Source organism: Nothoprocta perdicaria, unplaced genomic scaffold, assembly GCF_003342845.1.
Source record: "Nothoprocta perdicaria isolate Ctin4 unplaced genomic scaffold, notPer1 scaffold_13, whole genome shotgun sequence".
NCBI classification, from domain to species: domain Eukaryota; kingdom Metazoa; phylum Chordata; class Aves; order Tinamiformes; family Tinamidae; genus Nothoprocta; species Nothoprocta perdicaria.
The window spans coordinates 6,974,878-7,034,877 of NW_020454427.1; the positions used below are offsets into that span (position 1 = coordinate 6,974,878).

The 60,000-nt window shown below is 43.8% G+C and overlaps 2 protein-coding genes across 3 annotated transcripts; one reads left to right on the forward strand and one right to left on the reverse strand.

Moving 5' to 3' along the window:
- The first annotated feature begins 9,350 nt into the window (after positions 1 to 9,350).
- Positions 9,351 to 31,559, forward strand: CFAP97 (cilia and flagella associated protein 97). Of its 2 annotated transcripts, none has more exons than XM_026033558.1 (6): positions 9,351 to 9,394; positions 10,761 to 10,862; positions 11,727 to 11,798; positions 22,288 to 22,556; positions 29,561 to 29,702; positions 29,949 to 31,559. In XM_026033558.1, the coding sequence occupies exons 2-6, from the start codon at positions 10,781 to 10,783 to the stop codon at positions 30,074 to 30,076; spliced, it is 693 nt and encodes a 230-aa protein (XP_025889343.1). In that variant the 5' UTR covers positions 9,351 to 9,394; positions 10,761 to 10,780; the 3' UTR covers positions 30,077 to 31,559. The 2 variants fall into 2 exon arrangements, with proteins under 2 accessions (XP_025889343.1, XP_025889342.1); XM_026033557.1 differs by having other exon boundaries at positions 9,359 to 9,394; positions 10,761 to 11,636.
- Positions 31,560 to 36,403: 4,844 nt separating this feature from the next.
- On the reverse strand, positions 36,404 to 38,962 carry SLC25A4 (solute carrier family 25 member 4). The gene is made up of 4 exons (XM_026033576.1): positions 38,763 to 38,962; positions 38,079 to 38,565; positions 37,428 to 37,568; positions 36,404 to 37,087 (listed from the first exon to the last, which is right to left on the reverse strand). Exons 1-4 carry the CDS (start codon positions 38,871 to 38,873, stop codon positions 36,930 to 36,932), a joined length of 897 nt encoding a protein of 298 aa, XP_025889361.1. The 5' UTR covers positions 38,874 to 38,962; the 3' UTR covers positions 36,404 to 36,929.
- Positions 38,963 to 60,000: the final 21,038 nt, after the last annotated feature.

A 60,000-nucleotide genomic window follows, 5' to 3' on the forward strand; every position in this document is an offset into this window, starting at 1 on the left:
GCTCCTCGGAGCGGGTCACCGCGCGTGGAGCTGCCGCTCCTCGGAGCGGGTCACCGCGCGCCGCGCCGCTCCGCTGGCTCCCAACCTGGCCGTCACCTCTGCGTTTATTTACTTGTTGAGCTGACCTGAACCCTGTGACCCACGAGGAAGGCTCCCTAACCACCCGCTCCCTGGTTCGGTCCGCGAACACAATCCCAAAACATTTAATTAACGTCAGCTACTGCGTTTTCCAGGTTGCCGCTATTTGGATGGTCAAAGCCTGTGAAATAGCCCTGAATCGTAGCTTTAAAGCAGGGGTTATGGGTGCTGAGGCTGGATTCTTTTATCCCAACAAGCACATTAATCCCAGGCACCATCACTCTCATCTCTAATTTGCTCTTTGTGGAGCTCTTAGCCACTCTCACAACTTTGGGGCCTTTGCTTCCCTCTGTTTCCTCTGCCAGCTAGGACTAAACATGGAAGTGCTGTTCAGCCTATGGGAAGTATAGGCTGGTGCCCGGTGGTCACCCATGCTGCGATGACAGTACCTTACCTGTCAGTAGTTTTTGTTTCTGTTTCAGTAGTTACTTTTGTAAGATTAACAATATCATTCCTAGCAAGAAAATGTACATATACCATGGCAGTGGTCTCATCAAAGTGCCCATTCCCTTACAACTTTACCAGCACCATTTTAAAAACAGATCCAAAACTTCCCTTTACTTCTGAAAGAGTAAGCAAATCCAGACAACAGGCATGGGTGATACAGTGTGCAAGATGTTCTTCATGGAAACATGTAGAATAAAGACAGGGAGGCAGTAAGAAGTCTTAGATAATAATAAATGCTTTATTCCATTAATGCACTTGCTGAACTCGCTTTACTTTATCCACCAGTTTGATGGTACAGCCTGACCTGTATAGAAAATGGTTTGTTTTCATGCCCATATGCCTTTCTTGCAGGTTTGTCTAGCCATGCATTTCCTCACAAAATCCCTAGGTAGTTTTGAGGTTTCAGCTCCTGTCTCAGTCACTCACTAAAACAAAAACACTCTTCCTTAATTTGATCCAAAGTCCTTCACAGTAGCTTAGATGTAATTTTATTATCCACTTTATTCTATTTAATGGATATTACATTTCACAAAGTGCTTTTAAGTGCTAGCCCAGGCAACTCACAGAGCAGTGCCCAAAACTGATCATTTAAGTAATGTCTCTGAAGTGATTAAAGGTGAAAATCATTATATACAGAAAGTGAGAATGATGTGATGATATACATAAAGTGAGCATGATGAAACTCAGGGTCCTGTGGGAGCTGGCACCTGACTGCTTTCAAATACTTCATCAAACTCTTTGGGGCAACAAGAGTTTTTCAACATATCCAACCACTTCCATCAACCGAGAGATTTTTGCAGAGTCTAAACGCTTTTGGATAAGGCCCACCATGCCAGGAGCTTTCCTCTAACATTACTTCTATTTCTTAAGTTATAAAACAAGCAAAGAATGAAGACGCAACTTCCAGCACACCCTTTACTCCTCCAAAGGGGGAGTAAACTCAGGACAGGAGTAAACCACACTTACGACAGAATTCAACATCTCTCCTAGGGTGTGAAGAGCATGTGGAGGCCTCCCACTGCACACGCATGCAGGAAACTGCCCAGCCCTCTAGGAAACTGCCCAGCCCTCTGTCAAAGCTACTTATGGGAACTGAATTTTTAAACTAACCTGCAGCAGAGCAGGTTTTATCTGTGTAAACAGGTTTTTTTTTTAATTAAAGTATTAGTTCTCTGAAGCGGAGGGCAAAAAATGAACCACCCTAACAACGATAGGTTAGGTTCTCATGTGAGGAATCCCACTAATTTTACAGTTCATGTCTTGAGGGAGGTATATTTAAATTAACCAAAATGTAGGTACATCCATAGAGYGAATAGGTGCTCTGATTGTCCTTTTATGTTTTAAGAATAATCCATGGCTTGGATTGAATTGGAATTGATGTGCAGTTCCTCATGTTTCATGTGACATTCTAGCTGCACTGAAGTCAATGKCAATTTTCAAGTTGATCTCAGTGTTAAAAGAACTTCCCCTTATGTGTTTAAAAAAAATACCTTTTAAGTTTTCTAAATTTGTATCCTTAAAATAAGGCTTAAAAATTAATATTTTTAAGGGCTCTTCCCCCCCCCCCCATTTACTTTCTGCTTTGTGAGCCTACATGGCTCAAATCACATACGATAAAGACTAAGAATTTGTGAGTACTCAGTCAAAACAGAAACGTTCATGAGGGGCAAAAAAGTGGGGGAAAAACAGTGTAAAGGCCGGGTTTGGTTTAGATTTTCGGCTGTTGACAACTCTGGACGCATGAGGTGCTTCGTTATAACCCCCGCGCGCGCCGCAGAACTCCACACCTTACACATACACATATATACATACATACACACATATATAGTGGGATATAYACACATATATGTGTGTGTGTCTATMCGTGCGCGGGGGAGCCCCTCGGCGCGCGGCCCGCGCTCCCCGGCGCTGCCGCCGCCATTTCCTCCGCCCCCGTGGGCGCCGCTCYGCCCGCCGGGGCCGCCGCAGCCGCMGCCGCCGCTTCTCTTCCCTTCCGTTCCCTTCCTTCCCGCCCCCCTCAGGCGCCGCCTCTCTCCGCCCGGCGACGCGAGGGGCGGCCCGGGCGGCGCTCGGCGCTCGCGGCGAGACAGTGGCGGCGGTTCCCTCGCTCCGGGCCCGGGTGCGTGTGAGTATCCGCCCGGCCGCCGCCCGCGCCGTTACCGCAGCAGAGCGGCGGCCGCGGCGCCTCCTGCTCTGCCGGGGCCTCCGGCGGGGCACATGGCGGGGGGCGGCCTGGCCTCTCCCTCCCTTCTCCCTCCTTTGCCCTCCAGTGCTCGAGTATCTATCTGTTTAATCAGTTTTGTCGTGGGGATGGGAGCCCCCCGTGGGCTCTCGCGTGTGGGCGGSCGGGTCTCATTCCCCTACCCTGGCGCCCCCGGCCCGTGCGGGGTCCGGAGCGGGAGGATGCTCGGGTGGGACTAAGGAGACATCCATGACGCGYTCCCGCCTAGAGCTGCACGGTGCTGCGTGAGCCCTGCGAATCCCGGCAGCTGGAATGATGCTCKTGGCATGAGCCCGTGAGTGGAAGTTCACCCCCTTTGGCATGTTCTGCCCGCCGAGGTTYCCGCTTCAGCCGTCTGGAGCTGCCCGGGGGGGCTGCGGCCTGTAGGGAAAAGGAAGGAGCATTCCCAAATCCGCAGGACGCCCACGAAGTGACGCGGCGCATGTAAGCGAGATGGCAAAAAAAGGTGCCCGTGGCTCCCGGGCCCTTGTGCAGGTGTTTGTGTGCCAGAGCCGCCACAGAATCCATCCCGAATCCATCCCGGCGTCACGGGGGTCTGGTGCGACGCGGCGGCGCGTGCCCCGATCCCGAGGGCCTCCCGGGTGCGGAGCCTTCCCGTCRTGCTGCAGCCACGCTAAGCTGCGCCTGAAAAATGCTAGTTTCCTTCTGTCGCAGTGTTATTTCTGGTCGTGTGGCTTGTATGGCTTGCTTTAGTTTTTTTCCCCTTATGRTTCAGTTAAAAATGGATTTTCCAGAAGCTGGTTTTATTGCAGTGTGCCCAGAAYTGCTGCAGAATCATTAGTTCCCATGTCTCTGGATGGCAAAACTGGTTAAACATGGAAGTGTGATATAATTGAATCTTATTTCTATATTTACTTTTCAGATGTTTACATTTGTTCATTCTTACAGTAAAATGTATATTAAAAGTATCTGCTTGTTTTCATGTTGATATTCAGTTTTAGGAAAAGAAATACTTCGGTAAGCTCCATGTGAATATTCTACACTGTTTTTGTAAGAATAGGAAGAAAAGTATGCAGGATGCAATGAATATAAAAGAAATGGATAGCAAATGGATAGTATCTCAATATTTGTCCGTTATGATGTGTTCAATATACCCTGTCATGGGTGTTGTGTAAATTTTCCTTTCATGGAAAATATTTAATCACTACTTTGTACAGAAACTTCATGATAGGAACTAGTCTTGTTCAGGGTTGTCAATGGAGGGAGAATAAAGTTCCATAAGAAGTGAAATTCCTTAGAGAAGCTGTTTGAAAACAAAAGTGAAGTAGAATGAAGTTTACTAGATTTTTTTTTTTTTAAACTGGCCACTAGTTTAAGGGCATGTTGGTTAAATAATTGTTCTCAGCAACTTTGAACTCAGCTTTTGGAATGCTCTCAAGCTCTCCTACCACTTTTTTTTTTTTTTTTTTTTTTTTTCCCCCCTGTAGTTTTCCCGGGGTGCACACATTTTTTCCTTTTATATTTTCTTTGGCTACATAATCCTTGCAATGGTGTGGAAAGGAGACCAAAGAAAAAGAGAGAAAAAGACACTTGGGATTGTTCCCTTTTCTCAGGATCCTCAGCTTTTATAACCTCCTTGGTTTGGTTTTGGGTCTCTTTCTATGCTCACCTCTGTTCTAAAGGGCATTCCGAGGATCCCGTGTTTTGGCATAAGTCTTATATAGGCCCAAAGGGTTTTCAGGACTGCTGTCCTGAACATGCAGGTGCCTCTCCAAGGAGTCTTTCAAAATCCACAGGATAGGTGGTGTATGGTTTTTCTGTAGCACAGGTGGGAGGAATGTTTACAAGGTGTTTTAGTGTTTTTTTTTTCTTTTTCTTTTAAATCTACCCAGCCAGAAGTTGGATGATAAAATAATAAGTCATAAATCAGTGATGGATATTTATTATCTYGCAGTGTTTCATTTTAATAGTGTAATAATCACTATAGAATGCCAGGAAATCCGAAGTTAGAAAGAATTTAAAAGAAACCTCAGTGTTTTTAGCTCTGTATCCGCATTTTTATTTCTCATCTGAGGACATGGGCAAGTCATAAAAAAGTATAATACAGAATAGGATCTCAAGAGACTTTTACCTGCTTTCTACCCCACACACACTCAGAGGCAAAATACATATACTTGGACTGTTCCTGATTGATGTTTGTTTAAGTTCTCCTTTGTGTAACCAGYTCAGTGACTGAATTTCTGCACTTTCCTCTGCTCGCTTGTTCCAGTCAGTGCTTCTTCCTTTTCTATGTAAACACCTTGGCAAGATTGCATCTTGTCAGTCTTCAGTGACTATAGATCACTCCGTCTATAAAACTACATGTGTATTTCCCAAATTGCAATGAAGGTGTTTCCATGCAGATGCAGACCTGAAATCTTTTTGATCCGTGTAGGAACACAACCATGCTGGGTGTTGATGGAAATGCTGAGGACATGGCAACGTGCACGGTCAGGTCACTGAGCTCGCTACATCTGTAACCTGAGAAGTGCAGGTAAACTAACAGTTCAGTGAGTTTTCCCCGTGCTGGACACGGTTCACGTGATGTGCCACTTGGTAAGGAAGGCCCGGTATCCTGGAGCATGTTGTGACTTACGTGTTGCTGAGCTCCCGTTTGGCTTCTTCTGCGTCTGGGCTGACCATTTCTGGGACTAGCTTGCAGTCCTGTGACTCGGGAAGTAATTGAACTAATATTGTTCATTGCAAGTATTGGTGGAATGCATGTTGCTTAGGTGCTTAGAATTAAGATTTCAAGCACCTAAGCAACATGCATTCCACCAATTCTAAGATTTCAAGCCAGGATATTCTCAATAGATTTGCACCAGAATGTCTCAAGGGGTGTGTGGCAACAGAGCCACAAGAAACTGGGTTGGCTGGCTGTGTGGCATCACTTCTGCTCRGGAAGATGGCTGCAAATCCACATCCCTCAACATAAACAGCAGAATTACATTATAGTAGGAAAATGGGTAATTCTTCCCAGAATAACTTTTTGTTTGTTTCCTTGTACCTTGACTTTAGAGCCTTTGCCTTGCARTGACCTAGGACTTTCTCGTGGTCATGCACTTTTCATCTGCTCTGAAAGATTATAGCAATTGGTTTTGTTCCAGGATTTCCTTGTGCCCATTTTTGAACTTTGCTTTAAAAAATATTAGTGTCCTATTTGTTAATAAGCTATTTGCTAAATAGCCTATTTGCTTTGACCAGATAAGAGGCGCTGGATCATTTTAAGGCGAATCAAAATACTCTGACACATCTCCAGTTGACTAATTCTGGTCAGAGACAGTCAGAGCTGCTGCTCTGAAGGCTAAGTCATCACAGGCTTGAGGGTTGCTGACGTACATCTTATTATATACAAAGACATGTCTTTTGCTTTAAAAAATCTCACTGTTACTACAGCAAAGAAAACCAGGGACAGCAGGAAAAGGGGCAGCAATAGCTGGACATATTGACCCCGAACATCCATAGTAGCTTTTCTCCTTCAGCTTCTGAGCTAAGAGGGGACAAAGGTGGTGAAAGGCGTTGGAGAGCCACTTGAGAGTCAATTGGACTGGTTTCAGTTGCACTAGTAGTGTAAATAGTTGTTCTATATTGAGCTTGAGTTAGGTTAGCATGTCAGGTTTGGCGTGTGAAGGACAAATACTGGTTCCATGATGCTTTCAGAGTGCTCATTTTGGGTCACTTGCTTCAGAGTCAAGCCTATTGCAGATTGTAACACAGAAAATTTTTGTTTAAGAGCAAAAAATTCACAATGAGGATTTTTAAGCACTGGAAGAAGTGAGAAAAGGTCCCTGAGGAAACTTGTTTTAACTTTAAAGTTGGCCCTACCTTGAGCAGGGTTTGGGACTAGAAAAACCTCCATGGAGGAGGATCCCTTTCAACCTAGTTTCTGACCTAATTCCAGCTCCTGTGTCCCCTCTGCTGTGTCCTACAATATATAGCGGAGTTACTTGCTTGTGCCTCAGCCTGCTGTTCCATCTTGGCGTGGAAGTAAGTCCGATGTATGGTATATGAGTGCATGGAGGAGTGGWGCTTAGTGCTGAACCTTAGTCTGAGCCAGAGCTGAGGACCTACATTTTGCAGATTGGTCATGAAACTCTTCATTTGGATTGGGGGAAAGATGGTAAAAAGGTGAGGGGACCCGGTGCCCAAGTTTGGAGGGCAAAGCAGCAGCAGCAGGTCCTGTGCTTTGGGCTTGGAAAGTAGAAGATCACAAGGAAGGCAGGTTGTTAATTTATGTYCAGTGAGGGGGGCTTCCCCTGAAGGGAAATAGTTTCCTGGGAGATTCTCTTCCTGCTTGCATGCCCTCTTGCTTAGTAGYAAGCTGGAAACCTTTAACTGGGAAGAAGGAGGCAGCGTTGGGTACGCACAGCTTGGCACGGGGTTGGGAGCAGCTCTGCTAGCTCATCTTTACCACTGCTGTTGATTGTATCTRACAACAAACTGAGTTTTAAAACATGTTTTAAGAGTTCAAGATTTCTGTGTTTCCCCTTTTAGTATTTGACAATTATGTTTATCTAATCTTAAACTTTTTACTGCTCTCTTCTGGGCTTCTTTCAATTTGTTTCCTTGATTTGCTCTAGTCAGCTAAAGTGAGAGAGGGATTGTCTTGAACTAGTGCTCTTTACATGGTAACTTGTTACTGATTGTTGTTTATGAAAGCCATGGTCAGGTTAGAGGTTTKTCTTTTTCATTGCCCCAAAGCGCTCCTTGGGAAGCAGGGATTTGTCGGCGTTAGGAAGGAAGGGGGCAGCACCCTTGACGGAGGGGGAGTAATGGGTAAAGAGGGCCACAGGATGCTGGAATTTCCTGAGGAACATGGGCCACTGGAAGTGTAAAACCTTCAACTCAACACTTCTGCCTTCTAACCTCAGCCCGCAAACATTTGTTTCTGYTCCCTGAAATTTGGTGAGTGGGTCCCGGTTTTGAAGAGGCAGAAATTCCCAGATGAAAGGAGAGGTGTCCTGTGGGAACAGAAACTGTTTGTATGGGCTGGGAAGAAGTTGGTTGCCTGGATCTTTCCAGCTCAATTGGAGATTGTACTTGCAAAGCAAAATTAATAACCCTAAACCAGAAGATGCCTTAATGGAGTTGAATAGAGCATTATTATTGCTTTGGATACTTTGCATGTGTGTTTATTAACACAGCCTTAAATTGTGCTGGTGCTGGTGACTTTGGGGGTTGCTGCCTTGAGAGGAAGGTACCCTCATGAAACACCCAATTTCTTGTTTAAGAGTCATTAAAAGAATAGAGAAGTAAGTTGAACACGCTTGTACCTTAATGCATGCAAGATGCTTTCTTTATTTCCTGCGGTTTATTTCAATACTCTCTGCCTTTTTTTCCTTTTTTTTTTTTTTCCCCTCAATTCTCTGCATATAAAAAGAACACAAGTGAGTGATCAATTAGATAACTTTAAGTATTAACCAAAGTTAAAATGCTTTGAATCCTGCACAGGGACTTAATGTACTTCTTAAGCTTCAGTTTCTAACTTCAAAAAACATGTTCTCAAAATGTGCAATRTGTTCAAAACTTGTCAAGTCTCTGCTTTAGCAACTGATAACTTGGTAGAACTCTGAACTTCCCCGAGAAATAAAATTATATTCTGTGCAGTATATAGATGTGTTTGAGTTAGTAATCTGGGCTTGATGTATCTGCAGAATCCCTTCTTCTTTGTAACTGGGCCAAATCCAGCTCCCATTCTAGAGTAAAGCATGGGGGAACAGGAGCACCACATGCCATCCCTCCATTGCATCCTCTGGTTATCTCAAATGGAAACTCCAGAATTAATTAACATTTAGCTCGTGAATGATGAAGAGTATCAGCGGGAGAAGTTGAGCCAAGCGGCACATCTGTTTGTCATTAAGAGGGCGGCTGAAGCGCTTGCAGGGCTGTGGCGGGAGCAAAGGCGGGAGCATTGYGGGGCGCAGGGAGCCGCGTTGCGGATTCCTGTTTGAGGAATTATCTTCATCAGAGACAGCTGACAAGTCTCAGTGTGACAACGTGTTAAATTATGGGCAGCAAAATGCTGTTAGTTTCATCTTATTTGCAGAATTGGGGAGTTGTACATCATCAYGTGTGATTATGTCGTGTGCTGGAGTGAATCTTCTATTTTGAGCTGGTCTGTCTCCACCTGCAAGCCTGTGCTTGCCTAATAGCCTTACACTCTTATGTGTGCAGCAACACTAACAGTGCATCAAATACTACATGAAATCTGCTGCCTGTATCTGATTGTACCAGCTGGTCATATTTAATCTTATTGGAAGGTACAAACTGGAGGGATCCTAATGCATTAGGTAGCATCATAAAGAGGATGGAACACCCCAGCAACCCTGCCTTATTCCTTTCTTTTGGGGGTTATATGAAATGCAAATAAAGAGCCATGTTCTTCTGGTTTTTTTTTTTTTTTTTTTTCCCTCTAATTGTACAGGTTTTGATGTATTAAAATGTATTGTCCTTCTAGGAATCTTGCTCTGCTTTCAAAAGATGGGCATTGGAGACTGCAAGCTGCTTACAGCCACATGTCACAGGAAGTGACATGCACACAGGAAAGTTCCCAGATTACATGTAGAATTTCAAATTAGGAGTTTCCAGGTGCTTTTTTTTCCCCTTTTTCGTTGCTTATATCCAAGTTCTGTCACACTTGCAGCAGTTTTGTGCTTTGAAGTGTCTTTTTATGGTATCAAAGCTGACCTCTGCTTTTTCTGTTCAGTAGCATCTTCAGCTTTGTACTGTAGCTAACCTTATTAGGTCTCTTCATTACTTTTGGCTTTGTGGATCTTCAAGCCACAGGAGATTCCACATCTTCTTACTGCTCCAACTACTTTTACATTCCGTGCTGTCCTTGCGTGGCAGTGCATAACTTCAAATCCCCTGGAGCTGAGCAGTGTTTGAGAAGCAGCAAGAAAACTGAGCAGCACAGACCTTAAAAAATTCTGTGTTCTGTTGAAATAGTTTGAGCTGGAAACTTCCCTGGGAATAGACTTGCAGTTCCAAAGCAAGCTTAGGAATTCCCTCCTTGCCTCTGTTTGCCATGGTAACAAATTATACGTGCTTTAAGGGAGAACTTCCTTCTTTTATTATATACTGGCTCTCCTGTCTTGCATAGTAATTTCCACTAGCTTTGTTCTTGGTGTCCTTGGGTCTGCAAAACTCTGTTTACTGGCTGTAGCTTAAGGAATTTATGTATAATCTGTTGGAGGTGGTAGGAAAAATTGCTCGTAACTAATAGGGAAGAGTGGTCTGTGGTATTGGCTGTTTAGTAGTAGGGTTTTTTGTTTTGCTTTTGGGGTGTTTTTGTTTGTCTTTTTGCTTGTTCATTTTGCAGTTTAAGTCTGTATATCCCAATGAGTGGAAATGTTCCAATTCCTCCTCACTCACATGCACGTGCACAATTCGCTCACATGCACGTGCACAATTCGCATAGGATCCAGCACTACACCTACTTCTGCAGGAGTGTGATGCAGTAGGAACAGGTTGCTGAGGACCTATGTACCCCCTCCAGATGCAGTTTGGGCTGCTGGGTCAGCCAAGGTGATGACCAGCTCCTAGGCCCAAGGTTTTTAAATATTATATTTTTGCCCATTTGAACCAGATCCACCGTATGACATTACTACAGAGTTCATTAAATGAACCTTTCTTTATTAGGTTCATTTAATGACTAGCCGTATTTGACTAATTTTGGGGGAGCAGAAGTACCTCTGGTATTAAAATTGTCATGTATTCTGACTGCTTAAGGTAAGGGTTTTTTTTGATCTCACAGAAACACATAAACTGGGTAGAGTAAGGTGGTCCCAAATTCCAGTACAAAGCTCAACTACAGATTTGTCCCTAACTGCTAACGTACTTAATACAGGCTTATATTGACTAGACTTTAACAAGCATGGAACAAAATGGTTCAATTAAGTGTGTAATTGTGTCTGCTTTTTTCTAACCTTTGGAAACCTTCTTGTGGTTCCAGGCAGCACTTCACATTTGAAGATGGACCGGTTTGAAGACGTATCAGACGGTGAAGTGGATCATGCTTTCTTTGACAGTGATTTTGAGGAACAGCAAAAGAAAGGTGATGAAAATCATGAGCCTATAGAAAAGGAAAATACGGAGGAGATTCTTCCAGAGCTTGACTTGGTTCCCAAGTCAAAGGATGAGAAGTGTCCTGAGGAAGAAAGTGAAGAGAAAGAAAAGGACTTGGTGAAGGGGCAGTCCTTAGAAAATCTGACAGACCGTACTGGGGACGYTCCCTCTTTGCCACCTTCTCCAGTTTCAGAGAATGCAGGTACATCTGGAACAGCATCTGCAGCAAGTAGGGGAACACAGGAGAATGTTCCTGCTGGAATCCCCAAAATAGTTAAAGAAGGAGAAGAAGATTATTATACAGATGAAGAAGATAGTAGTGATGATGGCAAAAAACAGAGGGTTAGACCAAAGTCAGCCAAACAATCAAACATGAAAAAAACTAACAAAAAATATACCAATATCAGCTCCTCCTCCTCTTCTTCATCTTCCTCTTCCTCATCTTCCTCATCATCAAGCTCAGATACGGATTGTTCTGATACAGATTCTGATAGCTTATCAGATTCTTCTCATTCTTCCTCAAAAAGGAATGCTTGTAGCGTGGCTCTTCTGTCTCCAAAACAAAAATTCAGGTCAGGAATGAAATTAGCGGAAGGGAAACCAAAGCTTGGTGACTACTTGGAGGAGTCTGAAGACACGGTGACTGATGTAACGCCTTTGTCAACCCCAGACATCAGCCCTATCCAGTCTTTTGAACTTGCAGCATCAAATGATAAAAAATTAAAAATAAAAAGACAGGAAAATGTGAGCCAAGAGCTATATGGTAATTTCGAAGAATTTAAATACAATGCAAAAATTGTAAAAACTACAAATTTTCAGAAATTCAATCTTATTTCTCTATCTTTTTCATTAGATTCTGAATTTGATCGCAGATATAGTCGAAAAGTCTTACATGATGCCATGGACCTGAATCAGCTTTTGAAAGGTGACCTATTTATATTTTTACTCCCACAAATTATAACATTTGTAAATTGTGGAGAGCGATCTAGAAATGAGGTTTGATCACAAGTATTTYTAAAAATGGTTTATAATTACACTCTTTCCATTTAACCCCTGAAGAATTTTAGTAGTATTGATTCTATAGTGGTAAGTAGCAGCATGTGTATSATATGTGTAGGAGTAAGGCATATAGATCCTCAAATAACACTTCATCTATTAACAGATTAAAACAGATGAAAAGTGTACATGCATTTTTGACAAAGCATAAAATGCCACAATTTACTGTGTAAATTAAAGCATTGATTTAAGTACTGGATTATCAACCAATCTTCAAACTGGAAAAGTGGTCCAGAACTGCATTGCATAATAACTAAAATTCATAGTGGCATTCATTTAAATTTATAATACCTCTTTAATAATGAAACAGTATTATTTAGAATATATTTTTTCTGAATTCAGGGTCTGTCCTTCAAGATATCATGAAGTAGAAGTATTTYAAAGAACAAAAACAGATAATCTTTACTAAAAACTTAAGTGTTTGCTTCCTGATAGTAGATTTAGTAAATCTTAATACCGTAATGAAGTCTGCAAGAGAGAGCTTGGCATTCCTTGCACTGCATTCTTCCCAAACTGCCACTGTATGGGGGGAGAACACACTACATCATTCTCTCTGTGTATTTGAAGAATTTCAGTGTGTTTGTGTTTTCATGGCCCAAAGCTTTCATCAGTAAAAACTTCAGAGGAAAGGGGGCTCTGCACAAGAAGTCTGCCACTCTCCAGCGCGGAAAGCTTTTTACAGCCCAACTCTGGTGCTTCTCAACCCGTGTTTGCTGTAGTGCATAGGTCTGGCATGATTAAAACTGCGTGTCATTTTTATTCACTTTCCACCTTATCAGCCTGAGCCTGTAGTGAGGAAGGATTCAAAACAGATTTTGTGCATCGTTTAGCTTTCTTAGGAATAGAAACAAACATTTTACTTGTGTGGAAATCCTTCTGGGAGTAGGAAGAGCAGAGCTAGTCCTCAAGAAAGGCAGTGATGCTTCTTACCTCTGCTGATCACTGTGTCCCAGGAACTCTTTTCTGCTAGACAAAGACTCCGGGAACTTGCCAGAACATTATCCCAGTAGGAAGAGGTGTTGCTAAGCAGTGTCCTGCATCTTTACTTGTTCCCTGATAGAAAAAAAGCTATTTAGTAACTGGCATTTGTGGAAGGGTTTGTGCCATTCCTAAGAACGTATGGGGTATTATAGCCCAGAATAAATATTCTCAGAGGTGAATCTCTGTTTGGAGAGGGGATTATTTCTTTTTTTTCCAAAAGTGAAAAACATTCTGAATAACAATAATAAAAATGGAGTAATGAGAAGTGGAAGTCATATAGTCTGGCAGTTAATGTTCCTGATTAACATGGATACTACTCCCAAGTGGCTCTGTAATTTGGCAAGCACAACATACCTTAATTACTTCTGGTATTTTAAAGTTTAAATTGGGCTTGATGGTGGAAAGTAACTAGTCTGTGAAAATAGGAGCTAATCTTATTCTAAATTATTCCTTCCAGGATTTTTTGTGCTCATAATAGGAGTGCAGATCATCCCTTCACTCCCATAGCCTGCATGAAACMTTCATCAGAACAGGATAGGCCTGAGCATTGCCTCAAGTGAGAACAGTGTAAGCCCAGATCTGAGAGCAAGAAACAGAGATCTAAGAATTGTTTTGAAATATTGAATTGCTTTTCAGTGAGCTCTACTGATGCAACATTTAGGTTAAAGTTTTTGGAAAATTTACTTTTAGTGTAAGTACTCTAAGTGCTTATAGGGGTTGTGATCCTGATTTCCAAATGCCTCCAGAAGTTCCAGAATTCCCATGTGATCTGATACKGTGTTGTTTCTAGAGTGATTTCAGCAGTTTGTTTTGTACTATTCTGTGCATTGGTTATGTCACCATTTGAGGTGACCAGAATCTCTGCTTWAAAAAAAAGATTATCAGAGCAAAGAAAGGGTAGAAAAAAAAATTAAAAGGGCATGATGCTCAAAGAGCAAGTTTTGGACTGGAACAGCATAGCCTGGCCATCAAGCAGCAAGCTAGTTTGTGTATCCTAAAGCTGCTTAATTTGAAATGTTAAGAAAAATTGTTGTAATAAAACTTTAAATGAGCACAAATATTTTTTCTTTTATGTTATATGCCATTGATACATATTTGTGCAAACATGCATACTATTCAGTTTTTATAAGCATTTGCAAAAAGTTAGGTATTTTTTTAACTGGCCCATAAATCTCCTAAAGCTGTGCTAGTTCTTGATAGAAGTTAAATTTTAAGCTACACTTTTCAGAAAATTCAAAAGATCTCACAGCATAAAAAATCTCACAGACATCATATGCTCCYGTACTATATATTACTTCTTGAGGGTTTCTAGGTAGATGCTGCTATGCAGCTCTGTCACTGTTATCTTTGAGAAATATTCCTTAGTGGACAGACTTCTGAGCATGAGGGGCTTTTGGAAAGACACATGCTAACGGGTAGTTGCTGCATCTCTAAGGTGACCATGTACACGTGCTATTACCTTACCTGACAGTGGAAGGTGCAGTGTGCCCTTAGCTCCCTACATGGAAAATAACTGGGCTACTTTCACTCTTCTAAACAGCAGTGGACCGCGTAGCAGTAGCTGAGGGCAGAGCCAAGATGTGTCTGAAAGCTGGAGAGAAGCAGATGATGCTGTATGTGCTGTGGTTGCCAAAGATGGAGCATGTGACTGTCTGTCCTTATGTCAGCATGTGCTGGATGGGTGTTGAGCCCCTTTTCAAGAAGGGAGAGCAAAATGTGGCATTCCCAGGGTGTGCAGGTCGTGTGGCTGCACTGGCGTGGCCCTGCGTGCGCCCTGGTAGGGAAGGGCACCTGAACAGCAGGGCAGTCTTCAGAGCAGATGCAGGGAAGACGCTGCAGAGCCCAGGTAACCGTAAGCTACYGTTTTACAGCATGGGATGCACACTGGCTTCCACGCGCTGTTTTGGCTGGAAGGTACCTTCAGTTGGCAGACACTGCCTGGCACAGTGAAAGCAAGTGTGTTTCTCACGTAGGATATAGGCTGATAACCTCAGGACTTGTTATCTGCTTTGATCTCTGCTGCTGTTGGTTCCCAGTGAGTCTCTCTGTGCTGTGGCTGGTACCCACTGCAGGAGGCTGCCCTGCTTGTGTTGAAGCCCCATGACTGCAGAGACTGGAGCAGTGAAATGGGCCTGGGCAGTGTTGACGTTGTGGCTCACACAGGCCGTGTTTCTTATCACTGGACTTGCTGGCTTGCTGTTTTCCCTGCATTGGGTATAAAACCTAGCTTTATCTGCGGTATGTTTTCAGGAACTGTGACCTGCTGAATTATTTAATTGCTTGTTATTGTTTTTACCCCTCTGTTCATAGAAAATGCTTCCTTGTTTGGGCAATGTGCCTCTTTAAAATGCATATAAATAATGCATATAATAACATATAAGTAATATTCCAGCAGGGTCAGGGAAGTGATTGTCCCCCTGCACTCAGCGCTGGTGAGGCCGCACCTCAAATCCTGTGTTGAGGTTTGGGTCCCTCACTACAAGAAGGGCACTGAGGTGCTGGAGYGAGTCTGGAGAGGGGTAGTGAAGCCGATGAGGGGGCTGCAGCACAGCCCTTATGAGGAGCAGCTTGTTGTTGTTATTAGGTTGCTTAGTCTGGAGAAGAGGAGGCTCAGGGGAGACCTTACCCCTCTCCACAACTACCTGAAAGGAGGCTGTAGTGCAGCAGGGGTTGATCTCTTCTCCAGAATAACTGTGGGTAGGACAAAAGGTAGTGGCCTCAAGTTGTACCAGGGGAGRTTCAGGTCACACATTAGGAAGAATTTCTACATGGAAATAATGAGTAAGGATTGGAACAGGTTGCCTGGGAACTGGTCACCGTCCCTGGCAATGTTCAAGAAACGYATGGATGAGGTGCTTAGTGACGTGGTTTAACAGGGATAGTGTTGAAGGCCTTACAGTTGGACTCAGTGATCTCGAAAGTCTTTTCCAACCATCATGATTCTATGGTTCTAAGAGGTTTATGTCACCTCATTGTGACACAGGGGCTGACGTTGTGTAGATGATTGTTGCCACCAGGTGTGAGACTGAGAATGTTGTAGCGCCGTGGAGCTGGATCAGTCCACTTAGGATTTAAGCATTTAAGCTTAGGCATTCATAGTTTAASTTATTGAAGAATATTAAGCTTTATTGTTTCCAGACCTTTCCTCATTGATCTTATTTTTTGGACACCTAGATGGAAAAGAAACCTGCATGTGCTTCTATATTGTCAGGTAGGAATATAGTTCTTCACTTGTTTAGTGGTATTACATAGGGTTTTTTTAGATAACTCTGCTCCACTCATAGACCCTGGTCTTAAGTGCCCTAATGAAAGCTAGAATAAGCTAACTCAGGGCAGTATTCAAAACTCAGAATCATAAATGGTAGAGATTTTATTTCCTTCTCTGCTACACTCTTGAGTAACATGAGCACAAAAACAGAGAATGAAATACGCCAATGCAAGGGTACAGATTGCCATAAATTTGGAGGTGGAATTGCTTGCATGAATTTCCGAGTCTCAGAAAGCTGAAAATAAGGGAAAAAAAAATCTAATGCTGTTTTATACACGTCTGTATCTTGATCCAGTGTCTCCTTAAGCAATTGTGGTTATGCAGATAGAGAGAGATTGGCATAGGATATCGACCAAGAACTAAACCATTGCCATTCCGTTGTCCTGCGAGCTTACTCTCTAGCCAAGAGGTTTGAGTTCTGTAGGTCAGAGCTGTATGTTAACATCTTTGTGCCTCTTTATATCTGAGTTCATGTGGATGTGAATACAGCAGTACTGCGATTGCACGAGGTATATAGAGTATCGAAGTATTTAGCAGTTTGTCTTATTCATCTGTAAAATGGGGTTGATACCTACTTATTCTTACCGGAGTGTCGGTGMGAATTAGTGTGTAAATCCCTGGCATTACCTATTATTAACCTATGTGGAGAGACAGTGCGATGGGCTAAGTAGGACGCTGGCCGCAGGCTGGAGACTGGAATGTAACCCTGAAACTCCCATGGACCTATAGGCCTCTGCTAAACCTCCTCCCTTCCTGTGTGCCTTGGATTTGCCCTTGTAAAATAGCTCGTTCAGAGAAAAGCACTGTGATCTAGATACAGTTCCCATGCAAGTAAAAAGCCCTGTGCTCCTGGATAAAGGTTATAGAGCAAATTAAGAAATGGTTTCAGCTGATATGCAGCAATTACTTTTTTTTTTTTTTTCCTTTCTGTATATGTTACTCAGGAAATAGTGGTTTTTGTATTAATGAAGTTTTCTTTTCTAGGGATATAACAACTATATGTTCATTCTTGCTGAACTGATGCATTTGTACTTGTTTGTAAATATGTACCTTTGAAATATATATGATATATAAAAAGTATATATAAAGAGTATATATAAAAAGCCTTCAAATATTATAGTTGAACTGAACATTTTTTAACTAAACTTCATTCAGTTCATATATTCATAGTTTGAACTGACTGCATGTATGTATATCATTTTTTATAAGTTTCGTAACTTATTTTGAGGTAGAAGAGCAAACATCAACTCCTCCTATTTAGAGTTCGGGAAGAAAAATGAAAACTATTTAAGATTAAAGAGAGATCCCGGCTTTTCTAACAACCACAAGAAAATATGTAATTTTGCAAAGCAGATTTTTCTGCATCTATGAGGTATCTGTTGTCTTCTTCATGACATCAAGAAATAAATAGCAGCCCTATTTAAGCAAAATTTTTAAAGAGGGAAATTTGTACTTCACTAGTATCTTCTCCTTTTCTTCAAAAAACATCAAACCACAATTCTAAGAAAGCCTTAAGAAAAGCTCTCTGTCACGAGAGATTGGATATTCTAGGAAATATTTGTTTAGAGGTTTTACAAGGGAATAGATTTAGGTTGAAACTATTAGATGCTTGTGGAGAGCTGTGATTTGATTCTTTTATGTTTTTCAAATGGCTGTTAAAGATTTGACAGCATCTTAAACCAAAACACCAGGCAAATTCAAAAGAGCAAGCCCAGAAGCCACTTAATGCATTTTCCTGCAGGGATTGCAATAGGTACAGTGAAATGCAGTAGATTTTAATTTTTGCCTTAATGCCATTAAGACGGCTGTATCATCCTCTCCTAATGTACTTGACTTGCTAATTATCGTGCGCCTTTATGCAGAGGTTGACCCTGTTTGCTCTGCAAGGGCATTTCAGTGTTCGCAAACTGAGAGCAATAAACAGTTTGTTTACCACTTAAAAAAAAAAAAAGGGGGTCAAATGTCTCTCCATGGAAACGAGTTTTCACAGATATCCCATGAACACCAGAACATTTTCTGTTACTGTTTATCAGGAAAGGAGAAGTGGAACTGCTGGCTGTGCAAGTCTTTATGCAAACATTGCTGCTGCTGCTTTACCCGCCCTTGGCTTCCCTCCTCTCCTCCCCCCATTAAGTGACTAATGGTCAGGCTGAAAAAGAAGTGACAGGTAGGGATTTTATGAAGTTTTTATGAAGGATTTTATGAAGGTATGCAGCTGCAGAGGAACCTTATGCAGTTGCCCCAAGATCTAAGGAAAAGGCCAAATCGCCTACTCTTCAGAGCCTTAAATCTTAACATTAAACCTTTAACGTTACCTCACATTACTGGGTGCTGCAAGAGTCAGCTTAACTAGCACATTGTGCACAAAATATATGTAAATAGTAGTGCTGAAACACTGTTGAATAAGTTATTCAAATAACTTTGTTACCCAGCTGTTTTAGTTTTGCTACCTGTGCTTGACATACGTTAGTTAGGAGTTAGGAAAGGTTGTCTATATGGGTAGGCATCAGTCATTTAAGAGTTGCTGTTAAGTGGTAGTGACAGGTTCAGTTCTTGCTCAGCATGAATCTCAAACCTCCCTAAAAGAGCGCTCGGACATGCTGGCTTACCAGCTTGAAGAGCAACAAATCTACTTGCAAGGGGCTGTCTGATCTGCTGCCGCTGTGGAAATCTGCCTGTTGCAGTTGAAATGCAGTTGCCCTGCCACCAGCCTCCTGCGTGGCCTATAAAAGTGCTTCTGAGGAGACGAAGAAAACAGGAAGGAACTAGAAACGTTGAAATTGATCTTTTCGCCCCATTCCTTTGAGGAAAACGGGTCTGCTGCACATATTGTATCAGGTCTGAACTTCAGTGCCAAATTCATGAATCGCGTGTCATTAGAAAGCAAGGGATTAGCTAGGGAGCTTGGGCAGCCTTCTGCTGAGGCTGCACCAAGGAGCTCTGCCCAGAAGAACCCAAGAAGCAAAGGAAGAGAGGAAAGAAGAGGAAAGGGGTGTAAAAAGGAAGTTTCTGTTCATGCAGTGCAGGAGTGTGACTGGAGAAGCTGAAAGGCAAGAACAAATTTGGACTCAGTAAGATTTGGTCAYGCTTTGCTCATGTGCAGAAGTGTTGGGCATCAAGGGGAAGGGAAAGGCGGTGAGACCGTGGCACTGCTCTGCTTTTATTTTTTTTTTCCACTAATGCTGATAGCGATTTTATGGAAAAACTAACAGGAGAAAAGGTCAGTAATAAATAACCTTGAGGCTTATTGATCTCTAAGCATTTTTAAACTGTTTTTGCTGAATTCATGACTAGGTGTTATGAATTCCCTCTCCACTGAAGTGAAGCCAGATGAAGGGCAGGGAGAATGAACGCATTTCAGTGAAGCAGTGAATTGAAGAGAGCTGTGTTTCTAATTAAAGGTGGAGGTGTGAAATGAAGAAAGCTGTGTTTCTAATTAAAGGTGTACTTATTCAAAATGTTATTACTTCAAATGAGATTTGATTAGTTCATGCTTTTCACAAAAGGAAAAGAATGATTTGGAATTTGCACTGACAGTAATTGAGGAACTTGGATGTCTCTAGTAAAGGACTGTGTCCCTGATAGTGCTGGTGGCATAAAGCTAGGGAGGGATGAAGGCTACATGGTTGTTCTTTACCACAGCCTGATTTCCCCTCTTGAATGTGTCTTGAGGTCTTGAACTTGTGAGGTGCTGTGGAGGTAAAAGAAAAGAGGAACCACTATCTTTGATGTCTTTGTAATAATTTTTCCATTATGTAACTTGGTTGCATGTGAATGTAACAAATCTCTTCCTCAGGCAGGTGTGCAAATTGGTTTCTGCCAGTTGTGGTCTGCAGTGCTGGGTTTGCGCCTTCCCACAGGGATGTATTTGATTGTCCTTTGCAGAGCAGTACACTGCAGCTCCATAATACTGTGTGAATTGTGTGGTTTGACTTATTTTCTGTGTGTTTCTTTCTGGCCCTTGTAGGTTTATCCAGATGAGTCATATCCCAGGTTTGTCTCCTCAGATGGCTTGGCAGCTGTGCTAGTTTTCTCTTGAGAATAACATATTACATTATAAAGATATTTTTCCTGGCATTTATACTTTMTTAATCTTTTGAGTGACACACTTATCTGCACTGTTCTACTTTGTGTTTTAGATTTAGGGTGATTCGCATCTTCTCTTGACAATTTAATAAARCAATGCTTGCTAATGTGAATAGCCTGACAGTCAAAGCTTTCAAAGATTCGTTCTTGCCCTTATCTGCTAACCTACTGACTGTGCAAGCTTGCTAGGTTGCAGAGGGCTTTTGAGATTATTCATAAACTGTTTGAATTTCAGTTTCTAGGCACYCTTTCCAGTTCTTTGAAAGGCGGAATATCTCACTGCATCAATTTTGGAATAACCACAGTTGAGACACTGCAATGCATTTTACTCCATTTAATAAGAGCATGCTTATTACTCTCAGGTTTTTAAGCTATTAAATGCTGCTTCAGGAACCCCTCACCATAAAATTGCTCACATGGAAGTGTTGTCTGAGGACATACTGCCAAATACTGCATGCATTACTTGGTGCTCGTTCTGTTCTTCTCAAGCCATCTGCTTCAGTTCATGGTTGTGGTTGTATGGGGCTCTTAAGGGTGAAGAGTCTCTTTCAGAGACACTAATCCTAGAGCAAGGTGGGGAATGGCTTGAGTCAGGTCTCCTGCTTTGCTCCCAGCTCCAGAAAAGCTACTTGATGGCACCTGGCACAGCCATTCCTGGGACACGGACATTGCAGTGGCTTTATGGGCTAATTCCATTAGAGCAAAGCCGTTAGCACAGCTGCCTGAAGAACTGCCTGCAGGAAGCAGAGGCTTAGAGACAGGCCAGGGCTCCAGCTGAGCTCCGGTGAGCTGCGATGGGCAGAACTGGCGCTGGTGGGAGCGAAGCTTTCCAGTTAGGGTCTGGTCTTGCGATTGTGCAGGTCTGTCTTGATGTGCTGAGTTATTTTTAAGTGTAGGTTCTTTGTCCTGGGAAACTGATTTCTGTCTTGAAACCCTATTCCTTGTTTAGTTTGTCAGTCTTCGCTTTTAATATTGCCAGGCTCTGGTTATTTCTTCTTCTTTGCTCATTTTTCTCCATCCCTGAAGCTTAATTTTCATCTTTCCCTTTTCATATYCTGCACCAACATGATGCAGGGTCACTTCAGGAACAAGGGATCAGGAATATTCCTCCAGGAAATGTGTTCTGTATCTCTGGGTCGTGCTTCCCCAGTGTCAATTTTCTATCTGAAACATCATTAGCATTCTACCTCCCAGAGTGAGGAGAGGTATTTTGGATATCTTTGGAGCAAAGTGTAAATCACTTTCCGTGTGCAAACTTGTAAATGTTCGCTGACGATTTAATTTTTAGTTCTGGGGGATTATTTCAACTCCTATTTTTCAGAAGTTGTTTTCTGTTGCAGGAGAACTTCCGTGCTGAGCACCACAAATGGCACAGTTGGGGTGATAACTGAGTGTGAGGCTCTGTTTGTCCTGTGGAAAGGTAGCCCCATCCACCTGACTGTCAGTGCCACAGTAACTACAGGAAAGATTTTGGAGAGCAGGAAGCTGAGGAAGCTGTAGAAGCAGGGGAACCATCCCAGCAAAGGTGGAGATCAGGGGTGCTCAAAGGGAAAGGGCACGTCAGGAATACTGAATATTCAAAAGAAATGACCACGTGTTGAGGTGACTTGTGCTCTTCTSTCTGAATAGCAGGTGTATTTTGTTTAAATGCTCACAGAATGTGCGTGTGCATCTTGCTGGTGCTTGAGGATTGCTCGTTATCTTCAGACTCGTAGGAGATTGCACCCGGCAGCGGCTCGCTGCCTCCGAGGCAGAGGTCTGAAATGGGGAGAAGGGGAAGGAAGGAGGTATTTTTATCTAGGGCCAAAATTAGGCTTGACTTTGCAGTAGAAGTTGTGAAAGATCAATACACTGAGGGTAGTAGAGTATCTCTGAAAAAATCTGAAATGCCTAAATCCAGAATGAAATAAAGATAAGAGTGCATGTTTTTTCTGGTTTTTAAATAAAGCCTAACAATAAAATGCTACATTTACYTTTTTTTTTTTTTTTTTAATCCAAGTATTTTCCTCTTGCCGTTTTAAAGCTTTTCTACAGTTGGAGAAGAAGGAACAACAAAAGATAACCATTGATCCGCCATCTAAAGGATCAAGGAAAAATTACTCTTTCACAAATGAAGAAGTAAGACAGATTGATCGGGAAAACCAAAGGCTGTTGAGAGAACTGTCCAGGCAGTCTGCAAAGCCCAGAAGCAGAAGTACCACTTTGAAGAAATCGGCTCTTCCTCCTCCTAAGTTATACCACAGTGCCCTCAACAGGCAAAAGGAACAGCAAAGAATTGAAAGGGAAAACCTGGTAAGTTTTGAGAAGTTTTAGGTCTGTTCAATGTCAGGTAAGTCAGTGAATACTTACAGAAGCTAGTAAGGCAGTGGCTGTAGCGTTACTGCAGTTACACTGAAATTCCTGGGTTTCACCTAGCTGTGCCATGACTATCCATCGCTGTGCTGTATGAATTATATTATTCATATGGTGTGACTTTTTTTTTAACATTTTTTTGCAAGTGAAAACAGAGTTTACTTTGTACAGGTTTGTTGTGCTTCAGTATTGTTCTATTTAAGAGGAGCAGTCATTTTTGTTAGCACACAACTTTCTGTAGGAGTCTTATTCTTCTGATCCTCATTTAGGCACCATGATTACCTGTCCCTTGAGTAAAGGCTAGCAAAAAAATAAAGCAATGAATATAATAACCTCAAGCCTATAATAAACCTCTGTTATATTTGGAACATAGAGTGCAATGTGAATATAAATTTTGTTTCTGAGTCATTTTATAGCTAGCCACCATTTTCAGTGTTTGTAGTTCTTTGTTTGACACATTATTTGAATATATGTCGCAGCCACAATCAGTTATTTTAGTTAAAAACAGAAATCTTGATTCATTCAAATAGGGGTAGTGGCAGAGTGGTCAAATAACAAATATATAATTGGTTTCAATAAGATGGTTTTAGTGAAAAAGCTGTGGTACAGATAATGACACTTTCACATGTAGTTGTTCTTTAATGTGCTGGAAGAGAGGGAAAGAGAAGGATTATTTGGAAAAGTTATACCAAAAGTAATTTATTCATTATTGGGACTTTTTCTCAGTCTAAGTGTATGTTGAAGTTTCCTTATAGGTGGATTCAATGTGGAGAAAGTCTAGTTGTCCACTTCTGGAGAATATATTATTTTTTAATTCTTCTGACTTTCAGGCTTCTGGGCTGTTAAAAGTATTTTCAAAGTTGGGAAATTGTCTTGCCTAGCTCCTCTACAGTAAAGTCTACAAAAAGAACATTGTACTTTATACATTGAATTGCTTAATGAAAAGGTGAAATGAGAATATAATTTGGAACTCAAAGAGCACCTTGCAAAGATTTTTCAAGGGAGATAGCTGTAAATATATGAGGGAGTGTCTTCTTCATTTAACTCTTTCCATGCCCTTAYCTGCCTGGATTGTGTTCTGATGGGACATTTTATTATGTTTGATGTTTCATATTGCCTGGAGAATAAATATTTTTAGACTTACTTTTCTTAATTCAGTTTGCTAAGAGAATTTTCCCCATGTGTTGTGTTGATGATGATCAGTATTAAGAGGTTGAAAGCAGGACTTGCTCTTTTATGTGGGCCTCACTGATAAGAGAATATTGTTAGGCAGCAGAAAGAAATACCATGTCACAGCTTCTTGCCATCTAGTAGCAATCATCTATTGTTATGTAACTTAACCTATTAGATAGGTATTGTTATACCAATGTATAGAATTACTTTCATAATGCACTTTTGCTTACTCAAGTCCATAAGCCCCTCTCTTTCAATTTATTGAAATATTTTATCCAAGAATGTCTTGCCTTTGCAACTTTGGTTCAAAGATTTAGCAGGCGTAAATCCAGTTAGTAATTTCACATACTGCTGTTTTAATACATGATAGAGATGAGTGGTGATTGCTTGAAGTCCAAGAATTAATAACCTTCAGTTACTTATTCATTTATGTCTTAGTTATTAAGGTATTAACTACARGAACAGAAATAGAAACTTTTGACTTCGAAGTAATTTTTTAGAATTTGTGTTAGGATATCTTGCTGTTTTGGATTATGAAAAAATGAGTTTATTCAATCCCCAAATGCATGATGATATATTTGGTTCTCCTCAGAAAAGGGATTCACTAATACAGGCCTTCTTTTTTCTTTTCTTTTTTTTTTTTTTTTTTTTTAACGTTTCTTTCATCTTCAAGCAACTCTGTGTACTTATTTATTCTGTTTGAAGTGGTCTGTGCACACAGAGTGTCACAGTTTTACTGCCTTTTTTTTTCCAGCAGCAGCTGTGTAGGTTATGGGTATAACATGCTTCTCTTGGAGACTAAACGAAGGAGTTGCATAGCTGAAAGTGGGTTTGCTTTCTGTTTTCTTTTCGTCAGCAGCTTTCCTCACCTTTGTTCTTTGTAAATTAGAACTTTCTATCAATCTTTCTTGATAAGTGGTTATCTGGCAGCCTGTGCAGGGAGAGTGCAAAGACAGATTGTTTAACAGCAAAGGTTTCTCCTGTTGGATTACAGCCTTTATAATTCCTTGTCCTCAGGGTCACACCTTGTCGAGGTAAGACTTTCACTGGCTCCACCAGATCGTTCTTGGAGTGATGCCTGTATTTGCTGTTTGCAGAAAAGCAGCTTGCTTTCTGCTGCAGGTGTTTGGCATCTGAGGCTCATGCAGTGGAAGTGATTCAGGGAGTAAGGAGCTGGAGAGGGACTGGAGTGCTCTGGCTCTTCAGCTTTGTGCAAAGCTCTGGGGAAGCACGTGCAACACACGCTCCCCTCACAGACTCTGCTGCAGAGTTGCAGTGGACTAGAAAGGTGCATTGCCCTGAATAACCACAGTTGCAGYGTGGTGAGTAGGAATTTGGAAAAAATATAGAATAAGCACAAGAAAGCATTAATAAAATTMATGTCCAGCTTCTGCACTTGCTGTTTTTGACTCTGTTCTTCTGGAAGTGAGCCCTGCTCTGTGTTGCTTATGCAAGTTAGCAAGACACGAGTGTGACTCTTGCCAGTAGAGGATGCTCTTGATTCAGAAAACAAACCTCTCCCGTGTCCTGTCTCCCCTCTGGTGGAAGAGGACACAAGTGTGACTGATGCATTGCTTTTCTTCAGTGCCTACAGGCRTATGTGTCAATTTATAGGGTGGAAATTTGTGATCTGAACTGTAGATTCTGCAAAAGCTGGGCTGGTATGCACGGGTGAGTGTCTGTGCAGCATGAAATGCAGATTTGCAGTCAGGGTCCCRGTCCTGAATCACTTCATCAAAATTAAAGTAATTCTATCTGTCATCTGCCTTAACTGGAGGTTATTTATGTATGTGTGGGTGCCTGTGTGCATACAAAAGGGATCTCTGCAGCTTGCACTGGAAGTGCAGTGGGAACAGCAGTTCTCAAACCTCAGAGTGAGGGGGAATGGACATTTCCCACCAATCCCTGTGGCGCTTCCTTCCCTCCCTGCTCATTCCCCTTCTTCAYATGTGCCCCAAACGTACCCTGAGCCCCAGCAGAGCTAGCTCTGATCCAGGTTCTCTGCATGGGCCGCTTTCCCTTCCCCTGCTGGCACCTCTGCGCTGAGATGAGCTGTAGGATCCAGGGAAAACTCTCTTCTTTCCTCACGTTACCCAGCTTGCTAAGCTGAGGCTGGTTGCTCCATCAGCTCGCTGTGTGTGGATGCCAGTCACACACAAATATGAGAAGTGTTCAGTTAAAAAGCCTGCTGTAGATCGAAGAACTTCAAGATTTTGGGGCTTTTTGATCTGTAGAACGTGTCAGCCCACACCTAATTAATGCAGCTGGCAATCAAAGAAAGSTACAAATCCCAAGGTAGCCCAGAACAAAAAGGTGTCCTTGGCTGCACTGCTGTTTTCTGCCCCTTCCCCCGCTGAACTCTGCGAGGGGACAGTGCGGTCGCTGTAACATGAGTGCCACCAGGGAGGCACAGTATAAATAAATGGGAACAGCTGTCACACACCGGTCAGCTGGTGGGGATTCACTGGAGGTGAAACTGAAGTCTCCCTGAGTTGGAAAAGCAAAGCAAAAGGAAGAAAAATAGCAGCTGTTACCTTTGCTCTGAAATTAATWTGTCAAGGCTGCAATCTTACTTTTTCCCTTTTTTCCTTTGTCTTTCTTTCCAGAATAACTTTGGAGAAACTTTTTTTTTTTTCTCTTTGACAGAGAGCACTGGGCTTAGGCTGTTTATCAGAACATTTATGTTAGTCCAGTCCTTTATTGAGGTGTGAAGTTYTTTTGTTCCACAGTTGTTGCCCATCTCATCCTTGCTTTCCTCGCTGTCGGTCTTGATGCCTTTACAGACTGTAGATATACGGATTTATAAAGAGTAATCCTATTTTTAAAGGTTAATTGTGCAGGATCATTTTCTGTGCTTTCATGTTTGTTTTTATTCTCCTCTTTTTGTAAACTCAGTAACATAATAAAAGTGAGGGGGACGGTGGAATAGAGGCCTCAGGAAGCCTTTGCCAAACTGGGAGATTGGCTTTGGGGACAGCCTTTTTCCTTAAACTCCCAAGCATGTTCTGGTTCCTCCTTTTCTTTTCCGAAGAGCTTTTACCTCTTTAGGGTTTGTCTGATCCTTTCATCTCGCCTGTAGTCATTGCCTAAGTACTTGATGCTCTGCATGCCTGCTCTGCCTCTTCCTCGAGCAGTGCAAAGCAGGGCTGCAGCTTGTTGAGCTATTGCGGGAAGCCCCTTCCTGCTSTTCTTGCAGGTGCTTGTTGCAGTGAAGCTGGAAACCTTTCCCTGCCTCTGCCCTCTTCTCCTCCCTCTCCTTCCCCAGCACAGTGCCCATAGTCCCTTCAGAGGGTCCATACATACACACACATATAGTGTCATTAGGTTTTATATATATATATATATAATTATTGATTATTATTGAGGCAGGGTTGTTGTGCATGGCACAGCAGAGGAGAGAACAATTGTGAAAACCGTTGATTTACTTRAACACTAATGCGAATCTTGAATCAACTAAGCAGCTATGACATGGTTAAGAACAACTTAATGGCATTGCTGCAATTCACGCATTTGTTGCTCATTATACTCCTTAAAGTGATCAGGRGCATGTCAGGTTCTGAACACTGGGATGATGTTAGGTGACCTGATTCTTCAGTCATTAAGGCAAATGATAAAATTTCCACATATTGTGGTGGTATAGCTAGAGAGAATTAGCAGTTGAATGAACACAAAAAGCAGCAATGTTCTTCTCCCCATCTCAAGATGCTGTTTTAAGGACAACATAAAGAATTGGCAAATTGATATGCATAGCAGGAGAAAAAAAAWCATAATTTAACACCATTGTACAAGGTAGTTAAGTACTGGAAGATTAAAGTGTTTGTAATGTAAGAATCAGGACTTACTGATGATAATAGGTCAGGACTGACATTTTGGTGTATTGATGTGTTCATTTCTGCATGCAGAAATTACAAAATTCTTAACTGCAGATAACGTACAAGGGGACTTGCCCTTGGTGCAGTTCTCAGCAGAGAGCGAGGGGCAGGCAGACTATCCCCTCCTCCTTCAGGAAAGGTTTTCTTGGAGCACTTTACCATGTAAGACATTGTGCTCTCTTCCTAGTAGGATTGTATGAAGCCCAGTGTTAATCTGCTTTAAAAGTGATTTTTTTTTTAGTACTAATGTAAGGGGTTGTTTTGATTTAATGATGGGGATTTGATGCAAATTACAGGCATAAAGGTAAAAGAATTGCTTTTAAACCAGACTAAAATGGGCATATGCAAATGTGCAGGTCAGGAAGCAAGCCTGAAGTTGCTGCAGTATCATGGTATGTAGGTTACATGAAGCTGCTGCAGTTGGAATGCTCTCCATTTGCGATAGAGCTGAGTATTTTGAGAGGTTCTATTTTTAATATTGGAGGTAAATCCAAGTTATCTTTGTAGGTCTAAATGTATGTAGTTGTATAAGGAGGTACTGTTGGAGATGTGTTCAAATGTTTCATCCARCATTGTACATACAGGTCTACCATTTCGTGTTCTGCAACTAGCTTTAGCAAAGAGCTATTTCTGGCTCAAGTCCTTCCTTTGACTTTTACTTACTTAGGTCTTTCCACTCGGCGATGAACCGAGTGGCACTTGATGCCAGCACATGAGACGTAGGACGTCAGAGCCCAAATGTCCTTTCCCGCTTGCCCGTTCCGGGTGGGTTCCAGCTCCCGTGCGTAAGTGCAGAAAGGTTGTAGGTCCCTGTTACAACTAGACAAAGACAACTGGCATCTTGTGAATGCTCTGCTGTTGCTCAAATCACCTGCTGAAAAGTTTGTTTCTGCTCTAAAGAAATCATAACTGGAGGGAGGGAGGGAGGGAGGGAGGGAAGACTGATCGCTTCAAAGTTTAGCTCTACCAAATCTCAACTTTTACCATATGTGTACCTAGATAATACACCTAGATAATACACCCTTGTTAATGGAGCTGTTTGGGGACGTTGGAGATGTGGGTACTTGCAGTCTGCATTCTCTGCCCCTAGGGTTATACCTCAGGGCTGTACCCAGGGTATAACCTATGCATGTTGTGCCCTGGTTGGCGATGGGTGGTTGCCTCATTGCCAAAAGCTGCTAGGCCATCAAGTCTGACATTAGTTAGCCAAGGGAATAGCAAACACCAGAGGCCAGATGCATTGAAAGGTTGGGTTGTAACTGTAAGTTGCATGCCACTGGTTCCTTCCTAATTTGTCCCTTCAAGAAGGGCAATATGTACAGCAATAATTTCTGCTAGAGTCTCTTAACTTTAAGAATATCACAAATATCAGTGTCAAATGGATTTTTATGCTTTTCTTTTGACGGTACTTTCATAGAAATGAGGTCAGTAGTTCTCCCTGGGGGGCCTTGTGGGAGAATATAAAATGGTCTTAGGAGGTTTGCAAAGTGAAAATTAAATTTAGAAAAAGTCTTTTTATCCTACCTGAGATTTAACCTACAAGAAGAAAGGAGAAACAAACAGTTCATATTCCTGCTGTCTTTACCACCAACAAGATAGGTGTAGTTTCAAGTCATTCCTCATGAAGTGCAGGGAAAGGCAGGATACCAAGGATGTACCCAGCACAGAATGGTGTAAAGTGGCCACGTGCTGCTTTTGTCTGATTATAGCATTGTAAAAAGAACTGGCCCTGAGCAGAACAGCACAGCTGGTCACCAGTGGCCTTGTCCCTGCTGACTGCAGGGAGATGAGCAGTGTTTTTAGACMTTGTTTTCTTCATACTAATAAAAATAAATTCGTATATATTTATTTTGTATCTTCTTAATATTTCTCCTTCTTGGTATTTTCTTTGCTCTTAAGGCTTTTTTGAAGCGACTGGAAGCAGTGAAGCCGACAGCGGGGATGAGGCGCTCTGAGCAACTGATGGACTATCAGCGCCAGATGAGTTACCTGGGCTCCTCACCATCCACAAGGAGAGGGAAGTCCCAGCTCAGCCCTTCCAGTAAGTGCTCGGTACTGGGCCCATACATGTCAGATTAACCACTGTGCTTGAATTCCCTGTCCCGAGCATTTACAAACAGAGCATGTGCTGTGCAGTTTAATGTGCTGTGCAGTTTTGTGGAGGTTGTTTTTGATATTTTTTTTYCCCTTGGAACTGTGGTAATGGGTGTTACAGTTATAATAGTGCAGGAGGTCGCTTCTTGTGCCTGGCGTAAACATTCCTACGTCTTTTTGTGTGTGTTGACAGGAGGCACGTCAAGGGCGTCGAGTGTGTCAAGTGCAGTGAGCCATAGGAATGAAAAACCTGGGTCTGATGCATCCAGTGGGGCCTTGCAGAGACCTAAACCCACTAACGTTCGTGCTGCTTGGTTATAAGTGTGTGCTCTGCCTCCCGTGTCGAGATGATCTTGAGATTTCTATTTCTAGTGCTTTTGTAAACTCTCCGTGCAAGACTCTTCTCTGCATTGTTTGGTGATTAAAATGCGTTGCATATGAAGTAATTGCTTATAAAATGGTTTTAAAGTAACTCTTTCACTTTAATCAGTGTTTGCTGTGAAAAGTATTTATGAAAGAGAATGAGGTATTTAAGCAAAGTGAAATAGAAATTCCTAGTTATTTTATACTCAAAGCGGGATTTGTATCCATGAAGGAGAAGGATGGAATTGTTGCACTGTGGGTCCAAGATGTAAAGCAAATCTTTAAAGAAGGAAAATTTATTTTTAAAATTGCATTAAACTTGTGAGAATAAGCTTAATTCCTAGGCTGTCCTTGCTTTAGGTAAGCCGTCAGGACTCTATAGGTCGTCTTCCTATGGCTGCAACTCTCCCTCTTACAGCAGCACGAAGTGGGGAAAAGCAGGATTTGTACTACGGCGTGTCCACGTGGTGAACGTTCATTTGGTGCTCAAGGCTGCATCTCTTCCAGATTTAAAAGAACTTAAGAAGTTGTAGTAGGACCTTGGTGCAGAAAAGAAGCATCTCATGTTATGTGAACGCCAGATTGAAATCCGAAGTGAACAGCAGTTTCAGATTCACTTTTAACAAGTGTAAGTTTCTAGTATTTCTCAATAGAAGAGTGAGTGAGGGAAGCATTTTGTGGCCCTGTGTGTGCAGATCATCGCCCGTCCCCGTGGCGAGGTGTCACTCTGAGCTGCGGGAAACTTGGGCATCTGATTTGACAGCAATGGTTAGCCAGGACTGAAAAAGACAGACGCAGTAAGAAACTGAAATGAAGTTATAATTTTTCTCCTTAACATAACTTTTTGATGCTGTGTTTGTACCAAATATTTGGAGTAGTGTCAGATAGGCTTCAGCATCTACTTCCATTTATAGCAGGTGTAAAATGGCATGGCGTTGGCAATAGCAAATAGTAGGCAGTATGCTTTATTTCTCTCCGTAAAGGCAAACTTTCAGTGAGCTTATTGTAGGCTCTTAGTCTTACAAAGAGCATAAACTGTGATGCTGCTGTCTGTGGATGTCACTGGAATCCCGCGCTTCCCCAGCTGCTTCCTCCCASGAGATGTGCAGGAACTCTCTTTGAATTATGCATAAAGAGGAGAAAAAATAATAATAAATAAAAGCTGTATTCAGTAACGCTGGGTCTTAGCCCTACAAGAAGGAAAGTTGATTTTTCTKTGCTCCTGTTTCCGTAAGGGCTTAGGCCTGTAGGTGTTTGGTATTGCAACACACTTGTCGCTGTGTGATAATCAGTCAGAGCTGCTGCACCTGCTGACCTGATCCCGTTTAGCTGCTTGACAGTGTTTGGCAATGTGTTTTCAACTGAAAGCAGCACTGGGGCCAATGGATTGCTTCTGCAATTATTACTCATTGATAGGGACTATATAGCATTTCTTTGCATACTGCGACTGTAATTATTTGTACTGTTGTGCTTATTAAAATTATTCTCTATTTAAAGATCTCTGTCCTTGAATGTGAATATCAGGGTCGTGTTTTAAATACTTTTAAATGTTTGTATGATAATTATTTTCTGTGGAGAAATTCAYAGAATGGATTACTTTTAATCATTTTATTTTATTTAACTTTGGTATGTAAGATTGTCAATTTTGTATGTCACTCTTTTGTAAATTGTAAGAAATAAAATATTTAACATGAAATATGTTTGTCATTGCATAGACTTCTTACAGAATTTTGTTCGATATGAAATTGCAAAGGATATAGTTGGAGAAACTTCATAGTAGGTGTAGTAGAAGAAAACACAACGAATCGGTCTATTAATCGATGCATTTAGCCTGTTGGTGGTTTTTGGTTTTCTTTTAATAAGCCAYATTGATAAGTCCTCGTCAAGTTAAAAGGAAATTACATTTGCAMCTGCCAAGTCTATCAAACATTTACCAAGAAGACAGCCATCAAGAAGTAAATTCTCTGTTCAATTTCCCTTCATTCCTGGGCAGGATAATATTTACTAATACGCTCYTTTAGGTTCCTGCAGGAGGGAGTATCTGGCCACAACACAGATATCTGTTTAAGATCAGCAAATAAAAATCATTACAGAAAAATTTGTTAATAAATTTATTTCAATGGAATCTATTTATATATATATAATTATTTATTCATTTATTTTTGGTAAGCTGTCATTTGCAGTTCTTTTTCTCCCCTTTTTCCTTCCAGAAGAAGTCTTCTAAAYGACACTTGAGTCATTTAGAATTCACCTGTGGTCCCAGATAATCCAAGAGACTCCAGCATAAATGAGAAGAATCGGACAAGGCTGCTTCTCCGGAGCAGTGGATGTTTTTCCAKTGCCAGAGCCTGCCTTCCTTCAGATGTTTGCAGCCTTTAACTGAAGATGCCAGGACATCTCTGTTGTCGTCCTGTTGCTCAGATGAGGGCTTTTTGACTGTCCTAAAGCAAATGGCTAACAATGTTCATACAACAGCATCCATGATGCAACGGCACAGCTTTAGCCTGTGTTAACATGACTGTCATCAAACAGGCTTCAGGATGAATCCCTTGCAAGAGCCTGAGCTCCTTCTCCTGTCAGGTCACAGAGCTTGCTCTTTCCCTCGCAGCTCTGTCTGTGCAGTGTGGTGGAGATGAGGGCAGTGAGTATCACTTACAAGCCGCCTTGTAAGTGGCGGTGGTGACTGTCACACTCACGTCGTGATGGATGTTTCCACTCTGACTTTCTGTATCAGCAAGCCAAGTGTGAGGGGAAAATGGCTCCTCCTAGGGMAGTGGTTAATCTTAAGCACTGGGTATCCTGAGCAGCAGGTGTGGTCTTTGTGCTGTTCTGCACAGTCCCAAGCAAGCAGTGGACTAACAAGGCCCCCTCAATCCGACRATAAATAAGAAACACAATCATCACCTCAGCTAGCCGAGAAGCCATCTCCTTCCAGGCCTGGCGTGCTGGGGTGAGCCTCTCATTTTGGGTGGCAGCAGGATTCACCAATACCACTGTTAAAGCTGGTTTGTCTTCAGGAGGCAGTTGTCTTCACAATATCGATCCGAAAGCCTCTCTGCCTCCCAGTAACTCTCCTCCAACTCAAAATGAGCCAAATTGTCAGTAGTGATGCTTGCAGCACTGTCTTCCTGATTGCAGCTGTACTACTCAATGCAAAGCCCTGAAATCCTATTCCACATGAGTTTGTTTTGTGACCAGTCACCAAAAAAAAAAAAAAACCATGGATCTCAGCTCTCTCCACACAGCRGCTCTTGGGATTAGAACATGCTGTTGGGAGATGGGATTTGGATGAAGTGGAAACRACTTAATGAAGCCAGGCCCTGTAGTCTGCAGCCTGGGGCAGTGCATAGGGGACTCTGTGACCTGTCTCCCTGTTATCCTAGGTTATCCAGAGTGGCTGCTAACGTAACTGTGCTGGCCTGGTTTTTGAAATACTTAGCAAGGGTTTTTTCCTTCCATAAGGATGTGGATGCTCCCCAGGTGTTTCTTGATGCAATGGCTGCTTCTTCCCTCCCAAGTGCAGGAAAAGAGGGCCAGAGGTTTCCAGCTGAACCAGGAACACAGGGAAAGTCTGATCCACACCACCTTTCTCCCCTCCCCTCACCTGCAGTGTGCTGGGCTCTGTGGGGCAGAGGGGCCTCAGACCCACAGRAGGTTCCTCACTTCATCCTGGCCACAAGATGCAGGTGCATGGCAACTGAGAGCCACAGCTTGCAGAATGACAGTTATTTAATTAAGAGGCTCAGGCTCTTACCCAGGTAGATGGGTCTTTGTAAGGAACGCTGCCTGGAGGCTACCTGCACATGGGTTAGACAGCGCAGAAATGCTGAGATGTTACCTGTAAGTGCTCTGCCAGCTCCGTTATTTCAACTCCCTGATGAGCTCTCAAGTATTSAGCCTTCCTACTTTCATTTTTAATTTTTCATTCCCTTTATTTTTTCTTTCTAATGTATAGAAATTTAATACATAGTAACTTACCTCACTTTGACTCCTCTGAAGTTTCTTTTGCTTCAGAATCTCTCAATCATTCACATACCTAATTCCCCCAAAGATTTCTGTGCATTACAATGTCATTCTTTGGCACCTTTTTAGTAAAGTAGGACTCTCCTTTGGAGCATGTAAACACAGAGTGTTCAGAGGTCAATGCAAAATGAAGAGTAAATAACTGTTGTGTCAGTAGGCTTGAAACATATATGTGTGTGTGTGTGTGTGTGTGGATGGATAGACAGACCGACTGACCCAGCCTCCGCAGGGACTACAGGCACTGCGCTGGGGAAGGAGAGAGAGGAGAAGAGGGCAGAGGCAGGGAAAAGTTTCCAGCTTTTCTGCAATACACACTTGCAAGAACAGCAGGAAGGGGCTTCCTGCAATAATTCAACAAGCTACAGCCCTGGTTTGCACTGCTGGAGGAAGAGGCAGAGCAGGTAGGTAGACAATCAAGGCAGTGATTAGAGGAGAGATGAAAGGACCAAACCAACCCTAAGGAAATAAATGCTCTTCAGGACAGAAGAGAAAGAACCAGATGTGCTTGGGAGTTTAAGTTAAAAGGCTGTCCCCAAAGTCAAACAGCTCTAGGGTTTAAGTAAGGAAGCTTACATGTAGCAGAACCCATCMAACATGATACTTTTCCTTTGTAAATTTGTATACATATAAAGCCATAMGGGGTGCCAATTTAGGTAATCTTAAAAAAAAACCCACTCATGTCAGCATCTGTTCTTCTCCAAAGAAGCTTGCTTTCTGGTGGACACTTGTTACTCACAGCTCCTCTAGGTAGTTTCTGCTAGTCTGAATCAACAGCAGGCACACTTAAATCACCAGATTAATTAACAGCAAGCTGGAACAGCCTGCAGCTGTTTAAGAAAAAAACTTAAAAGACAAGACAGACAAGAAATGAGATAACTGGAAACCAAAGCACAGAACTTGGAGAGACAGCAGCTCAGTTTTGGGGCTCACAGCTGCTCGGGACAGATCCTTTACGCTTCTTACACACATAAGCTAAAGCTTCTCTCCTTATCTGCACACTCATTTATGAAAAACATAGAATACAGTCCCAGACCCCATGACTGAAGAGCTGCAGTCACATGCCATTTCAACTAAGACACTATCCACAAATACACTCTCGTGGGGAGCCCTGTTGCATTTACTCCTAAGAGTTACTTTCATATATTCCTTCCCTCAGCTCACTTCCTGCAGGGCAAACTCTCCATCAACACTTAGGCAAAAGGGCTCAGAAAAGGCACCTTATAGAGGGGATGGCACCTGCCAGTGTCCCATTTTGAGCCCTGAGAGCCTCCTGCTTAGGGCAATACTACACATCAACTCTACCAGCCCAGGCAGCATCTGCTCTGAAGCCTGTACTCGGTGTGGAGAGTGCCAGCTGCYCCCGTAACTTAGTCTTCTGCCTGCAAACACATCTAGCACACCACCAAGACCTGTGCTTCTGCCTTGCTTTTCACCTCTGGCCAGAGAGTATGACACTGGACAATCTAGAACCTTACCAAAGATCTACAACCCTGGAGTGCTTAACKTCTGCATATGAAGGGAAGATACAGCTTAAAATAAGCTTATTTCAGTATTACTTTTGTAGTGCTACAATTAAATGCYCCATTTTCAGTCTAACCACATTTCCTAAGGTATACACAGCAAGCACGCTTGCTGATGTGCATTTTAACTGAACCCCTGAAATAGGCACAACACTTTCCATTGCTTTCCCAACTAGAGAGCCTATCAGTCAGCTTACAAGCACATAATATCTGAAATTTAAGAACTGTTGCATCAAGCATCTTCTAATTTCATGTGGTAATTGACTCTAGTTAGTAACTACCAGCTACATTACTGGAGTAACAAGTCAAAAGTACAACATTATAGAATATTTCAAAAAAATTACAAATTCAAATCAAGTTACACTTACCTCAATGTAGGGGCAATGTAAATTAATTAGCAAAGAATAGCTATGTCCATTGGGCAGTTTACCTATGAGACAACTTGCAACTGTGATCTCTAACTGAAACACTTGTCTTTGCTGTGGTAGGATCATCAGTCCCCATCCTCTCCCACTCCTTTAAGCTTTAATCAAAATATTATAAAGTTTAGGAGTACAAGACCAAGACCTTAAAAGCTCATTTAACTGCAGTGAGTTGTGTATTGGAAACACCAGGAAAAAGTTCAATATATTAATTTATTTCATCATTTCATATGAAGTTCAATTGAACATCATTCAGACAACTTTTTGCTTTGTGAAGATATATGGCATTTTTGAAAGACAGTATTTTGCATAAAATACACTTGAAAAAGTTTAATTAGGTCCTCAACCACATGATTGCATCTTATCAGAAAAGAGGAAACAGTTAGAAACTTGCAGCCAGAGATTTTAGTTTGTATTTTCAAACATCCTTTTGACATAAAATTAATCTTTCAAAGAAATCATTTTTAAATGCCATCATGCTGTTGTGGAGCTAGGGACCTCACTTAGTACAACAGGTATTTGAATATCAAATTTATTCAGGAATTCACATTATTTGATATTAAATAGGCATAAAATATTTAAGTCTTGTCTCTGGACAAGATGCATTACCTGATATTTGAAGGCATATATAATATATACACAGGTTCCAATACAAATGTTGGAAGAATTTTCATACAAAATGCTACTGTGATATAGTGGACAACTTAAATTAATGCATCCTCATAACCAGGTACATTCCTCAAATTCCATTCTCAGTTTCCCTAGGAAATATTGTTGTCCATTATATCACAAGGGTGTATTTTTAAAAAAGTTGATTGAGAACAATTGAACTACATGATGTCAGCTTTAGACGTATTTCTTGATTTCATCATAAAGTACTAATACAAAAGCTCCGCCCATGCCTCTCAACACATTCGACCAGGCACCTTTGAAGAACGCCTTGGATCCTTCATCTTTAGCTATCTTCTTCCAGCAATCAATTGTGCCCTTGTACATAATATCAGCTGTGGAAACAGACAGACAGGTCAGAGGCTGTGGAACTATACGCCAAGTTTATTTTAACCTTCCTTCCCCCTCTTCAAGAGTATAAAGAGAACATGAATTTAAGAATTTATGAATCAACTCACTGAGTCATTTTAATTCTCTAAGTAACAATGATATTAAAGTGACTCAAACTTTCATATCAACACAAAAAACCCTAATGCATTTTCCATAGATGTTTAAGGACTCCTAAGAAAGAGCCATTGGCTTTCCACAACAGAAAATACATTGCATTTCTCACCACATTCTGCTTAAGGAATTCCTTCTAGTGATGGGACACTAGGGAAACAGTTTCATTCTTACCTCCCTTTCGGCCAGACTGCATCATCATCCTACGCCGCACGGTATCAAAAGGGTAGGATACCAGCCCTGCCACTGCAGTGACAGTCTGGGCAATCATCCAGCTCACAACAATATGCACGTTCTTGGGATCAGGCAGCATACCTGTCATCGAGAACAAACAATAAGAGTCAGGGCACAGAGAAAGGACAAGGAGAAACGCTGTTGGGGAGGGATGGCCACCCACCCCAGAGGTCACTCAATCAAGGCAATAGGACTGGATCTGCAACTTCTCCTCATAATCATATCTCACTATCACTARGTGCTAGGAGTAAAACAAATTGGTAGTATGTTGGCATTTTGTGATTTAGAGTCTTCTTCATGTTCCCTGACTAAAAGGTCAAGAAGTCAAGACAACCCAAATAACCCTTAAAAAAAAGGGTAAAGAACCTAAACCGGCAAGGGCTTGAAAACACTCTGCAGACAGAGCTGTGGCTCAGAGGAGCAAGCTGACAGAGGCAGGAATACACTTCAGAAACATGTGAGCAGACTCCCGCCTGGCACCCTGAGCTGGTGCMGCGCCAAGCCCTGCCTGTCCCGGCAGTGCAGGGTGCCCTGCAGAGTCGCTGTTGGTTGGATCCCTTCCTCGAGGTCACGCCTCCATCCGCCTCTTACCCTTGGCAGTGTCATAGACCCCAAAATAGGCCGCTCGGTAGATGATGATGCCCTGGACGGACACATTGAATCCTTGGTAGAGGCCCCTGAGGCCGTCAGACTTGAAGATCTTGACGATGCAGTCGCCCAGCCCCGTGAACTCCCTCTCGCTCGCCCCTTTGCCCACATCGGCCGCCAGGCGGGTCCTGGCGAAATCCAGCGGGTAGACGAAGCAGAGGGAGGTGGCTCCCGCGGCGCCGCCGGACGCCAGGTTGCCCGCGAAGTAGCGCCAGAACTGCTTGTGCCTGTCCACTCCGCCCAGGAAGATCTGCTTGTACTTGTCCTTGAAGGCGAAGTTGAGCGCCTGGGTGGGGAAGTACCGGATGACGTTGGCCAGGTTGCCCCTCCAGAAGGAGATGATGCCCTGCTCCTTGGGGATGCGCACGACGCAGTCGATGATGCCCTTGTACTGCTTCTCGGCGGTGATCTGCTTGCTGGCGTGCTGGACCTGCGGGCGGCAGGCGAGAGGGGGCGCCGCGGCCGTTAACCGCCGCGCCGCGGCCGTTAACCGCCTCCCGCGCCCCGGCAACCGCAGGCGGGCGAGCGCCCGGGCAAGGTCAAGCAGCGCAGCCGCTCGCTCGCTCCCTCCTTCCCACCGGGCCGCCCCTCGGGGCGCAGCCCCGCCAGCAGCGCCCCGCGCCTCACCTGCAGCAGCAGCTTGACTCTCTCGATGGGGGCGACAGCCGTCTTGGAGATGGCCGCGGCGATGCCGCCGGCCAGGAAATCCTTGAGGAAGCTGAGCGCTTGGTCACCCATGCTGGCAGCCGCTCCCACCGCCCGTGCCCCGAGAGAGCCTCCCCGCCCGGCCGCGGCTGCCGCCCCCGCCGCCGCCGCGCTCCGCCGGCCAAATGGCCCCCCCGGCCCTCGCCTCCMCTCTTATACCCCACCGCCTCTCGCGATAGGAGGAGGCGCCCCCCAGGGGCACGCGCATTGGCTGGGACCCCCGGCTGCGCCCGCCCCCGGCGGGGGGCGCGGGGCAGCGCCGCCATGTTGCCCCGCGGCGGCGCGGGGCGCGCGGTGCTCGGGACGTTTAAAGGGCAAATTAAAGTTATCTGCGCGCCGCCGGGGAACGCTATGTCAGAGCATGTGCCCGCTGTATTAATAGCACCGGGAGGCGCCGCAGGGGACGGAGGAAGCTGGCAGGAGCGCCTCTGGCCGCCTTAGCTGTTTGCGCGCACGCCCGGGGCTGTCGGGCGGGCGCCGGGGTGGCCTCGGTGCGGCGGGGAGGGCGCCCGGGGCCGCCCCGCCATGGCGGGCACGGCGCGGCAGGGCGCCCACGCACCCGCCAGGGCCGTCCACGCACCCGCCGGGGCCGTCCACGCGGCGTGGTGTGTGGCCCAAGGGGTGCAGACGTCCCCGGCATTGCCGGCCGGGAACGGGGAGCCCTCGCGGGTCAGGGGCACGGGAGGTTTCCCGTGCGTGACACCCGGTGAGGACGCGGGGCTCCGTGCGGTCACGGAGTGCTCCTCGGGACACGCGTTCCTGGGAGCAGGGCGGCGGGTGTCCCTGCCGCTTCCCCTCGTTTCAACCCTGCAAGGTCAGAGGAGGAGCGGAGCAGGAGCTGCCGTCAGGTGCTCCGGAGGGGACTGGGACACGGAGGGAGAGGCTCCGGGAAGCACATGCCGGGAAGCTCATGTTGCCCGGCAGGCGTGAAAGAGCAGTAAAGGCGCTAGCGAAAGCGTGTGTTCATTAAGTGCCTGGTTCCCGGGGAGTTGCTTGGCTCTCACGYGAAGAATATGTTGTCTCCTCGTGTGTCCTTTCTAGCTGGACCCCCGTATGGACGCTGGAAGGGCAYGGCTCACCATTACAAAGCTGCATGGCTTTATTGCATCAAATCCTTCCCTGAAAGCCAATGCACAAAATCATCGACGTGGACGCAGGCATTTCTCTGAAGGGCACGAAGTTACGCCCTGTGACGCTGCTTCACTGCTGTGCTCTGTGGAACAGGGCCCCGAGTGTTCTGGTAGCGCGGTATCGGTCATGGAAAGAGGGCTCACCTTAATACGGAATGCAAAAGGGTGGCCGTTGTGTGAAGAGGCATTTCCTTTGAGGACAGCAAATCTGTCCTCGCTGTCGTCTGTGTGAGCGCGAGCCGGTGACACGGAATGTGATCCGCGTCCCCTCGGCCTCCGCTGCTCCCAGGTCCCTTGGGGTAGAGGTCTTTTCTCAGGAACCCCGGCTCGGGGAAGCGCCAGCAACCTGCACACCAAAACGTCCTCATGCCCCCCGCTGCGTCCCGAGCGGATGGAGCCCATCCCGGCTCCTAAGGAGGGGAAGGAGACGCCTCATGCGGGTGCCCTTTCCCAGTGCTCGGGAGGGCAAGAAGGGCTGTGAGACGCCCGCCAAGGACGGAGAGCGAGTGCCAGCAGGGACTGTCGGGATCCCTGCGGTTCGGCTGTGAGTCGAGGGCAGCGCTGCTCAGCCTGTGTAGCTGCCGTAACCTTTTTCTTCGTGGTCCTTCCCTCACGGCACGCGCTGTCTCCCTTTTCCGCAGGAAACTCAATATCCCCGCGCAGCTCGGAGCGGCTGGGCCCGGCTGCGGCGGATCGCTGGCGYGCGGCGCCCTGCGTGCGGCTGTGAGTGTGCGGCGGGGCGGGCAGCGGGCCGGGCCGCGCGGGTGCGGTGTCGGTACCGGTACCGGTACCGCGCGCGGGAGGGCAGCGGGGCCGCTGGGGCGCAGGGCAGCGCTCGTGTGAGACCCCACGGGGCTGCCCCTCGCCTTCGATCCAGGGTCCCCGTTGGGGCTGGGTTGTGGGGTTAGCAGTGCACGTTGTGCTTCCACGTTGTGCTTCCACGTTGTGCTTCCGCTTCCCGCAGGCTCTTTGGAATTGCTGTTCATCCACGATTGCAATGTGCGGAAAGAGGAGAGCTACTTCTTATGCTTCTGGTCGCACTCTTCTCCTCCCCTGAGCCCAGGGGCCCATTGCTTGGAGGTACTGAGCTTCAGTACCTCCTTCGAAACCTCCTTCAGTACCTCCTTCAAAACAGGGTTAATGAGAGCTGGGGCAAGACGCACACCTACTGCTCTGCGGGTTTTGTTCATTTGTTTTGTTTGCTTTGTGTATTTTCCTCTATTTTTGCTCCAAAAGCCTATTTTGCCCAAGTCAAACCCACCAGCAAGTTTGATCTTCATGATCTGCTTCTTATGTCTTTTTTGTTAGGAATTCAGATGTAACCTGTAAGCCCTCCTCTCCATCCCACACTCCCAAACTTTTGGATAAAAGGATGAACATTTCTGCTGTCTGGAAATGTGAAAAAGGAAAAGGAAGCGGAATTTTCGTGTAGGAGGTTGGTGTTTGGTGTTYTCTGTTCAGGATGGTTACTCTCTCTCGTTTTTCTTTAGAGAAATGGTTAAAACAGTTTTGAAATGTATTCCCTTGCTAACTTACGGAAACTTGACTTTGAAGCCTCATCTTCCTTGGATGTTTGCAATTTGAGAAGGTTAGCAGGCTTTTTATTTTGGAGGGGTGCAGGGGAGCATAAATCCACTGGAATTTGTTCCTAAAAGTTCTGAGCTAAAAATAGTAACCTAGATCTGCATGTTTAAAAAAAAAAAAAAAGTGGCTTCGTTGTGATTTGGTGTTTGTCAACTTGAAACACTACAGGTCAGATTTTACAAAGCATTATGTGCCCTTGTTTATTTGCATTACCAAGACACTAGGAACCACAGACCACAGTGTTGAGACTAGGGCAGACTGAAAATGCAGAAGTCTTTTTTTTCTCAAAAGTGGGCAATCTGAATTTGACGGCAGACACAAGGGGGAGCACRAGGCATCAATTAGCACTGCCAGGACCCCCAGGGTACACAGTGAGGTGTAGACAGCCTGTCCGCAAGGAAGGGTTTTCTTTCAGGAAAGATTTGTATGGATACAGTAAWTTCTCCTTGTATAAGGTTGGTTTATGTTTGTGCACAGTTTTTCCCCTTTATCCAGAGCAACAGCATGGGAAAAGGCACAAAGGAGAATTAGGACAATTAGAAAATATATGTATAAAACAACAAGCTGAAATGAARGCTGGAGTCGAGAGCCAGCGTTTTCACATTAGCCCATACAAGGCTGTAATAATAAACAAGAGTAGCTCATCTTTGATGTGATCACAATAGGAATAGTAGCTGAATTTGCACTTTTGGAGGAGATGAGTAAAAATACAGGGGGGAAAAAAAAACATGAACCAATGACAGATGTCCTAGGACACAGAGGAAGCAGCGAATGCAGGTATTTAACTTTAAACAACARTTTTACAAATACAAAGGCAATAAAAGAGACCCCAAAGAGGTCAACAGGAGGCAAGAATTGAAGAGAAATGATAAGGTGGTGGAGATAAAGATGATGAAGGAAGGTGACCTCTTCAAAAAGACATTTTGTCAGGCTGACAAATATGAATAAAATGGAATAATTTCAGTGGTTGATGTGGTTTCCTCCTCCTATTTCTGATAATACATCTCATTATAATATAATCATTTTCATTTTAATAATTGTATTGCAGTTAGCACCTGCTCAAGTTATTATCTGTTCTTGTCTAGAAACAGTGGTAGAATTTCTGATTCTGTGGTTTTACGTCAATTTAGTTTTTTTTCTGTGAGTTCTTTTTTCTTGCTAACACAAATTTTATTTTTCATTTACTGGTAGGACAAGCTGATTTCTGACAGCAGGATATTTTTATCTGAATCACAGCATTGTGCTCAGTCAAATAAACTGCATTATGATAGCAAAATAAGATAAATCTATTTTATATTATAGAAGCAGTTACAGGCATTACGTGTAGAGGTCACTGTTATACTTACTATACTGTGCTTAAAGCAGCTGTTACCACAGCAAATTTAATACAGATCTAAGTTTATTTTCGCATAAGTGAAAAATATTATTCAGTGTCTGAATCATCAGTTTCTTCTCACCCTATGTACAGGAGAAGTTGTTCACAAATATATTCTTATTGTAATCAGATAGCATTGTTCTGATTAACCCAGACATGCTTAATAAACTGCAGTATTAATTTTTTTGTACTTTTCAAGGAAATGGCAAATTAAGGCTGGTAGCCCACCATACCTTCCCCTTTTAAAGGGAATTCAGATGAAGATTTTATTCATTATCTGTATGATGTTTTTTACATACAAGAGAGGACCAGTATCATCTTAATGAATGGAAGTAAAGAAGTTGGCAAGATCATGTGGGTATCACAGTAGAGTTTAATTAGGAGCGTAGGAATTYTCTCCGTGTAGTGACAGCTGAAATTGAGGGAATGAGGCAAGTTAAAGGGCCTAGATTCATTCTAAAATACAGGCATAGAAACGCTTGTAGCAGCTTCCTCATTTTTTCCATCTGGGATCTGTGCTTGCACCAGTCAGTTTTCCTTATGAGTAATTTTCCTCCAAGACTGCCTTGAGCTAAGCTGAATCAGGTATTTGCTGAGAACAGCATTAAAGCATAAGCAAGCAATTTCAGCAAAAAAATCCTCAAGGAAATAGGCATGAATGGAAAAGAGATCTTCAGAGCAGCCAAAACCCATGGAAGAGGGTAGCCTTGGCTGAAGGGTACTACTACCAAGCTGCTATGGCTTGATCCACACATTGCATTGAAGGGGGATACATGACTGAGAGAAAAAGTGGTGAAAAGTGCACATGTAGCTTGCAGAAATGTATGTATGCCTCTCCCCTCACTCTTGATATTTAGGAAATACTACAGTTAGTCTGACCTACTGTAACACAGGATATAGCATCTGCCAAAGGCTCTGTGTGTCCAACCGTACAGTTCAACTAGGCAAAGGGTATCTTTGAAAAAGACATCTGAGACCAGTTTAAAATAGGAAGTGCTGTCAGGGTATGTGCTATATGCCCTGATAAGGGGTTTTACTGCTTCAGAACTCAGAACTGCTTCAGAAGCTGCTTCAGCACAAGAGAGGCACCACCTCGTCCTAATTTAAAAGCAGAAAATACCTTTTAATCCTTTCTTACAAATCATGGAAAAGAATGGAAGACACTACATTAMTATGCATTTTTAAATGGTCTTTTTTGCTTGAAATAAATGTATATGGTGGTGTATCAATATATTATAAAGGTAGGTATGAAGGAGTATATGCTGTTAAAGGTATCTTATGGGTCAACACTGTGCAAAGAATTGCCCTTTAGCTCCATTCTTTAGATGCAGTGGTGGAAGAGAATGAGCTGGTCTTCTTCTTTACAGCTGTGAAGGAGAGAAAAAAAGAGAGATTCCAAATATATAGAGAAGTGGGGAAAATAGACATCATGGGAAAATGCATCCAGAAATGGAAGAGCCTTAAACAGTCGAGCTGGAATAAATCATCAGGATCCTGTAAGACACTTGGAGGATTGCAGTGGTGGAAGGCTCACCCACAAGCTGTATGGTCTCCTGCGTGTCAATGTTTGCCTTTCCTGCAGCTCTGTGAACTGGCACCGCTTTCTATACGTAGATCTAGATCCAACGAGTGGGACCAGAAGTGAAAGGGCAAATACGCAGATATTTGTCTAACAGAAAACAGCCTCTGCAGCTTCCATACATTTCCTCTGCAATGCCTCTGTAAATGCCATGCCTCATTTTCAGGAGGCATTTTTCAGATTGGAGGCTTTCTCACCACTGCTAACTATGCAGGGGCAGGAGGAGCTGGAAGGCTGCAAGGTTGTGTTTCCCGTGAGAAAACACGGAAACACGGTCCCTGCTCCGCAGTAGCTTTTATCACATGCTTTTCTTTTCCTATTCTCCCCCTTACCTCTGCAAAACAGGCAAAAACCACCTTGAGCAGGACACTTCTGTCCCTCTGCTCTTTTCCCTTTCTCCTCCCAGCTAAAACAGGGTTTTAACCCTGTTTAACCCCGCTGAGCCCCCTGCAGCTGGGTTGTTTTCCCCTGGATAGGTCAGGCTGGGACAGAGCCAGGGCCCAGGCCTTGCAGAGCTCCGGCCTCCACTCAGGAAGCCGGAGATGCCAATGAGGAGACGGGGCCTCTCGCTGCTGGGCCCGGGCCCAGTTATTCTGGAATAACCTTTCTGATAAACAGTAGCGCGATCCATATGGGAAGGCTTTTGGAGAGAGGCGCGTGGCAGTCTGAACCAGCTTGTAATGCTGCCCTCTGCCGTGGAAAGTCAAAAAATAAAATAAGATGGGTCACTTTCAAAGGAAGTAATTTTTTTCACTTCCTGACTAATTAGGGGAAAAAAAAGTCATATWTTGAAATATGTGCCTTGTGATGGTGCCAATACATAAAGACAAACTGTAGGTGACAGAACTAGTGTTGTCCAGTGATGATTAAAAGGGACTGTAGTTATTAAGCCTGATTCCTGCTGGGGTAGCAACTCAGCAGGACTTGTGGTGATTTGTTTCTGCAGCCATCTCATGAATGATAAAATAAATCAAACCTTCTCCAAAGATACGTGGGAATTGGTTAATGATTCTTTAAATGTGTGGTTTTTCTTTGGGAAGTGGCTCTAACAGTGGCTGCTGTGAGACTCTATGTTGGCTCCTCTTGCAAATATTTTGAATTCTGCTAAAGAGAAGCTTTTTACTAAATTCAGACCCGCCAGCTCAGCCTTTACAGGTGGCTTTGGTTATGAACAGTAACCGGTGGTTGAAGCTGCAGCTCTGGGCCCATCTGGGGTGGACAGGGAGAGAAGCTGTCAGTGGCTGTTTGCTCTCCCCTTCTGCTCAGGCTGCAGTTTTTGCTCCACAGTTTTGGTCTCCCTTGGCTCTGTGTCCCAAGTTCCCTACACAGGAAAGAGGAGAGGCAGTGGCAGGCTGGAATACTGCAATGTCCAACTGGGATGGCTGGAGAACATGGATGAGTAGCACAGAGACTGTGGTGCTCTCCACATAGCCCAGCTTCTTGGYTAGGGGGGACTGGATTCCTCCACAGCAGCATTTGCAGTGGAAAATGGTCCTAAAAGAGGAGGAACCTCTTAAGTTTTAACCCCACTGGTGYCTGGCTGATATCCAGCAGGACGTGCTCCCTTCAGCACCTCCCTGCCCCACACCATGGGGGCTGACCCATCTCCAAAGATCCTGTGTGGAGCTCACGCTGTGTATTTGTTGCTTACACTTCTAGCTGGAGACTGGGGGCTGCTTCTTCTCTGCTATAGCCTTTATTCTGGGGGAGATCTAGTCACAGAAGACCCGTTAAGGAGTAAATGTTGGCGTTAACAGACTGCCTTAAAGGATTCACTACTGGGCCCGGCTGGTTGTTCATGATCCCTGATACGTGGTTTATATAAGGCAGTGTTTTTGCAAACTCGGAAAGCCCTATGCCATTCCTGTACAGTGCAATGAGAATTATTTCTTCCWTGGGCTGGAGCTTTATCCAGCGAGGGGGGAAGGGAAACGATTTTCCACTGACCATATAGGGTAGGTGGCGTGTTTGGAGTGGAATTGGACCCCTTTTCGGAGTGATTGAACCTCTGGTCAAAATAGGTCAATCATTTTACTAACCTAGGGCTCAATAGTTTTTAGTATGTGTGAAATTGRGCCTTCTTAGTGTTATTTTTCATAGTTTTTTTTTATGTTTTTCTCAGAAAGATTGACAAGTTGAAGAAAGAGACAGCAGGAGTTTCGAGCAGCAGTTGGGTGCAGGTAAGAATGATTTGCTTCATCCCAAGCCATCTAGCTGTGGGGAGATACAGTTTTAACTCTTTAGGAATGTTTTCATAAACACCCCYTTTTTTTTTTTTTTTTTTTTTTCTTTTCAGTAGCTGCAGCTGTGTGCATTCAAGGCACACATGATAATTTCTGAAAAAGGGAAACTATGTGAAGTAACCAGATGATTTAAGGGGCAGGGAAATAATCAATTCCCTAGTTGCGTTTCCTTTTTCAAACCACGGCTGGACAATCCTTTGCTGCCGCCCCACGCCTGGGCTGCCCAGCAATCACCCCGATTATTGTTCTGAAGACTAAAAATGCGACAAGCTTTTCATTATTTTTAGAGTAATTATTCTTGCATTTCCTCATCCAGAAGCAGCTCTGCGTGACACTAATTCTGATGTGGTATCTGTACCTTYAAATGATTGTGTACAGATCACTGCAAGTGTCCTGACTGTTTTTTGATTATTTTTGTTTTATGTATTTGTTAGGGKKTTTTTTKGGGGGGGGAGGAGRGAGGTGCATGATTATTTGGTTTTATTTCCATTTTATTCTAAATAATTGCAGATGGCAATTAACCTCTGCTATCCCATAAACAAGACAGAGGCAGCTCTGGAGCTTCAAGGGTTGTTTCCCTAGGTACACATTTCCTCCCATCCGTCTCCAACAGGGAGATCCGAACACTGCTCAGGAGTGATGTTAAGAGCTCCTGAGGATGCTCCGATTGCTCTGTGTGTGTAGAAACATCAGCTCCAGCAATCACTAACTTAAATTGCTTCAGCACAAGACTTCCTCTTCAGCACTGTCCCATAGGTCAGATTCATTTCAGATTTTTGGGTGCAGATGGAGCTTCTGCGGATGTCAGTGTTGTTGTAGCAGCAGATGCCTCTATGGAAGGGCCCTCCTGGTCCTTGCAGATGGCTCCATCACAGCAGCTTCTGGCTCCTGCAGCCRTGATAGGTGAGAACGGCTCGCACCGAGTCTGCCCAGCTTCTGTGGCCACCATACTCCTTGATAGGAGTCACTCCCAGCTGGAACATCCCAACAGGTAATGGTTGGAGAGGACATTGCTTCCTGCTTCCGTGTAATCCAAGTTCTTCCACGACCATTGAGGACATGAAGCTGTCTTGTTAAACAGCTTAGAAACTGGTTTTCAGAGACAGCTTTCTCCTGTGTTAACCTTTGAGAACAGGTTTTTGCCGTGCTTATTGCGGAGTGGGAACAGTAGGCTCTGCTTCACCTCCTACCATCTCCTTTCCCCAAGAAGTGTCCTCAGTGTTCTCATCAATAGCTCTAAGTCTTTCCTCTAAGTCTTTTTTCTACCTGCTGTTATTTTTACAAGGACCAATGCTCTGCTGACAGCAGATCCCAGGATTTGTGTGGCTTGCAGTGGGATGCATGTTCTGCACGAGGAAGCAGCCATCCTGAGGTACTACTGTGCAAAACCTCTTCTGGGTCCTGGCCTCCTTCCCCAACAAASAGCTTATCCAAAGGGAGAAACGGCTCAAAGATGAATGCCCACTAATTCCCATCCAATGTGTGACCTAGAAGAGTCTTCTGAGGAAAAAAAAAATGCTCTGACCATCTTTGAAGCTGCTGACACAGTTTACAGAAACCAAAGGATTTGCTGGAGTGCTACCAGGTCCAATAGGCACGGTGTCACTGCTSTGTAGAAAGAGCAGTAGGAAGTAAAACAACACAGTAACAACACCCAGAGCTACAACACTACTTTTTATTTACACCATGTGGTCTGTAAATCCTATTTCAGCTTTAGGGCTGCGACACAGAGAAAACCGTATATGGAAGAAAACATCAAAGGTTTGGTGCTCTGAAGGGAGGTTGCATGGATCTCTCATGGGCAACCAACAAGAAAAAGGGGCTCAATATTTAATGTCTGTTACAACTCTACAGGTACAAGTTGATCGTGTAGTTGTATTATGTATCTCAACACAGTGAGAACAGGCGAGATTTATTTTTTACTTTGGTTTCCATCTAGGTTTTAGGTACACARTGTACAATGTTTTTCAATGTTCTTGTAGGTACATCTGAAACATATACATGAAAATGTGCCCAGGTGTCCGTGTGACGTCTGCCTGTTCAAAGGAAGTGGGCTTTTTTGGGAATGGCCCCTTCCAAGGAAGTGGGCTGTTTTGGGAATGTTCTACCGCTAGATGGCAGGGCCCACTTTGGGTTAGGGGAGCACCGGCCTGGCTGAGCTCAGCCCATCCCAGAGCAGATCTTCCCTGGGGTTAATCCAAGGATGGGCTGGAGCACTGCAGAGCTGTCACTACRTGGTGGCCCTTGGGCAGCACTGGCTTGGGCTTCTGAATTGAGTAGATATMCTAATGGAGTTCCGCAAAGCTTCATATAATAAGGTATATATAAAAAGAAGAGGAAAGCTGTGTTTTAACTGCAGTGAACTGGTGAACTCCTCAGAGAAATCCCTGCCTGTGGTGCCCGTGCTGCGCGCCGTGCCGAGCTCTGAAGTGCTCAGCCGGCCCTTGAAGCCAGTTGCAGGGGAGACAGGCCTGAGTCAGGGCTTTGCAACCTGCCTCAAAGTAGTTGGGACTGGCAGGTTGCTGCAGCCGAGAGACACAATTGGCCTTCTAGAAAAGGGGTCTAATTTTCGCTCTTTTAGAACAGTTTCATCTTAGCATAACCTTAATGAGTTCAACTGAATGAAACTCATGTAACATGCCAAGAACCAAGACACTTAGGTTTGCGCTGGAGTTGTTATAAGCCTCGCAGTATAAAAGTGCAGAAGCTCTGCAGACCTGTTAATCTCAAATATACATGTGTGCCTGAGCAAAACGGGTGTAAAACTCCATTTTCACGTGGAGCATCACACATTAGCAAACGGACGTGGCCGTACTCAGTTCAGGTCTACATGACTGCTATGACGAGACCATGAGCTAATGAGAATGTAAGGTAATTTATATACCAAATTGGATTCTCTGTCATGGTCTTTAGAAGGAGCAGTGTTATATCTCTGTGCTGTAGCATCTAGTTTTTTTTTTTTAATGCAGATTCTCAAAATTTTGCATTTTTATCTGATAGGAATGAAATGACTTTTTTAGAAATTATAATGAAAAGTTAACATTAACTTTATCAGGATATGTGATACTTTAAACACAACTGCTCAAGGCAGAACAAACTTTTTTTGCAAAAAAATCAAGATTATATTTTGTGGGGTTTGAAATCAATTTATTTCTCCTTCAGTAAGCCTTTATGCTTCAATCCAAGTATTAAACATTCTGTTAAAAATATTTAAGCTGATTTTGTTTATAAAACAAATTTGATTGAAAAAATAAGGAATGTGTTAGTTTACTGAAACATACTTTGTGCAGAGCTACTTGAGAAAGGCTCTGGTTTGACACATCAATTTGTGCAAAGTGGTGTTTTGGATGGAGTAAAATGTGGCACGTTGTGCAATGGCTTGTCCCATTTTAGGAAGCAGCTTGTAGTATTAGCCCGCRTGGCTTTGTCATGAATGGCACTGCACAGTTGTGTGGGATCATTGCTTGGATCCTTGGGGTTCACTGGAACATTAGCAGCTTTGGGCCAGCGTTGCCGCATGCAGGTGTGCATCTGCTTTCAGGGGAGAATCACAGCAGGGTATGGCTCAGGATGCCCACGTCACGCGTGTGCCCCACACTGCCTGGTTTGCCCTCAGCCCCCTTTTCTGCCRTATTCATCGCATGCAGGGGCAGATTTTAGAGCACCCGGAGTCTGGCGCTTGCAGACTGCAAAYCTGGTCTGCAGACTCCGTCCTCACGCCCTGTCCTCGTCCTCACCCCCAGCACAAGCGTGTGCTTAGCTCAATGTTGGGCTCTTGCTAGGGAACCAATGGAGCTAAACACTCTTGATGCTACCGCTCCTGTTCATGCTGCTCGCAGGGAGTGAATTTTTGCTTTGATGATAGTTAAATATTAATAATTACAGGAGACTTACGGGCCAGGTTTTAGCAGGAGTTTAACTGCCTAACGCCCACTGGGTATAGGACAGGCTCTGAAGAGCTTGCGGTGTCACAGAGTATCTTTATTTACTCCAGGTAGTGTCTGGATGCCAGGGGAAAAAGTGTGAAGCCATTTGAGCTGCACGAGCATCGTGTCGCCCGGAGCACTGGGTTAGATCCTGYCTTGCCACGGAGGCATGTGCTGCTCTAACCACTGCTGACTCGGGAAATGGTGGCAAAATAGGAAAACAGCAGTGCTTATGCTKCTGTGCTCCAAAGCATTCAGAGGGTTATGCCTTGAGTGAGCCGCATTCAGTATGTGATTAAATATCAGGAAAGGACAGGCCATATGCATATGTTATGCTGGGAAGTAATGGGAGAAAGAGGAGAAATGGGCTAACGGGAGAAGCATCCTGCAAGAAATACATTGGGGCAATAGCATAAAGCAATAATGTGCTGCAATTGCTGTTTCCTAGGTTATCTGAAGCATTATAAAATAGAGGAACATGCTATAGCAAAGAAAGACAAGGAAAGCATGTGACGTCTCTCCTCGTCCTGCCTCGGAATTTGGCACGTTATTTCCTGCGGGCCGTGGGCGGCGCGGGGCTTGCCGGGCCGCAGCCGGCGGATGGGCCCCCTCGCTGCTGCCTGCTCAGCTCCCTCAGGAAAGCTGCCAGCCCGATAACGGCCTCCCTGGAACGAGGAGGGAGTCAAGGGCTCGCTGGGCACCAGCAGCTCGGATGAGCAGACACGGATGTTTTCAGTGTTTGTGTCACGAACCGTGGAAAGAAGAGGAGGGTCAGGACAGGATTGGAACCCCAGCTTTATGCCGATAAAAGGTGACTTTTGGAATCCTTTAAGTACACTATTAAGTCCTCTMTGCATAGGTATTTGGGGATCTGATTTTGATCGGCTTTTTTTGATCACAATGAACTTTTCAGCCTTGCTTCAAATGCCCTTCACAATTTTAAGCTTGCTGTTACTCTGGCCTGTTCTGCTCCCTTTCTGTGTTGCCTTGCCACGTCTGTAGCACGGGCTCTCGGCTCTCTGCTCCCTCTGCTCCTTCCCAATTGCTCTCACATAGAGGCTGTGCTGTTTGCAAAGCATTTCCATCTTCCACTAATAACCTCTTAAAAGCCCCCTGTTACCTTGGCAYCCAGGAGTGCTGTCAGAAGAGATGTTTAAAAGGCACTTCACCGGCTCACTGAGACGGTGGCCGCCCTTCTCCTGTACCTGACCTTGCTCTCTCGGTCCGGGAGGCAACAAGTGCCGCTAGYTGGGGGCGTGGGTGCCGTTAAACGTGGGATAAAAGAGCAGCCGTTTCCCCGCTCGCCGCTGGCGGCCGCGTGCGCCTTTGTGCAGGTGCTCCCTGGACCCAGAGCTGGGCCCCCTGCCAAGGCGTTTTCTCTGAGCCTCCCTGTTAACCAGTCCCTCGCGTTTAGCGTCAGCTTCTGCCTTAAAGAGGCTTAGCCCTCCAGTTAATAGATATCTTTTTCTCAAGCCCTGCCCATTGCACCTGCCTTTGAAAACATGCCCTGGAGAACTCGCTGATTCGTCTGCTGCGCGCTGCTGCTGGGTGATTAAATCGTTGCTTAGTTTTAGGTGGCTGCATTTGCTTGCTGGAGCACTTGATCCTCATGTTTACCGCTTTTGTATATCTTGGGAGTGTTTGTAAAGCTTGGGGGGGAGCTCAGAATGAAAGGTATAGTATCAGTATCCGGGATAACAAATGGTTTAGGCCGTGCACGCTCCACACTCAGTGCTTTCTCTGTTTCCACACCAGTGGACACGATGGATGTGATGTAGTCACAGCATGTTTCCCGAAATCCCGAGATCAGTAATGTAGGAGAGGTCTTCGGAATTTTAATAATGGAGAAAATGTCAGTCTGCAAAGTCGGTGCAGCGCTGTGCCTCCCTCCCCCCGGGTCTGTTCCTGCAGATGAAGTCGAGTGTTTCCTGGCTTTGCAGACAGGACAGGCGGCAGGGACGGGACGCCCTCCAGAACCTTGCCTTGATTCCTCCTCCCTTCCAACAGGATTCACCGTCTTGCACAATAAATAATAAATAAACAGGCACACTTTTAGACCAGGCCTGCAGGTGCAGCTCACGTCTGCCCAGATGCATTTGGGGAACTTGGAGTCCTTGTAACTTGAAAGGACTTTGACATMTCATGAGAGGGACTGTGGAAATCACGGAGTCCTTTCCAGCCAGCTCTTGTCTCTCCAGTTAGGTTCAGGGAGGTGTTACGTATTGCAGCCAGTTAAACAGCCTGGAGATTGTCTTTATACCGTTAGAGATGAATGTGAATTGTTCAGGAGGGCATGATTATGATCCTTTCTCCATGAAGAAGTTCAATTAAATTTCTCTAAGTTTAATTAAACTTATTTAAATTGAAGAAGTTTTAATTAAAACTTATTAAATGATGATGGTGTTTTTTTCTGATAAAACTTATTTGTGCACTGCCCAGCATTACTGTGTAACTGTGATGGGAATGGGAAATTATGCTGAGAAAAGAGATAGTTAATTCTTCATGTGTGAAGAAATAAGTCTGTCTTGACAGTTGGCAGTTCAGTAGCTTCTTGAGCATTAAACTCAGCCAACCTTTTTTTCCTCAGCCATCCCTTCGTGTAGCCTGAGGTGGGGAGCAGTGAGACCCGTTCTTCTTGCTGAAGCAGCACGACAAGAAGCTCTCTCCGTGGTAGCCTCAGTGATGTGAGTCATTGCCCCTGGAGAGCTGCCTGCCCAGCTCAGCCCGCCAGCCACTAACAGGCTGTCTCCCCCCAAGAGAAACTTAAATGAACATCTCTTCAGAGCTCCTGAATATACAGAACCAAAGAAACATGAAATATTTAGGGAAGCGTGTCGCAATTGGGTGCAGTGTTCAGGACCAAGAAAATCCTTCTCTGTTGCCTTTGTTCTCTGTAATTATGATTACACTACATAATAGTAAGAATAATAATGCATACTATGATGAAAACCAAGAGTCACTACCTGTTTTACTGCAGAGCTCCACGTTGGCCAGTTTACATAATTTTTGATTCTCCAAACAGAACTGGTTATGCCTTGCAAGCAGCCTGAAATCTTTTCTGGGATCGAAACCTTGTATTTGAATGATGAAGAAAAGAAGTAGGAGGTTGGTAGCAAGAAGCAGGAGACTTTTTTGATTGGTTATATATGCAAATGTGAGACTTTTTCCACTCATCAAATATTCAAATACATAGTCTTCAAATGGCCTGTGCTACACTGGTGAACCTTAGGATTTCAGAGGAGCTGTTCTTACTGAAACTGCAAAGCTGAGTTTAAGTTTTATATTCTTCACAAGGAAAAAAATGCTGTGGATTTGTGTTGTTTCTGTGTGGTTTTATGTGTATTGATATAACACAAGCCTCTGTAAATGCATGTGTGTAAATGAAAGGTGAATGTAAGTAAGTGAAGTTGAAACTTATGAAAATAGGATACTGTCTGCTGAGGGCAAATGCAAAAGCAGCTGTATTTGCCTTCCTCAGCAGACTTCCTGAGAAAGACAACACGTTGAATGACTCTTCAAAATGAGCTSTTCTCCATGCTCAAAACCTGTGAAGTAGAAATACCTAAAATAAGCTGCGGTGGTGCTAAGAACAAATGGCACTCTAATAGAAGGGTTCTTGTGTTATATAAAATGGGAAAGTGTGATGATGAAATCAAAACAACAACTGAGTACTATGTTTTAAATACCCTTTCATTGYCTTGCCAAAAGGAAAGGACGTCCCCCCAAAAATCAGCAGAGTCTTATCAGCTTTGCAAGATGATGAATGAATGCCTTGTTCTTTATTATTGCTTAAGTCATTCCTGTTTATGCCACTGTTTCAAGGATTATGTTTTGATTGTTCTGGACAGATGAAAACACTTTCTCGCTGATGAATAAACACTGCCGCTTTTAAATATTTGTATGCAAAATGTCTTTAAAGCCACTATGAAATGCTTTCCAAAAGCATTAAGGAGCTGTTTCTCGAAAAGACAGTTTCTCTCTACATTTTCTTTCATGCTAAACAGTCCAAATGAAAAGCCTTTCAGAGTTAACTAGTTTAAGCAATACCAGTGTTTTAGTGTAATGAATAACTTTTGATAGAGGACAATTGCACGCAGTTCAATATGCTCGTATTTCTATTTCTGTGCGCTACCAATGCCGGGATTCTAGGCTAGAATTTCTTTCTTTGGGAAAGCTGAGGCCATCAAAACCCTGATTAACCTCTGATATTCACGTGGTGCTCTTGATCTCGAGGACCGAAGCAGTAACAAAGAGTTAATGGCAGCCATATGCTCGCGGTATTGTGGGTGCTGTTGACCCAAATGTGAACTCCGCGAGCGAGCGCTGCTAACTGCTGTTTGTCTCAGGTTTGGCGTGGAGATTACTGATGAAGAGTGTGAGCTGCTACTTGACAGAAGCCGCCTTGATGAAGATGGAAATGTCAGATACCCCCCACTTCCCGGCCAGGTTTGATTGCCAGCATGGGCACTTTATTTCTCATTTGTGAGTAGAGATATTTTTAAGCCAAGAGGCTCGCATAACATTTGCAAAGTAGTTCTCATTGCTGAAATGCATTCCTTCCTGACATATTTCTTCCATGGCATATTCTGATTGCATTTGAGATTAGCGGATGCCGTGCGTACATATTGTTTGCATCGTGAAATGCTAATTAAGTGTTTTGGAAGAAAGTCTTCAAAAGCTTTTAGCATTTCTCCCTTCATGCTTTCTGTAGGCTGGGAAGTATGACAAACTTCCAATAAAAGCTTGTTATTTCCAAAAATGATAATAAGTGCACTTAATACTTCTGTGAGAACTTGATGCATTTACAGATCCTTATGTACTCTGAAATACTTCTGAAAAGATGTTACTGGCGTATGGAGGCTCTACTCAGCCTCCAAGCCTCAGAGATRAATCACGGTGTAATTAAGAAAATTTAAAAAAAGTGTGGCTAGATAGAGATATTTTATTATTTTCCAAAAATAAGGGCTCAATTCCACAATTTTCATGCCAACAGGAGCACAGACGCCAGTGCTACTACTCTGGTACTACTGAGCACTACTGCTGAGGTGAGCGAGGATTCCTTGTGGAATCTGGAGTCTGGAGAAATCCATTCCACCCATGAGATCTGGGCGGGTRAACTCCCACGCTTACATGCAGACACATGTTAGACTTCTCAAAGAAAATGCAAACGTTTTTGAGCTGGTTGAGGGTCTGTCTAGGTTGTGTACACACACAAAGGGCAGAAGTAAGTGTGAGTTCACAGCACTGAAACCACCTGAGGTACTTTCTGCACTTAAGGTAATAAACAAGTTAAATATTGCAAACCTGGACATTTTCTCGACCTTTTTGACACTACTGTTTCCTCCTCCCTAATTCATTAATTGCTTCTCTTTCTTCACCTGAGTCCTTGCCTCCCTACGTCCAGAAACTTGGGTCTGAATTGGGTCATCCATACATTCGAAATGCATTAGGGCATCTGAAATACCTGCACAGTATTAATGAGATACTTATGCCCTTTTGGGATGACATCCCCTAGAGAATATCTGTCTCAAACAACCTTTGAATGCCCTTGGGTGGGCTGCTGAGTCAAGTCAGTTTAATAAACTTTCATATTAACCCTGCCAACTTTTCTTCTTTTTCTGACAAACTTTTACTGCCAAGSCCTTCTCCCCAGTTCGTTCTTTCATAGTGCATGTGGTGCTATCACACCTTTCTGTGCTGCTTTCATGCTTCCTGCCTTTCTTTTCCACCCATGTAGTGATCCATCTCCCATGTCCAGCTGAAATCAGGAGCAGCGGAGATCCCCAAAATAGGCAAGGTGCTTCATATTAGCAGTGTCTTATCTTTGTGCATTGTCTTATGAATTAAGATAGATCTGGAGGTAACATTTATTTTGGTTTAAATTACTATCTTTGTTTGTTTATTTATGTTTGAAGAGCCAYGTGAATACCATTAGCTGTTACCTTGTCTTGGAGTGTATCCATAAGAGTACACACAGCTACTCTTAGCCCTTTAGGAGAGCTAGGACATGGCCTTATTTCAATAACAACAAAGCATGTCACATACCATCCTTGAGGCCACCAACAGGAGCTGATGTTAGGGGGTTTACTCCTGTGTCTTAGCATTTAGGCTTGCTTCTGATGTTCTTATAAATCAAGGTACCAAACACAACACTGTCATTTGTAGGGAAAGACTWGAAGATGTCATTCCCTTCTACTCTGGTATGAATTCTGTGCATATTTTGCTATCAGATATCTCCAAGAAYGGGCTTAGGTTAAGCACACAGGCACTAACAACATCTGGACTTCTGCCCAGATGTCTGGGCAAACCAGCATTGTCAGGGCCAGAGGTAGACTATCTATGCYAAGAACAGATGAATCTTATAAGAATCTGTCTTAATTGTAAGAGAAATTAGAAACCAAGATTAGAAGCTTCTAGAAACCCAGAATAAGAGATGTATTTTATAAGGTTGTATTCTGGCCGTTATCTGAGTAGAGATAATAAACCCTGCTCATTCAATGATAAGATGCTTTATCAATAATCAATTTTTGAACTTACCAGTCCCATTTCCAAATCATCTTTCAGAATGTACTAAATCCATTGATTTCAGAGATTGTTTTCTTGCTTTCAACCATGTTTTAGAAATAATTACTGTTTATGTAGACATCCATGTACTTTGCATGGCACAGTTCCATACTTGGACACGATCCAAACAAGTAATTGCTTATACTCATTGAGACTGTCACTGGTGAGTGGGAGACTCTCATTGGTGATCTTAAGGTGAGTGGGAGAACATTTAGGGTACATCGGCGTAGCTTAAGTAATAGCTCATTATTTGCTTCACAGTGAGAACTGGGAGTCAGATGCTTTTCTCAGCTTGCTCTGTGTTAATATGTGGTAATTTCATTTACTTCAGTACAGTACTGGAGAATAAAACTGAGAAGACAATGTAGGACTGAGATAGAGTAATTTTATTCCCCCCTAGTGTCTTTCCTCCTCTAAAACCAAATGTTGTGTGCACGTTTTGTCCCAGATTCTCTAGTCTCAGCTGTTTTTAACAGAAGTGCTCCCAACACGCAGCCGTGTGAAAAAGAAGGGGTGCAAAGTATCTGCAGTAGCTGATTTGTACCTTCCGCATAGCTAGGCATGGTTCAAACATACAAAGGGAAAACTGRCCTTTCTCTAGAGCATACACACATGCTAAACCATGGTAAGCCCTTGCAGCTTGTTATTTATTTGTAGAGTTGCTATAACCTGTTCCAGATTTCAGAGGTGGTTTGTGATAACAGGCGGGAATGGTGAAGATGCAGGATGCATGCCAACATTCAGGGTCCTTTGTGAGAAAGAGCTAAAGCTACAGATCAGCTACACATTGAAACATGTTCTTAYCCTTCCAAAACTTATTAACTCTTGAATCTCTCACCTTCTCAAAACAACCTTCCTTTCCTCATTGTTGCCCCACATCCAGAACAAACGCAGGGGATGAATGTTCTCGTCTTCTGGTTAGACTTTTCATTCACAGAGAGAAATCTCTGTGTGGATTTCTCGTTACTACCTGGTAGGCAGACGTTTTGTTTCTTACTTTTCTAGCTTTAGGGCCCTTTTACCAAATGGCTGCCAAGGGGCTTGGAAAAAAATGAAAAGTCACAATGTAGAAACAAAAGCTGGAGATGGAAAAGGAATATTTAAGAATTTTTTTTCAGATGTGATCTAAATGCTGTGAAGGTTTGACAGGGCAGAGGTCCAGCAGAAAGCCAGACACCAATGAGGCTTTCAAATTCACAGGAGAGAGATCAACTGAAAGGACAAAGAGAGACAAATGAGAGTGCTGTGGAGAGCAAAGGTAGGTCAGCAAGAGATTGAGAGCAGTGCAGTGTTGTAGTCCAAGAAGAGATTGTACTAGCACTTGCAAGCTGAGGCATCTGAGGATGAACCTGATATGGCCACAGCTCTTCCCTGCTCCCTATTTGAACTGCAGCCCACCTAGCAGTTAGTAGCTCACACTAGTGCTCCATCCAGGCCCATCTCTAAATTGCACAAGGTTTCTCTGCAGTGGGAGAAGTGCAGCCAACAGCTTCTGCTTGTTCAGGCAGTATTTGGAAGGAAATGAAGATTTGTTCTTAAGGAATGGGTTTAAATATGYCACATGGGTTCTGAAGGCTGATTCCCTACACCCTCCAAAAAAACTATGTACATCCTGATGGATATCACATCTGTCTGTCTTGGTGCTCTCTGGTTAAGTAATTGTACTAGTTACCTGCAGAGTAAGAGTAGTCATAGAGATCTGAGGTGCTCTGTCACTGAATTATCACAGGACAGGAGAGCATAAGAAACAGGATTCACCAGCTTAAACCAGTGTTTTTTTCTAACTTTTTTTTTTTTCTGCTGTTCTTTGTTGTTTCTTGATCCTGTCCATCTGAAGTTCATCCTTCCTTTTTCCTTAGACTCTTTCTTGCTTCTTTTTTTTTTTTTTTCTTTTTGGGGTCTCTTTTTCCTTGCACCACCTTTCCCCACTCCCCTTTCTCCCCGGTTGAATGCTGGCTTGTATCCTCAGGTCTCTTCAAACCTTTCTTTCAGAGATCATTGCCTCCTCAGATCTCCCCTAAAGATTGCCTCTGCTCCCTCTAAATTCCCTGCCACCTTCCCCTTCTTTTCCAGGCATGTTTACTCTCTTTCTCTTCCTTTGCTTGGTTTTCTCTGCCTTCAGTGCATCTTCCTGCACCCTTAATACAGACTTCCAGAGCTTTCTGACTTTCTTTCATCTCCAGGTACAAGCCCTATCACTAGAGATGAGCTGTGTCAAACCCTCCCTTTCTGTTCCCCACTGGCTGCCCTGGGAGCTGCAGGTGGSGAGGGAGGACCAGCTGACGATCTCTTCGTTTGCACATTTCTGGTTAATGCCTCAGTTTCCCCAAGCAGCCTCAGTGTCTGTGTCCTCTCAGGAGAGGAGGTAAGTTGTTGGAGCAGAAAGTGAAATACAGACCAACAAACTGAGGATAACACACTTGGATTTTCATGGGTCCTGCCTATAAAGAGAATGGCGTGTGGGAGGGAGGCAGGGTGGTGGAATACCTGGGTGATGCTGCAAAGATGAGGATGAGGAGCAGCTGAAGGAGGAGGATGCCAGAGTGCTTTTTCAGCACTCGTTGGCCCTGTGCCTGGTGTTATATGGATGCTGAAAACATACAGGCTATATTCATGCTAAGGAATTTGCAGTCAGGTCAAATACAAAGATGAGGCACCTACTTTGACACTTTTGCTCTCAAGTTTTCTTTTGTTGAGTGTGTAAGAGGAATATATGAAAGACTTAATAAATTAGCAGTGAAAGGCCTATCTGATGATAT

Coding starts and splice junctions, on each gene's coding strand:
- SLC25A4 (XM_026033576.1), bottom strand. CDS start 38,873: ATGGGTGACCAAGCGCTCAGCTTCCTCAAGGATTTCCTGGCCGGCGGC. Junction 38,566..38,762: donor GAGTCAAGCTGCTGCTGCAG/GTGAGGCGCGGG, acceptor TGCCGCCCGCAG/GTCCAGCACGCCAGCAAGCA. Junction 37,569..38,078: donor GGTCTATGACACTGCCAAGG/GTAAGAGGCGGA, acceptor TCTCGATGACAG/GTATGCTGCCTGATCCCAAG.